We start from the raw sequence: 71,535 nt of genomic DNA on the forward strand, positions 1-71,535 counted from the left end.
GAGGAGTCCCACAGTCACACCTGGGACAGTTGGGAGGAGTCCCACAGTCACACCCGGGACATGGGAAGGAGTCTCACAGGGCCACACCCAGGTCGTGGGAGGAGTCCCACAGTCACACCTGGGACAGTCGGGAGGAGTCCCACAGTCACACCCGGGACGTGGGAGGAGTCCCACAGTCATACTCGGGACATGGGAGGAGTCCCACGGGGCCACACCCGGGACATGGGGAGGGGTCCCACGGGGCCACACCCGGGACGTGGGGAGGGGTCCCACGGGGCCACACCCGGGACGTGGGAGGAGTCCCACAGTCACACCCGGGACGTGGGAGGAGTCCCACAGCCACACCCGGGACGTGGGAGGAGTCCCACAGCCACACCCGGGACGTGGGAGGAGTCCCACAGCCACACCCGGGACGTGGGAGGAGTCCCACAGCCACACCCGGGACGTGGGAGGAGTCCCACAGCCACACCCGGGACGTGGGAGGAGTCCCACAGTCACACCTGGGACAGTCGGGAGGAGTCCCACAGTCACACCCGGGACAGGGGAGGAGTCCCACGGGGCCACACCCGGGGCATGGGAGGAGTTCCACAGTCACACCCGGGACATGGGAGGAGTCCCACGGGCCACACCCGGGGCGTGGGAGGAGTCCCACAGTCACACCTGGGACAGTCGGGAGGAGTCCCACAGTCACACCCGGAACATGGGAGGAGTCCCACAGTCACACCTGGGACAGTCAGGAGGAGTCCCACAGCCACATCCGGGACATGGGAGGAGTCCCACAGCCACACACGTGACGTGGGAGGAGTCCCACAGTCACACCCGGGACGTGGGAGGAGTCCCACAGCCACACCCGGGATGTGGGAGGAGTCCCACAGCCACACCCGGGACGTGGGAGGAGTCCCACAGCCACACCCGGGACGTGGGAGGAGTCCCACAGCCACACCCGGGACGTGGGAGGAGTCCCACAGCCACACCCGGGACGTGGGAGGAGTCCCACAGTCACACCCGGGACGTGGGAGGAGTCCCACAGTCACACCTGGGACAGTTGGGAGGAGTCCCACAGTCACACCCGGGACATGGGAAGGAGTCTCACAGGGCCACACCCAGGTCGTGGGAGGAGTCCCACAGTCACACCTGGGACAGTCGGGAGGAGTCCCACAGTCACACCCGGGACGTGGGAGGAGTCCCACAGTCATACTCGGGACATGGGAGGAGTCCCACGGGGCCACACCCGGGACATGGGGAGGGGTCCCACGGGGCCACACCCGGGACGTGGGGAGGGGTCCCACGGGGCCACACCCGGGACGTGGGAGGAGTCCCACAGTCACACCCGGGACGTGGGAGGAGTCCCACAGCCACACCCGGGACGTGGGAGGAGTCCCACAGCCACACCCGGGACGTGGGAGGAGTCCCACAGCCACACCCGGGACGTGGGAGGAGTCCCACAGCCACACCCGGGACGTGGGAGGAGTCCCACAGCCACACCCGGGACGTGGGAGGAGTCCCACAGTCACACCTGGGACAGTCGGGAGGAGTCCCACAGTCACACCCGGGACAGGGGAGGAGTCCCACGGGGCCACACCCGGGGCATGGGAGGAGTTCCACAGTCACACCCGGGACATGGGAGGAGTCCCACGGGCCACACCCGGGGCGTGGGAGGAGTCCCACAGTCACACCTGGGACAGTCGGGAGGAGTCCCACAGTCACACCCGGAACATGGGAGGAGTCCCACAGTCACACCTGGGACAGTCAGGAGGAGTCCCACAGCCACATCCGGGACATGGGAGGAGTCCCACAGCCACACACGTGACGTGGGAGGAGTCCCACAGTCACACCCGGGACGTGGGAGGAGTCCCACAGCCACACCCGGGATGTGGGAGGAGTCCCACAGCCACACCCGGGACGTGGGAGGAGTCCCACAGCCACACCCGGGACGTGGGAGGAGTCCCACAGCCACACCCGGGACGTGGGAGGAGTCCCACAGCCACACCCGGGACGTGGGAGGAGTCCCACAGTCACACCCGGGACGTGGGAGGAGTCCCACAGTCACACCTGGGACAGTTGGGAGGAGTCCCACAGTCACACCCGGGACATGGGAAGGAGTCTCACAGGGCCACACCCAGGTCGTGGGAGGAGTCCCACAGTCACACCTGGGACAGTCGGGAGGAGTCCCACAGCCACACCCGGGACGTGGGAGGAGTCCCACAGTCATACTCGGGACATGGGAGGAGTCCCACGGGGCCACACCCGGGACATGGGGAGGGGTCCCACGGGGCCACACCCGGGACGTGGGAGGAGTCCCACGGGGCCACACCCGGGACGTGGGAGGAGTCCCACGGGGCCACACCCGGGACGTGGGAGGAGTCCGCCCTAGACTGGGGGGTCATAGAGACCCGGAGGGGGGTCAGTGAGGGGCAGACTCAGCCCGACTCCCCAGGGGGGGAAGGGAGCAGTGGCGCCAGGGAAGCCCCAGGCCCATATTAGAGTCTTCCCAAGGTGGGGGCGGGGCCGTGCACGCAGCGCCCCTCCCTAGCGGGGGGGGGGGGGCACCCAGGAGGGGGCGGAGCCTGCGGCGAGCGGGCGGGGCCGGGCACGCACTGGATCCGGGGCGGGCCCGGCGCGGGCCGCGCAGGCGCAGTCTCTTTCCCTGGCGAGCGGGGCGGTGGCGGCGGTCCCTGCTGGTCTGAGGGTCGGTTCGGGCCGCTCGAGGCAGCGGCGGCGACAGCGTCGGGCCCGTCGGAGTTCGGGCGATGGCGGCGCCCAGGTCAGAGGCGGCGGCGGCGGCGGCGGCGGCGGCGGCGGGAGGAGGGCCGTCCCCCCGGGGCCGCGGCCGCGTCAGGCTCGGCCGGGACCGCTGGCGGTGGGGCCTGGCGGGCGCGAGCTGCGCGCTCCTGCTGCCGCCGCTGCTGCTCCTGCTGTGCGCGCCCCCGAGCGCGGCCCAGAAGAAGAAGGAGGTACGGGAACGCGCGGGGGGCGCCGCCGGGGGCGAGCCGCGCGTGCGCAAGGAGGGGGGAGGTGGCGGGGCTGGTGGCAGGTGCGGGCGCGGGAGGGGGGGCGGGGCGCGAGGCTCTCCCTGGCCCGCGTTGCCGGGCAACGCCCATCTGCCTCGGCCTCTGTGTTCCCATGGCAACGGGAGCGGGGCTCGCCCACGCGCCTGGGGGCGGGGCCCGCAGAAGTGCCTTCTTGGGGGGGGAGGGGCCCCGGGCGGGGGTGGGGGGCATCTCCTCTTGCTTTGGAAAGCCCCCCTCCCCGGGCCAGCCTGCATGTATGAGGCACCTGCTGTATGCAGGTCACTGCCAGCTCCGCCCGCCGGGCCACATTCTGCTGCCCAGCCCAGGCCAAGGGGCTCCTGGAAAATGCCTAGGCGGCGGGCCTCGGCGTGGGGGGGGGCTGGCAGGCCCCGCGGGGCACCCCCCTCACTCGGAGCACGTGGTGACGTCATGCCCCTGACGTCATGCTCGTTCCAGAACAAAAGCAGCAGGGAGGGCGGAGATGTGGGGGAGGTAATGGCGCAGGAGAATGTGGAGCCCACAGGACCTGAGTTTGAATCCAGCATCAGACGCTTGGGTCAGCCTGGGACTCTCACCCTGGGCCCGCCCCCTCCACAAACAAAGAAAGAAGAGTCTGTTGGGGTGTATTAGCGGACCTGCCCAAGGTGTCTGAGCAGCTGGGGGAGGGGGCAGGGCGAGGGGCCTTGTTGCAAGCCTGGCAGGACAGGGCAGGAACCAGGAGAGACTGGGCAGGGGTTAAAGGAGGGAAGGGCACATCGGAATCTGCGCCGCGGGCCTGCTGGCCTCATGGGTTGGAGAGACATGCAGCTGCAGCTGACTGTGGCTCTTGGTGTGCCACCAGCTGTCATTCCCTGCCAGCACCCAGGGCTGGGGGCACAGGTGTGACATCATTGAAACGTGGGGGTGGGGGCGGGGCGGGGGCTGAATCCTAAAGGTCATTGAAACAGAGCCCTGGAAGGAAGCCTGTCAGTACAGGTGAAGAGGAGAGACTGCAGGCCCGCCAGGCCTGCCCAGCCCCCTTAGAGAGGGGCCAGCCCCTGCACAGGTTATGTCCCTGGGTCTTCTCAGTTAAACCACTGTCACATTTCTCTTCTCTCAGTTCCTTTAAATCTAAATCTCTTGTGAGGAGACCCTCCCCTTGGTGTCCTGGGGAGGGGGGGGGCTGCTCAACTTTGGGCAACAATGTGAACACCCCAGCCTACCAGCTACACCCAAGGGGAAGGCGGATGGTAAAGGAGGCCAGAATTTGACCGTGAGCATGGAGGACAGGATATCAGCCACCAACTCCGAGGAAGTGTTCCAGCCCTGGCTTTGTTACCTTCACCTTTGACCAGAGATGCATATCCACCCTCGGAACATGGCCACAGATATCATGTAGCTCAGCTCTCAATTTCACAGAGAAGGAAAAGGAGGCCTCAGATTGTGGAGGGTTACTCCCTGGACAGAACTCAGATTTGAATCTAGAAGGTCAGGTTTCCCCCTCTGGCACCATTGGGATGGGAGGGGTGGGGATTTCTGCTTGAGTTTTTCTTGTATCAAAAACAACTTAGCTCTTGGGCCGGGCAGGAACTTGTTCTGACCCCAGCAGCTCCTGGATCTAATGCTTTAAAGAATTGGAATTGGTGTTGGTGGAAGGACTGTGCCTCAGAGTCCATCCCAGAGGAGAAACTCAGTGTCAGGATCCTAAGAAATGGAGCCATCTGGGGATGAACAAGTTCAAGGTGTGGCAACTCCCTTGGGGAGCTTAAGTAGATCCAGGATAGCTGGAAGCCCTGAGCATGCAAAAGCACCTGTGTGAATATTGAAGCCACCAAGGAGGAAGGCAATGGATAAGGAATGATCCAAGGAAAAGCAAATTATGTAGGTGCTCATTCTCCCTATTGTATTGGCTGTGCACATGGTGCCATGAGGAATCAAGGAAATAATGAGAATGTTTTGAGGAAGCCCTGGGCCCTCTGCTCACCCCATGGTTTGCTGTGCTTTTTCCAATTCATTTTTTATTGCTACATTTTATTTTATTTTATTTATTTTAGGTTTTTGCAAGGCAAATGGGGTTAAGTGGCTTGCCCAAGGCCACACAGCTAGGTAATTATTAAATATCTAGACCAGATTTGAACCCAGGTACTCCTGACTCCAAGGCCAGTGTTTTATCCACTACACCACCTAGCTGCCCCCATTTTATTTTTTATATCAAACTCTTCCCACCCAAAACTGAAACAAATCTCTTCTAAAGTGTGGGCCCTTTAGAGCACCTAAGGCCACTAGAACATTAAGAGATGGGGAGGACTTGGGCCTTCTTCTTTAGGGGCTGTGAGGAATGTAGGGCATTGTTAGTCTTCACAGGGTGAAGGGTGGGGAGGTCCCTGGGGAATCCATTACAAAGGGAGAAAGGCCCAGCCAATCACAAAACTAGCAGAGTTTTCCTAATCCCATTCCAGGGATGACAAACCCAAGATTAGAAGAAACTAAATCTTCAGCTAGAGATCTTGACCTAAAGCAACTGAGTTTGCATAATTAGGTAATTGTATATTATCCCATAGACCCCTTGTGACAGTTGGGGTTCATCAGCATATATCATGCATGTATGATGTGGGGGGATCATATTAGGGACATGTCATGGGATGGGCGGAACTTAAACTCTGAGAACCTATGAACATCCAAGAGGGAGGGGAAAGAGGCTCTGAAGACTATAAATTACCTGATGTTCAAATGCTACCTCGTGCCTCATACTAGGTGAGGTACCTGTATCCTGCAGGATTTGTGAATAAAATCTACAATTTTCTCTCACTCTAGCAGGTTTTTCTTTCATTTATGACGGTACAGTTCCAATACTGGCCTGCATATTTTGAAGTTACATAATTTCCTTCCACCTTCCCTTCTCACCGCCCTCCCCTTGGTGGCAAACGGTCAGGGGAATATTTGTGTTTAACATATTTACATATTTGTCATTTTCAGTTTGGGGGAAAAGAAAGAAAATCATGAGATAGGAAGGAAATACATAAGCAAAATTTTTAAAAAGTCAATGTAGTGTTCATTCAGATTCTGTAGGGTTTTGTTTTGTTTTTCTTCCGAATGTGGATAGCATTGTCCATAGCCAGTCTCTCAGGGTTGTCCTAACCCTCCGAGGGGCTAAGAGGAGGAGCTGCCTACATCAGGGTTGATCAACTCACAATGTTGTTCATTTGTACAATGCTCTCTTGGTTCTGCTCCCTCTGCTCAGCATCAGTTCCTGTAATTCATTCCATGTTTTTCTAAGGGTCCAGCTATTCATTGTTTCTTTTAGAACAACAGTACTCCATAACATTCATCTATCAAAATTTGTTCAGCCATTCCCCAATGGATGGGCATCCCCTCAATTTTCAATTCTTTGTCACTATAATAAGAGCTGCCATGGATATTTTGGAACATGGAATTTTCCCCTTGACTTTAGTCTTAGTGCCATGACCTCATCGAGTCATTAACTGAATTCTTTATTCTTTGAAGTTTTGCATTTTAGCTGAATTCTCCATATTCCTTGTTCCCTAAGAGATCCTAATGCTTCATTATGTGAATATAGCTTAGGTTCCAAGCTTCTCCAACTGTTGTGTATGTGTGTTATCATCACAAGTGGATCTTGCTGAACATGGGCATGTTCTTGGCATTCTCTAGGTCTGTGAGACATCACTGTCTCCTGACACCATTGGCACTTTAAATGTTTCTTCATAAATTGGATATTAGAGTCAGGGACCTCCTCTTGCACAGTTCACCTTGTTTTCCACGGTTAAGTGTCTTGCTGTGCATGCAGTGATCTGCTTTGCTCCAGACCCCCTACTCTTCTCATTCGCCTCACATTTCTCAATGAACAGGCTCAGTCTAAAAGAGCTTTGAAGAAGGTTAAATCTCAGTGACTTTCTTTCTGCCATAATCATTTATTTCCCCAGCCGAGTAACAGAACCATCTTATTGAGTGATTCCTCAGTTCCTGATGGACACTGCCTTGTGCCCCAGGAGTTCCCCACAGTTTTTGCTTTCTAGGACCATCTTTTGTGTCAATTGGTCTACCCATTTTGCTTTTTTATTCTGTATGGGTCTAGACAGCTGGGCAGCTGGGTGGTGCAGGGGACAGCCCTGTGCCTGGAATCAAGAAGACCCGAGTTCAAATCCAGTCTCAGACACTTGCTGCCTTAGTCTCCTCAACTGTAAAATGGGGTCAATAAGAGCTCCTCCTATTGTTGTGAAAATCAGAAGAGATCATTGTTACATACTTTGCAAACTCTAAAGTGCTATAGAAATGCTGGTGGTTCTGTTTCAAGAGCTCTTTCTTCTGCACAGTGGTATTCCATTACATCTGTTCACCACAGTCCTTTCAACTTGACATAGACAGTTGATGAGCACCTGGCCCACTTTGTTCTGAGTTGTTGCTGTTGCTAAGTGTTACTGTAAATAATCTGGCATATTCTGGATTTTTGTCCCCAAAATGATCTCCTTTGGAAGCCTTGACCCCAGAATACAATTGACAGACCTTACTTGACCCAACTTTTGAGTTACCCAAGAAGGTCCCAGCCTGTAGAGCTGAATTTGAACCCAGGTCCTCTGACTTTAAACCTAGTGGTCTTTCGTCCATGTCATACATTCTTTAGTAATTTAGTGATTAATGGGGCAGTCTTCACCACCACTTCTGTCACTCCTTCATTGGACCAGCACTCAGGAGGCATACCAGAGGACTCCCTGTGCTGCAGTTAGTGGGCAATCTTATCTAACATACTTCTATATTAGCTATGTTGTAAAAGAGGAATTAGAACTAAGGGGGGAAAACTGTGAGAAAGGAAGTGATTATTGCATGCTTTGCTCTACATTCAGACTCCCTATTTTTTCTCTGGATGGTGGATGGCCCCGTCTATAAAACATGGAATAGTAGTATTGTGCTATAAGAAATGTTGGGGGGGGTGGCTAGGTGGCACAATGCATAGAGTACCGACCCTGGAGTCAGCCAGGCCTGAGTTCAAATCCAGGCTCAGACACTTAATTATTACCTAGCTGTGTGACCTTAGGTAAGTCAATTGACTCCATTGCTTTACTAAAACAAAACAAAGAAATGGTGTAAGTGGGAGTAGTCAGAATAAAACCTGGCAATATGAGCTGATGCTGAGTGAAGTGAGAACCAGGAAATCATTGTGCAAAGTAATAGCCATGCTGTAATGATGATCACCTGTGAAAGACATTACCTACTCTGATCCCGTACAGTAATTCAAGACAATTCAATAGGAGGCACAATGGAAAAATAACTAATTTCCATTTCCAGAAAACTGATAAAAATATAAATATCAACTTATGATATAAATGATATATGGTATAAAGCGATGAGAGCAATTTGCTTTGAATGCAAATTGAAGTGTACTTTTCACTTTTTTGTGATATGGCAAATGTGGAAATGTGTTTTGCATAATTTTACATATGTAATATATATACACTTATATGTATATATTTACATAATACATTTACATATATACATATACATTTTGTATACCTTTTCAGTAGGTGAGGGAGAATTTAGAGAATTTTTGAACTCAGTGTTTTAAAGAATGAAAAACAAATTTTTCACAAAAGAAAAATACTAAAACACAGTCACATACATTTTTGTCCAGATATTTTCAGTTAAGGAGACCAGAAACCCTATTGAATCCTTAGAATTAAATTGTTTCATCTTTTTCTGATTTGGAGTATTCTTTCGCAGCTACAATAATGGAAAGTAGATGAGCAGCTTAATTGTCTTCCCAACTCTGCTTTTCTCCCTTTGCTCCTGTCTCCTCTGGTCCATCTTCTGTTCCTGTGCTTGAATAAAATTGTTCTTCAGCTTAGTCCAGCCCAGTCATTTTACGTCTGCATTAAAAAAACCTATTTCTGTCCCTAAGAAAATGTCTCCCGGTCCAGAAGGATTTACAAATGACTTTTACCAAACATTTAAGGAACAATTAATTCCTATTCCACAAAAACTATTTTAAAAAATAGGAGTTTTGCCAAACTCCTTTTATGACACCAACATGGTGCTATAACCTAAATCAGGAAGAACCAAAACAAAATTTTAGACTGCTCTCCCTAATGAATATCGATGCAAAAATCTTAAATAAAATTTTATCAATGAGCCCCCACAGCAAGTTATTGCTGGGATAATAACAGCATGATCAGGTAGGATTTACATTAGGCAGGTAGGGATGTTCAATATTAGGAAAACACTCAACATAATTGAACATATCATTAGCAAAAAACAACAGAAATCATATGATTATCTCAATGCTGAAAATGCCTTTAATAAAATACAGCATCATTCCTATTAAAACACTTGAAAGTTTAGGAATAAATAAAGTTTTCCTTAAAATAATAAATGTATCTATCCATGTAAGCAACAAATACTATATATAATGGAAATAAACCCTGAGCATTTCCAATAAAATAAGGGGTGAAATAAGGATGCCTATTATCACCATTACTATTCAATATAGTGTTAGAATTGCTAGCTGTAGCAATAAGAGAAGAAAAAATAAACTGAAGGAATCAGAATTGGCAGTGAGGAAGCAAAGCTTTCACTCTTTGCAGATGATATGATGTATACTTAGAGAAACCGAGAAAATCATCTAAAAAATTCCTTGAAACAATGAACAAATTCAGCAAAGTTAACAGGATATAAAATAAATCCACATAAATCATCAGCATTTCTATATATGAACAAGAAAACCCAAAAGCAAGGGATAGGGAAATTTCATTTAAAGTAACTACAGACAAAATTAAATATTTGGGAATCTACCACCCAAGACAAACCCAGAAACTATGAACACAATTATAAAGCACTTCTCACCTAAATAAAGTCAGATCTAAATAATTGGAACAAAGTCAATTGCTCATGGTTAGGTTAAACTAATATAATGAAAATGATAATTCTACCCAAATTAAATTATTTATTCAGTGCCATCCATATCAGTCAAACTACCAAATAATTACTTTAACAATCTAGAAAAAAATAGTAACAAAATTCATCATCATCATCAAAAATAGCAAGGGAACTAATGAAAAAAATGTAAAGGAAGGTGACTTATGTCTGCCAGATCTAAAATTATACTATAAAGTGGCAGTCAACAAAATTGCCTGGTATTGGTTAAGAAATAGAGTAATGGATCAGTGAATTAAGGTATGTTCAAAAGAAACCACAGTAAATTACTACAGCAATCTACTATTTGACAAACCCAAAGACATCAACTTCTGGGATAAGAACTCACTATTTGACAAAAATTGTTGGGGAAACTGGAAAATAGTATGGCAACAACTAGGCATAGATCCACATCTCACACCCTATACCAAAATAAGATCAAAATGGGTACAGGATTTAGACATAAAGGACACTACCATAGACAAATTAATAGACCAAGAAATACTCTATCAGATCTATGGAAAGAGAATAAATTTATGACCAAACAAGAATTAGAGTACATTATAAAATGCAAAATGAGTTATTTTGACTATGTTAAATTTAAAAAGTTTTTACACTAATAAAATCCATGCTGCCAAAATTAGGAGGAAAGCAGAAAGCTGGGAAACAATCTTCAAAACCAGGAGTTCTGATAAAAGTCTCATTTCTAAAATATATGGAGAATTGCATCAAATTTTATAAGGTTGCAAGTCATTCCCCAATTGATCAAAGGATAGGTATAGACATTTTCAAATGAAGAAATTAATGCTATACACACACACACACACACACACACACACACACTTATAGATAGATATAATCATATGAAAAAATGCTCCAAATCATTCTTGATTAGAGAGATGTAAATTAAAACAACAAGGTATCACCTCATAACTATCAGATTGGCCAAGATGAGAAAAAGGGAAAGCAGTCAATTTTGGAGAGGCTGTGGGAGGATTGGGACATTGATGCATTGCTAGTGGAGCTGTGAACGGATCCAACCTTTCTAGAAAGCAATATGCCCAAAGAGCACTAAAACTGATCATACCCTTTGACCCAGCAATTCCAATTCTAGTCCTGTATCCAGAGGAAACTATAATAAAATGGGCACCTTGTAGAAGGATTCATCTTGGAAAGAGAAGAGTCATTTCTTTGTTATGTTGGAGAATAGAGAGAAAGAAGAGAAAGTGGAGGATGATTTCAGAGGATTTTGAAATGAAGGGTATGAGAAAAGGACATCACATTGAATGGCCTCAATTTTTTTTCCTGGAATAAGAATTGAGATCCTCAGCTCAGAGAAAAGAGGAGGGGAGAGAGGGGAAGAGAAAGGGAAAGAAAGCTTGAGGAAGGAAGAGGAGGTTTGGGATAGTCTCTGAGGGGAATGAACTGGTGAATTGGGAGGGAGGAATGAAAGGGCTATCTCATAACAGTAATGACCCAGCTGAGGTTGGAGGACATGAATTTGTAATGTACCCAGTTAGAATTCTTGTAAGACTTGTCCCACTTCATTCTGCAGTAGGAGAAGGAGAGGAGAGGGTGGATAGTTAGGATAAGTCATTCAGAACAGAGGCTTGGCAAGAGATCAGGTTGGAGAAGGGGGGCAGGGACATTTTTGTAATTGGAGAGAGAGGTAAGTGAAGTCAGAGTAATGACCTGAGAAAGAACTGGGGAAAGGAAGGACTTGCTGTCCCTGAGCTGAAGGATGGACTTTAAGGTAGGGAAACATGTGGAAAAGTGGAACAGTAAGAGATTCTGGTTAGATAAGAGAATGTCAGGATCTTTATTTAGGAAGTGGATTTCACGCATATGACTATGTGTTGCTGAAGCAGAATGAAGGAATTTGTCATGGGACTTTAGGAGGTTAAAGAATTGTTGGGTTAGGGAATTTGAGGGAGAGTCTGTGTGAATAGTAAAGCATCCCAGGATAAGAAAAGGAGTGGAGAGAAGATGGTAAGTCTCCTTGAGAAAGGAGGGAGTGGTGTACTATAATTCCTATAATTTGGATTGGATGAAATTTTTTTAATGATTGGAAATCAAAGGAAAAAAATGAAGACATAAAAGGAGGGTCTTAAATTGGAGTACAAGGAGCATTCTGACTTTGATTATTTATATCAATCAAGGTTTCATCTGGGGAGATGTTGGTTTGCCACAAATATTTCTCATGGTCATGGAGGAATTCCAGGGAACTCCCTAAGGTGAAAAGAGATTTCCTATAGATGGTGCAGTCATCCAAATGCCCCTCTTTATAGTTGGCATGCTAATTGTCTCAAAACTCAGAACATTGTAAAACATCCTAGATGAGGCTGATATCCACACAAAACAGTTTGACTTATTCATATGGGAAGACCCGAGTGCATGTAAATGGCTCTTGTCTATGCAGGGATATTAAGTTAGATGGGGAAAGTATACATCTTATTGTATTCTGGTGTTCATGTATATATCCATATATCTGTCCAACTATTTGTTCATCTGTTTGTCTATCCATTTATCTATCCACCTGTCCATGCATCTATCCGTCTATCTGTCCATCCATTTAGCTATTCATCTGTATGTACATCCATCCATCATCTATCCATCTATCTGTCTTTCTGTCTCTTAACACAGATAGACACTACAAATAAATGACCAGCTGTGTCTTAAAGAGGAGAAGAGTGGACTCAGTTACATGTGGGAAACTCAGGATTCCTTTAAAGATTCCAGACATCTCCCTGGAATGAGTTCTGTCTTTTTAGTCCCTGAATTCCTCAGGTGGTGATACACTTCTGGGTCACTTCAGCCATTGGAGAAAGAGCAGTTGTGAGGGACCTGGTGGGTATGAATGGGTGGAAAAGCTTTCTCTGTTGCACTGTGAGGTGGACAGTTGTCTGCTGCTTTGACACCAGGGCAGAACTGCCTTTTTCAAGCATAGGACAGCAAGATACCCAGAAGATAGCCAGTGATTGTGTGTTTGACAGAGAGCCTTTTTGTTTTCCAACTTTGTAGCACTTTTCATACTTGGTTCATTTATCCTAATGATATTTCAGATGACCATTATTTTATTTAATTTTTCAGGTTTTTGCCTCAAAAATGAAACTATTTTTTCCCAGAGGCTGTACCTGAGAGAATGGTTGTCGAATTGGAAAGACTTTTGAAGTAAGTTGTAGGCAGGAAACAGTGGAGCTCAAGAAGGAGCAGTTGCAGAGGCTGTGAACACCTCCTTTGAGTCCTTCCTCTTGCCCATTGTAGCTGCGTGGCCTTGGAAAAGTTTCTTTCAGGGACTGAGAAAAAGCAGTGAGAATGAGAGAGGAGGAAGACTAAGAGATCAGTGTCAGGAAAAATTTACATGGTACCTAGGGGGAGGAGTGGTCAGTGATTCATGATCAGTGGTCTGGAATAATGAGGTCTGAGAATAGTCCATCCTATTGACAGTAAAAAAAGAGGTCAAGGCAACCTTGGTGATGGAGTGTTGTTGGAGTGACAGGATCAGAAGCCAGGGGCTTCCCTTCCCTTGAGAGGGACCTGGGAAATTTGTTTACTGCTGATCTTCTTGGGAGTGGGATCGAGCATCATCACTTAGTGAAGTTTGTGAGGCTCAGATGGGTTTCAGTAACATTTTCTCATGTAGACATTTTACAAAGACTTTATTTCTAACTGAATTATTTGCAAGTTCCACCTATACTTCTCCCCCAATTTTCCTGTGCTGTTAGGAATGGCCAAAGTCTTAGTTCCTAAATAATTGGAAATTGGCTAATGAAATTGCTGAGACATCTTTGGTGTGGGAGTTATGGAAAGGTGACACCAATCCTGCATCTCATGGTCTCTGCTTTTGCTTATGCCTTTGCTTTTATTTATTTTAAAAAAAAAAAAAACTTCTGCAGATGCAGCATAGAACTAAGTTGGGAAAGCCATTGTTTCCAGGAGGTGAGCTTTATCTGAAGCAGCAGGATGTATCCAGGCACAGACCCCTAAGAAAACAGCCTCTTCCTAATGATTCTTAGTGAAGCATATCCATCTGTGTCTCTGTGATGAAAGAAGTTTAATAGGAATGAAGAGGGAGGATGACCTGTATTGCAGGAAGTTGTGGGCTTAGAACTTCCAACTGTCCAGGCTCTCCCTTTGCTGACAGCCACCCCCAGCCCTCTGAATTTTGAGAAATGGACCAGTTCATCTCTTTCGGTCACCTCTACTGAGGCTGGTTCCTAGACTTTTTTGGAGCCCTTTTAGCTGTATCTACCATATCAAAAGTCCTGAATATCCTCAGAGAGGCAAGTGTTTTACATAATGATAATAAATGATAAAGGTAACTCTGAAGTAATCAGTATCACTTGTATGCCGATTCATTAGTCTTGTGTTGAGCTATAGAATACTTCATCACTAGATGAAATTGGTTGTAATTGGAGAAAAATTACATTCCAGACAATGTTCTAGGATTGTTGTTGATAAGAATAGATTGTTCTAAGAATACCCACAGATTGGTGGGGGGTGGGGGGTGGAACCAAGATGGCAGAAAGAAGCCAGAAACTTCTGTAAGCTTTTTTGGGCTTCCCGCAGAAACAGTTTTAATCAAGCCATATATTCTGGAGTGATGGAACAAACCCACAAAAGAACAGAGTAGCAAGGTCTAGTCTTGTGTGGACTGGGAGCGTGACCCAGGAGCAGGGAGCTGAAACCAGCACAGGTGGGATACACAAGAGACCAGCCCAAGGCATTCAGCCAAAGCAGAATCTGCAACAGAGGCCCCTGGTCCAAGCTCAGCAGGCCAAATGAGAAGATTCCAACACAGGTACCCCAGACCTCCTGTTCAGCTGATGTGACTAGACAGCCCATCCCAATGAGCAAGCTGCTAGTGTTCTCAAGGCAGAAAGTCTGTTTCTGGATGGCTGAGCCCAGCAAGTCAAGCCACTGATATTCTCATTGTGGAAGGTCTCTGAGTGGGCATCTCCCCCAACATAAGAAACTTGGAGCAATGCCACTGTGGCCCTGGAGCAGAGCTCAGAATGAGTAAGAAAAGTCAGAAAAGCCAGGACTATAGAAAGTTACTATGGAAATAAGAGCACGAGGCCATCTCAGGAGAGGATGGCAAAACAAAGTACTATGAAACCCCAAAGGAGAGTATGAATTGGTCTCCAGGCCAAAAAGACTTCTTGGAAAGGTTCAAATGGATTTTTAAAATCAAATAGGAAAATTGGGAAAAGAAATGCAAAAGGAAACTTGAAAAATGATTGAAGAAAATAAATCCTTTAAAAATGCAATTGGGCAAATGGAAAATAATAACAGCTTCTATAAGGAAAAAAGAATTGATCGGATAGAAAAGGAGATGCAAAGCTAACTGAAGAAAATAATTCCTTGAAAAATAGACTTGGGAAAGAGGAAACTAATGACTTTGAGCCATCAAGAATCAATCAAGCAAAATTTTTAAAAAAATGGAAAACATAAAAGAAAATGTAAAATACTTCATTGGCAAAACAGCTGACCTGTAAAATAGATCCAAGGAGAAAGAGAATTTAAGAATTAATTGGGCTACCTGTGAGCCATGATAAAAAAAGAGAGCCTGGATAACATCTTTCAAGAAATCAAGAAAAACTGAACTGATATCCTTGAACCAGAGGGTAAAATAGTCATTGAAAGAATCCACTTACCACTGCCTGAAAGGGATTCTCAAATTAAAGTGCTAAGGAATATTGTATTCAATTCCAGAATTTTCAAGTCAAGGAGAGAATGCAGAGGCAATCAGAAAAGAAACAATTCAAATGCCAAGGAGCCACGGTCAGGATTACACAGGACTTGGCAGCATCAACATTGGAAGATGGAAGAGTTTGGAATATGAGCTTCTGGGAGAGAGCTTGGATTACACCCAAGAATGACCACAGGACTGTGTAAAGTGCCCAGGTAGCCCACTATATTGTTTCCAATTTTTTTAAACTAAATTTGAAAGGCTGTTTATCAAATCTATTTTTATTGCATTATGGTGAGAGAAAGAGGCATGTAATATTTTGATATTTACCTTTGCTTGTGATCAGTTTTTGTGAAGGGTATCATCCATGTCTGAGAATAGGGAGACTGTTTCTCATTTAGTATGCTTTAGAGGTTTGTCATAGCTATCTTCTCTAAAATTCTATTCATTCCCTTTATGTCTTTGTTTATATTTTATGGGTAGATAAAACTAGAAACACTTCAAGCATTTTTATGTTGTCCTTGTGCAGGGGGCCATGCTAATCTCTTTATTGTTCCAGTTTGATAGGCATACCTTTGAGAGAAGCTCTCAGCCATTTATTTTATTCATACATAATTATTTACTCATCTCCACCAAGGGCTGGATGCTGTATGAGATCAAGGACATATTTGTGCCTTTCTTTGTATCCTCAGCCCCTGGCCCAGAGCAGGTGCTTGGTGATTGCTTGTTGACTGAATGACTCTTACTGAAAAGGAAGGTAAGAGTTCTATGGAGGCAGTTTGAGAAATTTCTGTTATGTTTTATTTTACTTAAAAATGACTCTTTCCACTTCCCCTCCACCCTATATCTTGACATTTAAAGAGGTAGTTGCAAAATATGTATAATTTTAGCTCTAATGTATATTGTGGTAATACATGGAAGCAAGTTTAGGCATTAAGCATTATTCAGATTATTTTTTAATTTTTTGAAAGATAGTACTTTACTATCACCAAACTACTTTTTATAATATATTTATATAAATAATTGTTTTCTATATTATTTAGACCCTCCAGTAATGAGAAATCTTCCTGCCCTGAGTTCTAGCTTTGTTAGTTTGGAACACCACTGTCCATTTAATTAGATACAGTTTGCAGAGTGAGTGGGCAACATCATTGGACCAGTGCTGATTACACTGGCATCATGGTGGCACTCTTGGAAGTTGACCTGCTTTCTGATTTTGGTATTCAGATCATTCAGTGAAGGCATGTGGTGAAACCTTCCTTCTTGCCCTGTCTGGACTTCTTGCATCATTATTTGTCAAAAAGCAAGTATGATCTTGACTTCAGTGTGAATAGCGTTCCCCCCAAGTTGACAGAGAAAATTTAAATATTTAAATTATGTTATTAATAAATAAGGTTTCGGGGCAGCTAGGTGGTGCAGTGGATAGAGCATGACCCTGGAGTCAGGAGAACCTGATCCTTAATCAACTTCTACTTTCTGGTTGAAGTCAGTTCTACAACTTGCGTTATGCCAGTTCAGGCTTAGAATAACCAGTGTCTTAATATTTAAACCCTGTGGTTTCAGACTGGGGCTAGTCAGTTGACTTTGCCTCGTGCAAGTTTGTAGTATGTCTGGGGTCTCAGACTGTCCAGAGAAATTCCAGCAGACTGATTTTGGGGTGGACAGTCAGATGAAGGTTTCAGCCTTGGGAGCCCTGAAGGACTATTCTTTTGGTCACAGAGGTGACCAATCTCTCAACTGAGTTAACCCCAGCAGCCCAACCCCAGATCCTGCATGTATTCAAGGAGAGATTGTGTTCTCACTGGCAACCAACCCAACCTGGGCCTCAGTGTGCCAGACACTGTGCTCCTCAGTACTAGGGACACAAGGAAATGTCAGAACCCCCAGGGGTTCAGAGTACAACCCAATACTTTGAGGGGATCTTTGATTTGATGGGAGCAAGAGGAGAAGGGAAGAAGTGCTGAAGCCTTGGGAGCTGACCAACTGGGCAAAGGTATGGAGACTGGAGATGTCAAGCAGTTTGTGAAAGGTGAATGTTAGCCAGGCTAGTTGGAAGGAGAGCTGCTGGCTCTCAGAAAAGGGGGTCAGAGGTAGAAAGCCAGGGACTTTCAACATGATAGAAACAAGTCGATTCTTCATTGGAGGGTTTGAGAAATGCAGTCAGTCCCTGATCACTGGAGGTTGGCTGGGCTGGGTCAAAGACCCCACACAAGGGGATGATTGTATTAGCACATTTCCTAGAATCGGATCCTGCCTTTCATTTCAGAACCTTCTGGCTGAAAAGGTGGAGCAGCTGATGGATTGGAGTGTGAGGCGCTCGGTTATCCGGATGAATGGGGACAAGTTCCGGAGGTTTGTGAAGGCACCGCCTCGGAACTACTCGGTCGTGGTGATGTTCACAGCGCTACAGCCGCAGAGGCAGTGCTCCGTGTGCAGGTAAGTTGCTGTCATTCTTAGAAGATGCCTTCTTGGTCAAAAATCTAGCCCTGAGCCACTTCCAGGAAAGAAGGTAGGAAGTTCTCAGGTCATTTCCAATGGGAGGCAGAGATAGCTGGTATTATCCCATTAAATGAGCTGTTAGAGGAGTGTCTGACAGCAGGGCCTGGTGAACATCGAACAGAAGTGAAACCTCTCTAAGATTTAGAAAGCTCAGCTCTGCTTACCATGACTGCATTGACTTTTACCTGCCCAAAGTATCTGTCTGAGTGCCAGTGTTGTTCACATCTCAAAGTGGAACAGTGTTTAATTTTTAGAAATTTGCAGAGGGTGTCAGGGAAAGGGGAACATTATACACCTGCATACATGATAATAATCCTTGCCCATCAGGGCCCTCTGCTCGCTTTGACTAAATTTGGGCTGCGTGGCCCTGCCCAGAGGGACCCCAAAAGTCTCTTTAGCCTGTCAGAAGGAAACCTCTGTCCCCTAATGAAGCTATCCCAGAGGGGCTGGAGAGGTGCATTTTAGAGCAGAAAACTGGTGGGAAAGCCAGACTTCCCCAGAACCCTAGCTCAAGTGAAGTAGATGAGAAGGTTCCATGCTGTTTTATCAAAGTGGAGCATTTTGCTGCAGTGTTGAAGAGTCCCAAGTATAGACTCTGCTTTGCAGGTACTCAGCTTTAATTGTTATGGGAGATGTCAGTTTGTGGAGTCTATGGAATTAGAAATGTCCTAGGTGGGCCCTCCATAGCTTGGGAGCCCAATCTTGGCATTTTTCTATCTGGCAGATGGGAAGGGCCTGGAACTAGTGAGACTAGTGACAGGAGAAGCAATGAGGGATTTGGAGTGCAACTGAGAAGGGGAGGAGACCCAGAGGCAGGAAGACCTGAGTTCACATCCCACCTTTGACACTAACTGCTGTGGATTGTGGACAAGTCCCTCAATCTCTAAATGCATGAAGCCTTGCTCTCAGACACTGCTTCTCAAACTGTTGGTCTTAGGACCCCTTTACTGTCTCTTCAGAGTATTGAGGATCCTCCTCCTCATGAATGTGGGTTACGTCTCTTGGTATTCTTTCGTATATCTATATCTGTATACACACACACATACATATAATGAATTCACAATCTAATGGGAGAGATAATATACAAACAAATGATATACAGGATAAATAGGAATAATTAAAGAAAGAATTAAGATGTATTTGGAAAGGTTTCTGGGAAGGGGGAATTTTGGTTGGGACAAGGGAAGCCTATGTAATAAAAATTGACTTAGGCATTCATTATTTAACAAATATTTTGGGACTAGAAGAAATGATTAAGGGGATAGTTTTAGAAAAATAATGGAAGTATTGATGCAAAGTGAAGTGAGCAGGAGAACAGTTTATACAGTGAGAGCAGCATTTTAAGGACTCAGGCTCAGTTCACACAGTGAAGACTCAAGAGGAAACCTACTGGTCCTCTCCTAATACAGAGGTGATGGACTCAGGGAAGATTGGAGCTTTTATTCATTTTTTTTTTAACATGGTCAATGCAGTATTTTGTTTTGCTTGTCTCTATGTGTTGGTAATTTTTTTTTCTTCACTTTCTCATTTGGGGAGGAGGAAAGGGAGATGATGGTCCAGAGAGAGTTTAGACTTGAAAAATAAAAGAAAATTGGATTAAATAAAAATAAATACAATCAGGAAAATAATTTCCACCCTCCCCTACCCTCTCTGAAGCTTGCATTGTAATGAGAAAAGTCATTTACCTGAGAAGGTAAGAAGGGAAGTAAAGGTGTCCAATCAGTGTCTTGGTAAAGAAAGTCTCCAGTACATCTTGGAGAAGAATAAGGCCTGTTTGGCCTGGGTGTCCATATGAAAGACTGGCCTTGGGAGGGGACCAGGGTGGGTATCCAATCACAGAGAGGGACTATAGCAGTCAAGCATCCTTCCCCTGGGTGAATTCCAGGGCTGAACAGAGTTTCCAGCATGAAATGTTTTCTGGGACGTAGTAAAGAAAGCCTTGAGCACAGCTTGGAGGGAAATGAGATAAATGCAGTTCCATATTTACATAGTAAATGGAAGTTAATTTTTTTTTGGGGGGGGGGACTGGTTAGGGCATGAGCTTCTGGACCAGGGAGACAGTGCTGTTTGAGAGTGTCCATGAAGCAGGATCCAGGGGCCAACAGGCTGCCCTTCTGAAGACCTAGTATGTGCAGGTAGGCAGGGCAGATCCAGAGTGCTGAGCTCACTCACTGTCTCCTGAGGTCCAGGCCAGTGTTAAAACTCCTGTTCTCAACCCTGACCCCTTGTTTCCAACAGGCAGGCTAACGAAGAGTACCAAGTGCTGGCCAACTCCTGGCGCTACTCCTCTGTCTTCTCCAACAAGCTCTTCTTCAGCGTTGTGGACTATGATGAGGGGGCTGATGTTTTCCAACAGGTACCCGCAGATATTCCTCTTTCTAAGGTGTCTAGTCCAGTGTGTCCCAAGATGGGAGCAGTTCTTTGTGATAGAGATGACTCAGATGAGCATTTTGTGGGAGCCAACAGGGCCAGGGAGGCTTCTGTCTGACTGTGGCACCAGAGGGGCTGGAAGGCTCCAGAACATGCGGGCTTTGTCCACCTTTCAGATCACTGAGAGTCAGTTTAGAGTAAACCTTGCCTAGCATCCACTTTCTGTGGCAGCCTGGGGGGCAAGCAGTCTAGTATTCATGACCTGCCCACCCCAGCCAGCACCTCTTCTCCCGCTTTGGATTCCCAGAATCTGGGGAAGTCAACCTTGTTTTTAGCGCCTACCAGGTGGTATGAGTTAGAAAGAGAGAGAAGTGGGGTCACCCCGAATTACCCTGCCCCAATCACCCCCTCCTCTGCAATCCAGGCTTGGGTTCATTGTCCAGGCACTGGCATGTCTCCCAGGCAGCCTTTCAGTTTGGTCAGTTTGGTGCATGATCTCCAGCCATTTGGCCACACGCTTGAATTCAGTTGGTTTACCTTTTGTGTCCTAGGGAATCTTTGTGTCTTATATTCCAAGGAATGGCACTTCCTAGTAGCTGTTCTGTGGAGGCTTCCCCCAGTCCTGGGACCTGGGCCATAACCACTCAGTTAGCCATAGGCTTGGGGGACACACCCAGGCCCGCACTGGGCTGTAGCACTGCTGCTTATCAGCAGAGGCTCTCCTGATAATGGTGGGGGGTTAACAAATGGTCCAGCCACTGAAGTGGAAGCTGTAGAGAAAAGGATGAGCCTCCTGAGTGCTCCTCAGCACTGGTACCTGCAGAGCTAGAAGACTTGACCTCAGTGCTTTCCTCTTTTGCAGCTCAACATGAACTCAGCACCGACCTTCATGCATTTCCCCCCAAAGGGCAAACCCAAGCGTGCTGACACTTTTGACCTGCAGAGAATTGGGTTTGCTGCAGAGCAACTTGCCAAGTGGATCGCCGACCGGACGGATGTTCATGTGAGCTCCTGAGCCCTGGGAGTTAGGGGATGGCTCCTGGCAAGGGAGGGCACTGGCTGGAAACCCTTCCTATGGATTGCTGATGGGTACTCTGGGTCCCTTTCCTCTTTAGATCCGTGTTTTCCGGCCCCCCAACTACTCAGGCACCATTGCCTTGGCCCTGCTCATCTCTCTTGTCGGAGGCCTACTCTACCTGAGGAGAAACAACTTGGAGTTCATCTATAATAAGACAGGCTGGGCCATGGCTTCTCTGGTAAGTGAACATGTATGTGACCATGTTGGCTGCTCAGAGCTGGGCTGGACTAGGGTGGGGGGGCGGGGCAGGGGGGGAGAGCCCAGAATCCTCACCAAGGAAGAGTCTAATCACAGAGAGTTTGAGCAGCAGTTTCCACCCCTGACCCTTTTGGCCCTCTATGCTGTATAATGCCCTTCTGTGGTAGCTACACAAACAGCAGAAAAAATTCAGCATCATACTTATGTGGAGTTTTCCCCTTCAGGGAAGAGAGAGAAGGAACTATGCATTTATGTTGCCCCTGCTACATACAAGCACCATGCTAAGGACTTTTTATAAGAAGAACCTCATTTGACACCCCACCCCCAATAGTGATACTCATTTTACAGTTGAGGAAACTGAGGCCAAGTGAGGATGTATCTGACTGAGGTGGTATTTGAACTTGACTCTTCCTGACCACAGGTCCAGCACTATACTCTGCTGCTGAGCTACCTCTGACTCTGGGTCTAAGCAGCTTTGACCTTGATCATGGTCTATTTTCCTTTGCATCTTCTTTAACCTTTCTTATGGGTAAGGTGGTGAGTGGGATGATTAAAGGAAGTGGCTACCTGCCCATTCTTAGTGGAGCAGAGACTGGGGCTGCTCTCCTTCCTTATTCTCCAGTTATGGTAGTCCTTTGAAATCAGCTTTTCCTGTGTCTGGGTTGCTTGTCTGATTCTTGTCCTTCAAGTTCACAAGTCCAAGGAGAGAGTGACCCCCTAACATTTTCCATCCCCACCCCTCAACGCAGGATCTCTTATCATTTCCATTGGAACTCTCATTTCTTCCTTGTTAGTTAGATTCACCTCTGAGATTGAATTACATCTTATGGTAGCATACTCCACCTTTGCAAGGATTAATTTATCTTGAAACAAGTTCAAGCATTATTAATTTTGCTGCTTGGGTCCGAGATAGAAAGAGCCCCCCAAAATTGGACTGACAATCTCTTTCTGTCCCCATTGCATCATCTATTTATATTACTACTTTGACTCTTTTCACACTTTAATGTTTGCACAGATCTAAGTTGGGAAATGTTATATATAGTTGTTGTAACATGTGTATGTGTATGTATGTATATATGTATATATATATGTATATATATATATACATATATATATATGTATAGGCATAGAGAATTTAAACTGTAATTTTACTTTGTTCCAACATACTTCATGATTTTATCCCCCTCAGCTAGGAGAGTAATGCCATGGCAGACATTACAGCTCCTCATAGAACTCTCAATGACAGTATGGTAGCCAGGAACCCAGTTCATTCCTGCCTCTCCACAAGGCAAATTAGATGACCCTTGGAGCTAGCATGGGCTGCCTGTCTTCAGCAATGGTGATCATCATTATTTAATGAAAATTATCTTCATTTTTCTGCTAATGCTCAAACTCCAGACAGATTGCTGCCACTGTAATCCTCATTCATTTCAGTAGGAAAAGAGAACATAATTATTAATCCTAGTGTAGTAACATCAGGACAGAGGAGGAAAGTGGATTCTGTTTCATCCCGTAGTAAAAACTTTTTCCCATCCTTTTATGAATTTAAATAAAGCCATCTTATGGCCTCATTTCTTGCTTTCTGGTTGTTTGCTTCTAGTGAACATTCTCTTTCAGGTAAGCCTTGGGTCCTTGGGTCAAACCAGGTATTCAGCAGCTCAGGCTGGATTTTGCTCCCCAGGATCAGTTTGTTTCACCAAATGGTTCCTGGTTGGGTTTTTTGGTGGGTTTTTTTTTTTTTTTTTAGATTTTGACATATATTTTGTCAAATTCATAGCACAAAACTTGAAATAGTACAATTTTAATTTTGAAATTAGTGATCCTCTTTGGATGTGCTATTACTGTAAATACTCTTGAAAGTTCTTTTGTCTTTGAAACATTTAGATTTGGTAACTGTATTAAGAGAAAGGGATAGCAAGATGGTAGAGAAAAGTTAGGAAGTTCCCAGAGCATTCCCAACCTCCCTCTGAAACAACTTTCAAAGAAACCTCTAAATAGATTCTAAAGTGACAGAACTCACAAAAATACGCTGTAATAACATTTCAGCTTAAAGTGTCTTGGGGGAACTTTAGGAAAGGTCTGTCCTACATGGGTAAGAGGGGAGTACAGCCCAATACTGATGGGGGAGCTGGGAAGCCAACAGGAGACTCTTAGCCACAGCACAGCTCAGGAAATTAAACACCTGGGTCCCTGCTTAGCAAGCCAGCAGTGAGGACCCCAGCTTCAGTGCAGAAGGCAAACCTCAAGCCCAAGAAGCTGTTGTAACAGCTGGGTTGTAACAGGTAGGACTGGGTCAGGCCACCCTCATGTAGGGGGCAAGCCACAAGCACCTGAGACCCCAGTAGGGAAAGCCGGTGACCAGCACCCCCCCCATCCTTGGGCACAGAAAACTCAGGACTGTACCCCCTTTGTGCCAGAAGCAAAGCTCATCTTTCAGAATGAGCAAAAACCCCTCCAAAAGAGTGCTAACCATATAGAAAGCTACTATGGTGACAAGGAAGAGCTAAATGCTATCTCAGAAGAAAGCAGTGACTACATGAGGCCTCAGAGGATTATGAATTGGCCTCAAATTCAAAATATCCTCTTGGAAAAATTCAAAAAGAATTTTCAAGACCAAAGAAGAGAGGAGGAAGAAAAATTGAGAAAAGAAATGAAAATCATGTAGATGAATTGTGAAAAATTGGAAAAGGAAACACAAATATTGACTGAAGAAAGCAATGCTTTTAAAAGTTGGCCATATGGAAAAAGAAAGCTACTCCTTTAAAGGTAAAATTGATCAACTGGAAAAGGAAAATAGCTTCTTAAAAAGTAAATTTGATCATCTGAAAAAGGAAACACAAAAGCTAACTGAAGAAAACAAATCCTTAGAAATTAGAATAGGGTAAGTAGAAACTAATGAGTCATCAAGAATTCATCCAATAAAACCAAAAGCCTGGAAAAATTGAAGGAAATTTAAAATGTCTTTTAGGAAAAATGACCAACCTAGAAAATAAATCCAGAAGAGATAATTTACAAATTATTGGTCTACCTGAGAGCCATGGTCAGAAAAAGAGTCTAGATAACATCTTTCAGGAAATTATCATTAATTCCCTAGAATAAGTCATGAAAGTCACTTGAAGAAAGATAAAAATTCCAAGGAATATTATTGCCAAATTTCAAAATTCTCAGCTTAAGGAGAAAGTAATGCATACAGCCAGAAAGAAACAATTCAAAGAATCAGAGTCAAAGATTACAGAGGACTACACAGGACTAAGGAGCTTCAGTGTTATAAGATCAAAGGACCTGGAATATGATATTCCAGAGCAAAGGAAGCTTAGATACCTACCAAGAATAAACTAACTTACAAAATTCAGCATATTTTTTTTCAGGAGAAAAGATGAATAATCAACAAAATAGATTACTTTCAAATTTACCTGATAAAAAGACTAAAATAACTGAAAGCTTCATATTCAAATACAAGTCTTAAGAGATGCATGAAAAATTAATGGAAATAAAAGAAATGTTAGTCAATAAGACTAAACATTCTTAATCACTACAGAGAAGGTAATTCTTGTAACTCTATTATGTGATGATACTTATAACTCGATTATTGTATTCCTTTTAGGATAATTGAGAGGATTATAAACTTAGAGTATTTGAGTAAAAGACAGGTATAAAACAAGACAGAGAAAGAGAAGACAGACAAGGTAAATAACAAAACATGAAGAAGCACAAAGAACCTATTATAGTAGAGGGAAAGAAGGGAAGATATGAGTGAGAGTGGCTATGTTAAGTTACCAGCCTCACTTTCTCCTCCAGACCCATCTGGGTGCAATGACCAGATATGAATCAATGAGCTAGTTCTGGATGCAAGGTAATCAGAGTTAAGTAACTTGCCCAAGGTCATACAGCTAGTAAGAGTCTGAGAACTGCCATCCTCCTGATTCTAATCTATTCACTGTACCACCTAGCTGCCCTGCTGATAGAAGGAAAGGCAGAATGAAGGTGTCAGCAGGAAGCAAAACACTGGTGAGGAGAGATAAGGTGAAAGGAAAAAAGAAAAGTACAAAGGGGAAGGTAAGATAATATTCACAGAATTGATAACTCACATAAAATGTACACAAAGAAGGTAGAAACTCAAAAAGGCATTCTACTTATATATCCTATTCATACAAAATGAATAAGGGCACTCTGATTAAAAGATGTTGAGATAAATGATGACCAAAAATAATTTGCTTGTTAGTATCTAGTATACTTCAAAATGCAATGCAAAAGTTTTTAAAAAATTAAAGTTCATGGGGCAACTAGATGGCGTAGTGGATAGAGCACTGGCCCTGGAGTCAGGAGTACCTGAGTTCAAATCCAGCCTCAGACACTTAATAATTACCTAGCTGTGTGGCCTTGGGCAAGCCACTTAACCCCATTGCCTTGCAAAAAAAAAAAACCTAAAAAAAAATTAAAGTTCAACATAGATATGATGTCTAAAACTAAGGAGCTTTTAAAAAAAACAATATTCAGTAACAAATAGAAATCTTGGAGTACTCCTGGCATTTCTGAATTAGACTTTCAGTTAAATTAAAAATAAACAAATCCATGTACTAAAGGAAACACAAAATGCCAACCAAATAAGAGAATTATATTAGCAAGATAGAAAAATGTTAAAAGTAGTTTTAATAAGCAAAAAAAACCTGCATTTTGGAAAAGAACAATACAGTTGATGAAATCACTAGCAAATTTAGTTGTCAAAAAAACTACTCAGAAATGAGAATGAAATGAGATTACAGAACCAAAGGAAAGAAAAATTTTGAAGGCTACACATCTAATCAGTAGTCAGTAAGGATTTATGAAGAGCACTGTGCTAAACTCTGGGCAGAGATTACAAAAAAGAAAAACTAGTCAAGGAGCTTACAATCTAATGGGAGAAGACAGCCAATAGAATGAGGCTGAATTGGGGAAGTGGGTATTTAGCTCATAGACACCTGCCAAAAAAATAAGAATCTTAAAGAAATGATAGGTATTTATAGAACCATTAAATATCTACATTGAGAAGCTAAGAATCACATCACTTCTGTAAATAGTATTCAGAAAGAGTAATTGAATAGACTATTAATTAAGATAAAAGGCACCAGGATAAGATATAGTCACAAATAAATCCATTCAAATATTCATGAATATATTACATAAAGTGTTTTCAGAAACATGGAAATATGATTCTATTTATATTACTGAGTCCTAATATCCAAACCTGGTAATGATATACCAGAAAAGGAAATTCAGGTTAGGGTAATTTCATCAATAGAGATAACCCAGCATTTTAAATAGTTAAGTAGAATTGGAGTCAGGAATACTTGGCTTCAAATCTCAAATCTTGTTTAAACCCCAAGAAGTTCTAGTTTCTTCATCTGTAAAAGAGATACATTATGTTCAATTAGGGTTTATACAGGGATGTGAAGGTCACTTAATATTAGGAAAAAAATAAGCAAAATAAGACCTATCATTAATAAGGGTGCTAACATTTCAACAGATGCATAAAAAAAGTTTGAAACCACAAAAGGTAGTATTAGAATAGGGAAAATTTTTTTTAAAAGACCCTAACTTTTTAAAGTAAGTTCCCTTCCAAATGTCAGTATGACTGAATCAATGCTCATTCAGTGATTAAGGCTAGTTAAGAAATGAGACAAAGAATGGCCTCTTTAAAAAAATAAAGCATTCAGTCTGGGAGATCAAAACCCTCAGAGTTTCTGGTCAAAACTGAAACTGATGCAAAGTGGGCAGAACCAGGAAAACATTAGTAACAGCACTAGTGTATGGATGATCAACTGTGAATGACTTAGCTATTCTCAGCAATACAATGATCTGAGACAATTCTGAGGAACCTATGAAGATAAATCCTATTGGCCTCCAGAGGAGGAACTGATGGAATCGGATTGTAGGTCAAAGTATTTTTTTAACTTTATTTTTCTGTTTTTTTTTGTTTTCTCTTTGTTTTTTGCTATAGTTTGCTGATAGAGAAATATATCTTATATGATTGCACATATATATCTTAGTTCAAATCACTTGCTTTCTCAAGGAGGAAGAAAATTGAAACTCAGAATTTAAAAAAATGTTAAAATTATTTTTACATGTAACTGAAAAAATATATTTGAAAAATTGAAAAACTATCCAAGCAACAAAACGTCCTGAAAATTAGATGGACCAATTAGAAACAAATGAAGCAATAAGAAATAATGAAACAATTTCAAAAGGTTGAAAAAATAGAAGAAAATTGAAAGCATCTCAATAGAGCCAACTAATCTAGAAATCAGAGGAGAAAACTTTTGAGAATCATTGGACTATCTAAATTACATGACCAGAAAAAAAGCTTAGACGTAATTTTCAAGAAGTTTTTTTTTTTTAAAAACTGCCCAGATCACTTAAACTAGAGGTCAATGTAGAAACAAAAAGAAAAAAATCAAAATGAAAATTCCCTGGAATATTGCAGCCAGAATCCAAAGTTTCTAGGTCAAAGAAAAATTGCTGTGAGCAGCCAGGAAGAAAGAATTCCAGGAGAAACTACTTCAGTCTGGATCACATAGGATTTATTAACTACTACCTCAAAGGACTGCAGAGCTTAGAATGTGATCTTCCACAAAGCAAAGGCTTATAGCCAAGACTTAACTTACCCAGCAAAACTGAATGAATGATGCTATGGAAGGGAATGGAATTGTAATGAAATATAGGACTTCCAGGTATTTCTGATGAAAAGTGTAGAGCTGCAGAGGAACTTTGAAGTTTAAACACAGGAATGAAAACAACTATTAAAAGATAAACATGAATAAATAATGACAGAGGATTAAATAAGGATAGATTGCTTATATTCATATGTAGAGATGTGACTCATGTCCATTCTGAATGCTATTGTCACCAAATAGACAAGGCCTGAGAGTGATTCTGTTGTGTCTTGATGGTCTTCAGAAAAGAATGGAAAGAGAAGAATGGGGGGGGGGGGGGGGTAGGACAAATTATCTCACATAATTTAGATCTCTGGACCAACAAGGAGAGGTATTGGGGGAAAAGCTGAAATCTGAACTTCACTGTCATCTGAACTGGTCAAAAGAAGGAAGAATACCTCCTGTTTCCACAAAGTTTGGTGCAGAAATAACATTTCATACAATAGGGAAAGAAGGGGGGGGGGGAGCCAGAGGAAGGATGAATCCTAAGTAAAACAACCTCTAAGGATGTATTACAATATTTGTAACTTTTTTTTGAGCTGGTAAAGAATGGGAATCCTAGGCGGTACTTCTCTAATTTTCAGGAGGCTCAGAATGCTGTCACAGCCTGTTACATGAGATTTAACAGGCAAGCTATTCCTTTTGCTTGTCACCTCTCTGCTTCACAAGTGTTGTGGCCATGGATTCGCAGTAGGGGAGCACATGGTGATGTCACTCTGCCCTCTTGTTCAGGGCTGAGTTGGGTCAGTTGTACGCCCCAGCATGGATGTAGCCATTTCCTTCTAGCTGGAGCCACTACTGGTATTTCCATGTTGATTCAGTGGGTGGTCCCCCTCTACTCACAGGTGGCTCCATGACCCGTCAGGGAGGAATTTATGTTGAGTATGACAGTACATGGTGTTTTTGTCCTGACTCATACCCAACAATTTCAGTCTTGAAATGGGGCCAGATACCCAGAGATGGTAAAGAGGAGGGCTGGGGCAGGAAGAAGAGCCTTTTTCTCCTACAGGCAGAGGATCTGGGTACAAATCCCAGCCCAGATCCTTACCCTGCATCTTGTGGTTGTATATTTGTGATCTCTAGTGGCAGTTTTAGCTCCATATATTATACTGTGAACTCTGGGGAAATGTCTCCTCATCCTACAGGTTTTATAGTCAGCATTTAAAGTGACTCTTGATTTGAAAATTAGGATATTGAGAATTGGAACTTGAGGGGATGCCCAGCAATTGGGGAATGGGTAAACAAGTTGTGGTACATGAATACTAAGGGATATTATTGTTCTATAAGAAATCATAAATGGCTGGACTCTAGAGAAGCATGGAGTGACTTATGGGATCTGATATTGAGCAAAGGGGGCAGAACCAAGAGTACAATCTGCACATCAACAACATTGTGAGATGAACATCCTTGACAGAAGCAGCTCCTCTCAGCAGTCCATTGAGCTAGTACAACTGTATTACACTGGCTATGGATTATATTATCCCCATCTAGAGGAAGAAAAACAAAACAAAACTCACAAAATAAAAGACCAACCCTTCAGAATCTGATGAATACTTTAAAAAAAATTCTCTTATGTATCTTTCCCTTAATCCTGATTCCTCATACTGAAAATTACTAATCTGTAAACGTGTTTATCAAAATATGCATGTACAATGCTAACCTAACTGTTAGCTGCTGAGGGGAGGGAGGGTGGAAGGAGGAAATTCTGTAACTTAAAAATATATGTGTGCATATCGAAAATAAATAAATTTTTAAAAAAAGAAAATTAGGATATTGGTGGATTTGTAGATAATATTAAAAAATTGAGAAATTCTATATGCCAGAGGAAGGAAATGGAATACTGTTAGTATGATAAGACTTTAGGAAATGATGGACATTTTAACTGTTAAATAAAAGCAAAACATAAGTCCTTAGACCTGGAGAAAACTCTTTCAAAACCTCTGTATGTTTTCCATGACTTTCCCCATCCTTTGTTTCTCTAGACCTTGTTATCCCTGCAACCCATGCCTTAGCTTTATGGTCTATTCTAATTCTTGAAAAATACCTGAATCTGATTCTTTAGAAAGGTTGGCACGTCTCAATTTGTCTCAGCCAGCCCTTCATTATCAACCTTGAAAAGCCGTTGGCAAATGGAATTTCAAGACTGTGTTTTTGCCCTCTTTTGTTGTGTTATTTATCATGATGATGAGGGACCCTTTGATGTATCTTTTTAATCTCTCTTCTTACAAGGGAATAAGAGCCATTATATTTCTTCATTTGTCTAAAACTAATTTTTGGTTTTATCACTTAAAAGGAGGGCTTGTAGTTCCCTCTTGATAAAAATAGGTTGGCCCCAGGTGGTCCCTGGGTTTTATTTTGTATTTTACAAGAGCTCTCATGGAAGGAGGCTTCCTGGAGATTCTCTTTGCACGGTGTACCATTGTCCTGCCAACGGTGAACTTGGTTCCTCATTGCAGGGAGCTCTGATAGGAACATTAAGCCTCCTCTAGGCACTGGGAAAGACTTTCTTCTTTTGTCTGACAGCTGTTTGCAGATCTTGTGTCTCTTGGAGTTATACTTTCCACTTGGCTAATTCTGATTTTTAAGGACTTTTTGTTTTTAGAAAATTTTGATGTTAACTAATATAGAAATATGTTTAACATGATTGCTCATGTATGACCTTTATCAAATTATTTAACATTATAGGGAGGGAGGAGAGATAAAATTTTACAAAAAATAGATTTAAAATGTACTGAAAAAATGTTTATGCCTCGTTTTTGCTGATTGTTTTCCTAATTTTCTGACACAGCTCTCATTTCTTTCTTCATGTTTTCCTTTGCTGCTCTTATTTGGTTTTTAAAATATATTCCCCCCCCCCCCTGTTTTTTAATCTTTCCTAGGAAGGAATTCTTATTGGACTTTTGCCATATCTGCATTTTTTCTTTGTGACTTTGTAAATGTTTTCAGGCTTTTGTCTTCTGAGTTTGTGTCTTGGACTTCCTTTTCCTCAGAGTAACTCTTTATGGTTGGATTTTCTTTATTTTTGCTCATTTTTCCAACCCACTTAAGTGATTTTGGACTTTATTAGTGTTGGCTCAGTTTGCGGGAGGGGAGTTGCTCTGGGAGACTGCCCTCTGGGCTTGCACTCTCCAAGTTACTGACCTGGTTCTGGTCTGTTCTTGGGTGCTGTTGAGACAGCTAGATTCAGTCATTATTAATTAGACCATTAGAAGATTTTGCAGAGTCAGAGTGACTGAACTGCCAACTCCCATTGGTTTTGGTCTCCTGCCCTGGTTATTCCTTTGCAGACATGTGCAAGACTAAAGTTGGAACTGAGTCTTTTCTCTGCTCTTGATCCCTGAGCTTCCCCTGCTCCAGGCAGAGCTAGGACCTCTTATTTGTGACTGTGGCCTCTACCCCACCATGGAACTATAATGAGGGACATAGCTTCCAGACGTAGACCACATGTCTCTGTCATAGATCTGTAACTGGAAACTGGCTAAGGGGTAAAAACTGCCAGATGACACCCATTCCCACTCCCTGGTGTGGCTTAAGGGTCCCCTAGTATTTCCTATCCTGATGTTTCCCATCCTGGTGTAGTCTCAGGTCCCTTCCTCTCTCTGGGAATCTCTGTGCTGCTCTCCTAGCTCCTCCCCAGTACCATAGACCTCTCTGTCTATCTTTCTAAGCTGCTCTAGGATGGAAAAATGACTTTCTGTGACTCTTACTTAGCTTTCTCTCTCTCAGAACTTGGTCTGGTTAATTTTCTGGGTTGTTGTGGAGGGGGTGTTCTAAGAGAGTTGGGTAGAAATGTTGACTTGTTGTCCATAGGGGTTCTTCCTTTTAACTGTGTTCTGCCCTCCTTTGCCTTCTGGTGAAGCCAGACTTCTCTCCCTTCTCAGAATCATGTTTTTCATCATTGCAGGATCCAGACTGGGAAAGAATTCCCTGGGGATAGTGAGGCCCTCCAGAAATTCCTGGGAATAGATGGTCATGTACAAGTTGTATCCAGCCCCAGGACTTTGCAGAGCCTCTTGGAAGAGGTCTATAATTAAGAGTTTGGCCAATCTCCCCAGGAAAGGCCAAGTAGACGAGGATTGTCTGTGACTCCCATTTGGAAGGGAGAGCTAGAGTGGGGATGGTGTGAATGGATGTCAGGTTGGGCCCAGGGAGAGGTCAGGATCATGTTGTATGAACCTTCCCCTTGATGATCATATTGTATGAACCTCCCTCTTCCTCCAACATAAACTTTGGGGGGGGGGGGGCATAGAGATGAAGGGCACAAAAGAGTGTCAGGCTCAGAGTCAGAAAGATCTGAATTCAAATCTAGCCTCAGATACTTCTTGTTTACTCTATGAAAGTCATGGACCTACTCCCTGCCTCAATTTCCTTATGTGTAAAATAAGTATAACGAAAGCCCCTCCCTCCCAGGGTTGTGAGGATCAGAGGAGTCACATAGTTAGACCAGAGTAAGGGACATTAGAGATTTTGTAAGAATGTTTGCTGCTCCCATGATTATAATCAAGATTTACTGAGCATGGATGGGGTATGATGGGCCTTTGGGAAGGAACATCTCAAGCCATAAAATGACTTGGCCAATTCTGTCAAATGATCTGGATCATTTAATTGGCAGATATAGTCAAACTGACCCCAGATCCTGAAGCTACCCTGTGACTTTTGGAGGGACCACATAGAAAGTGGAACTAGAGAAGATACCAGAGGGGCTGGGGCATCAGCCTAGTCTTGGAAAGATAGAGCCCAAGTGCCTAGTCTTGGAAAGATAGAGCCCAAGTTAGAAAAGCAGAATGAAATGTTAGAAAATCATGTTCAAAGGCAAAAATCCTGGGAAAGTGAGATGAAAACTCATTTTTCTAAAGTCTTAGAAATAGACCCTAAGAAAGAAGAAACATCTATTCATGTGTTTAGATAAAAGCTTCCATAATTATCTGCCCAGATCAGAGTTTACAAAGGAGTATTTCTAGGACCTCCTGTTTTCCTCATATTTCTGATGTATCTTTGTTGAGACAAACAGCACTCGAGGAGTCCAGAAGTCTTCTAAAAAGTAGGTTTGTGGATTGGGGAAAATTTGTTTCCTTAAGTAATGAAAATCAATTTGATATTTGACAAATAATTTTTGTTCCCAAAAGCCTTGATTTAGACCTTCCTTGTCCTTTCAGTCAGTCTCCTGTCTTCAGAGCGGCCTGGCCTCCCAAGTACTTGTTTTATGGGATGAGCATGGAAGGGGCTTTCCTGCCCCTTTCTCTGTCATTGCTTTTCCCATCCTTTGTTCCTTGGTCTGTGTTCCTTTTGCAGCTTTCATGTAATCAGGGGTTTTTGGAAGTGGGTTGATTTGAGGCTGTACTGGCTAATAGATGCCCATGTGGCTTCAGATGCTTTGAAGCCTTCTCTGGCTGTTCTGGAGAGAATGAACTCCTCTCCTGTAGGGGCAAGAAGGAGCACTTGGAGTGTTTTGTGGGGAGAGAGTTTTGTGGGCCAGGGATCCTTCCCCTCATCCAACTCTGCTTATTGAACTTGTCCATGAGAATGTAGACATTTGATTCTTTTTCCTTCAGGTAGACCACTTTTCCTACTTCTTTCACATGCTTTCCATCTCCTTCCTTTTTTTAAAATGTGTTCTCCTAGTTTCTTTCTGCCCAGACAGTCCTGCCCTGCGTTGCCCTGCCCCCACTACATCTTTCTCCTTGAAGCATACCTGGACAGTGTGGGCTTTCCTTCATTAGCCTTTGGAGTCATTGCCCCTTAATCATGCATTGGCTTGTAGCCTCTCTAGGGGCTTTTGCCTGTCCCCCACCCCCCACCCTCACCCCAGTCTCAGAGGATCTTCCAAAGAAATTCCCTTCTTGTTCTTTAAGGATCATCAAGCCTTTCCATCAGTTGCCTGCATGCCCCCCTTTAGATTCATCCTGATCTTTGTGAGCATACTGTGGATGCTCAGGGCCATCATGTACCTTCCGATTACTTGGAGTCAGTTTTTGCTTGAATTATAGTGAGTGCATGAGCTGCTTTGAAGGGATCCCTTGCAGCCTTACTGAGTGAAGATGAGCAGACACCTATCGTGAGCAGCCAGCCAAATGTGATTCAGCACAGTCTACCCAGCTGTGCAGACCCTCGGTCACCACCCTAATTCTCCTGGTCAGAGCATCCCACTGTCCCATGGCTTCTCCTCAGGTTGGGCTTTGGCAGTGGTGATGCTTGTAGGGATAAGGCTAGAAATGAACCTCAGTGGTGTTATTTAATGTCTGTATTTTAAGTTCTCCAAGGGTTCATATGTGCTATTATTTATTTTATCCACTGCATGTCAAATAAAGTTTATGCAGTTACTCATTTAATGTTGCTCACTTGGTTAGCTAGACCTAACTTCAGCAGAGACTTCAAGAATGGAAAACCTGTCCTAAATCTAGTTCTACTCTGACAGATCCTTTTAGATCTAAAATTCATTTATTTTTAGATAAAAGCATTTATTCTGTATTCTGAGACCCTAGAATTGCAAAGACATAAATACAATAATCCCTGCCCCCCCTTGTCCTGGCGTTCTACCAGGGATAGGGTGCTGTTCACATGGTCAGGCTACTGAGTCAGTGCAGTACACATGATCTCAGCTGTCTGAAAGGTAAAAGATGGAAATAGTGATTGTCTTTAATAGGCAGTATCTTAAATGTTGCACAGACTTTTTTTTCCCACTGAAAAGAACTCGCTGAATTTTGCAGGGTAGTTGATTCTTGATTATAATCCAAGTTCTTTTGCCCTCTAGAACTTCATATTCCAGGTACTTCAATCCTTTGATGTTGAAGCTGAGAAGTCCTGCATAATTCTTACTATGGGTCCCTGGTATTTAAATTGCTTCCTTTTGACTGCTTGCATATTTGGTCCTTTACCTGAGAATTTGGCTATAATATTCCTTGGGAGTTATTATTTGGGGATCTCTTTCTGGGGATGACCAATGAATTCTTTCAAGGACCATTTTATCTTCATGTTCCTAGGATATTAGGGCAGTTTTCCATGATAATTTCCTGCATAATGTTGTAGAAGCTCTTTTTTCTGATTGTAGACCAACTAGACAAATAATTTGTAAATTAGCTCTTTGGATTCATCTTCTAGGATGGTTGTTTTTCTTAAGAGGTATTTTGCATTTTTTTCTATTTTTTTTTCCAGCCTTTTGGTTTTATTTAGTGGACTCTTGATGTCTCACAGAGTCATTCATTTCCATCTGTCTAATTTTAGTTTTTAAGGTTTTTTTTTTCAGTTGGCATTTTGGTTTCCCTTTCCAGTTGGTTAATTTTATTTTCTAGCTGGTCAGTTTTGTTTTTAAAATTGTTGTTTTCCTCACTTAATTTTTCATAATTCTTCTGCAGGACTCATTTCCTTTCTCTATTTTTATTTTTCCTCCCTTCGTTGGTTTTTTAAAATCCCTTTTGAGCTCCCTTGAGAAGTTGTTTGAGATTTGAGACCAATTTATTAACCTCTTTGAGGCTTCATGTGTGGGTGTTGTGCCACTGCTTTCCTCTTTTGAGGTGGCATCTTTATCAAAGTATCAGAATAGTAGCTGTCCGTGGTTCCAAAAATCAAGTCTCTGATTTTTTTCAACAAAGCTTTTATTTTTTCTATTTATTCTAATTATTCTAATTAATTTTCTAATTTTAAGGGGGGGAAATGAGAAAGAAAGAAAGAAAGGGAGGAAGAAAGAAAGAAAGAAAGAGAAAGAAAAAAAGCACAAAAAAAACTTTAAAAAGTGAACATAGTGTGCTTTGGTCTGCATCAGACTCCATAGTTTTTTTTCTCTGATGTGTTTCAGAGATTTTTAAAAAGCTGTTAGATGACCTGGTTGCATTTTCAGGTGTCATTCTGTGAGCTTCACTCATTTCATTCTATCCTATTTTTCAGTGTGTGGTCTTTGCTATGACATCAGGACAAATGTGGAATCACATTCGTGGACCTCCATATGCACATAAGAACCCTCAGAATGGACAAGTGGTAAGTTCCTGTACAAAGTGGATCAGGGTTAGGAGAAGGGAGTTCTTGTTCATTGTTCTTTGTCTCGTTCATTGACAAATACTGGCCTGTCCATTTTCCCTCCCCTCTTCTCCTCCCGCCATATCCTGATTTGATGTTTTCAAGGGGCAGGGGCTGTCCTTGGACACTGGCTTCCAATTTGGACACTGGCTTCCCAAGGTCTCTTCAGAAAAGAGTCTGTTCCCCAAGCAGAAAATGGACCTGGTGGGCTCGAGGGAGGAGGGTTCTGTTCAGGGCCCTCTGACCCCGTCTTCTGACTGGCTGTGCCAGTAGTCACGTGAGCTGGCCAGTGCACCACCTCAGGATGGAGGGACATGAGGCCAGTCTGAGGCAGTGACTTGCCCAGAGTTCTCCTGACTCCAGGCTTGGTTCTCTGAGCTCTCCAGTCATCCAGGTCTACACTGTCCTCTGTCTTCTCTGGAGTCCCTTGTTTCATATCTTCCTGAAACCCCTGCCTTGGAATTTGCCACCATTGAGTCTCTGTCCCCTATACACAGACTGCTGAGTGAAGATGGGGAGACTACCACCCTGGTGCTGACCAGGGCCTCCAGAGCTGATATCCCAGCCCCTCGATATCTCCAACTGTAGGGGGGGGGGCGGACTTCTCTGACTCCTCCCCTTCTCCCTTTCCCTGTCTCCCCATCCTCCACCTGTCTGTTCTCTCCCTAGCCACCATTCTTAGCTTGGAGCCCCTGCCACCTCTCCTCTCTTTTTCTTCTGAAGTTCCCCAGTCAGCTTCAGTCCCTTCAGTCAGCCATGCTGCTCCCTCCAGATTTCCCAGTCGTCTCCAACACTGCTGGTCCCCCTCTCCTCTCCTGACTCTCTCCTCTCCTCCTCAGTCTCTCTGATCATGCCCTCTGACCCAGGGCTTCCCACAGACCTCTGTCCTGGATTTGGCTTGGGTCTCTCTCTGCTACTTCACTCCATGGTGGTTGCTCTGGTCTCACGTATGAGGAGGTTGGGCCTGAGAGCCCAGAGATTCCTAGGCCCTCTTTATTCCTTCCCCTCTTCCTTGGCTCTTGGGCGAAGGGCCTGCCTCACTTGGGAATTCCTAGAGCTCAGTGCAGCCCCCAGTGCAGTCAGGGCTTAATTCTGTGTATTCCTTCCCCCCCACCCCCTTTTTTTAGTGTAGAGCATTTTCTATGAGCATGTCTGCCATGTCCTTTGTTCCAGCCACCGTGGGGTGGGTGGTTCCCAGGCCACACATCTAGCAGCCTGATCTTTGAGCTCACATGGCCAGTGAGTCCAGAGCCCCTGCCCAGATGCCTTTCCTTAGCTGGGCATTCACTTCCCAAAGCAGTTTCTCCTCCTGCATTTCTAAACTTCAATGAGCAGATGGGTGGAAAACTTGATCCTCTTTCCCAGGGATCTGAGTTTCTCACCCAGGACCTCATCGCTGCAGCTGATATCCCAGAGGCTTCTTGTTGCTCCCTTTTTGAGGGAGGGGGCTGCACGTGCCTCTGAGAGGCTGTGTCCTTCCTGACACTGGATTGACTCCTGACCTACAGAGGGGCTCCTGCCCAGCTGGGCTTTGGATGGAGGCCTGCTCTGACCTGGGTATGACATGTACCCCGAGCCAACTGAGCAGGCAGAGTGGCCCTGGATCAAGTCTGTTCTCCTGAACCTTCCAGTCTGGCCTCTAGAGGAGCCCAGACCATGGGCATCCTCTTCTCACGTGGCCTGCACCCATCTTTACCCTGCTCACTGGTGTTATAAATGGTTCCTGAGTCCTTAGTCCAGAGTGATTAAAATGATTCTTATTAAGATATCCTAATAAATGGCACACCTCTCCCAAGGTGGGAGGGGGCTCTGAAACCTCAAAATGCTAGATATCATATGCACTTTCAAAGGCTGGGGTCACAATTCTAATTGAGACAATCAACTCCTCCCCCATTACGTTTTCCCCACAGCTACTTCCTTCTCCATTGAACCTCTGCAAAGTTATTTTGCCTTGTCCTTTTTTCTTAACTCCCTCCTTCCAGTAAACAGGTTGGCATCTCTTGAGTTTCCACAAAGACCAGACATCCTGGCATTTGTAATGTATGATCCTCACAGACATCTGTGAAGTTCTGACAATCCCCTTTCTCTCTCTTGTGAAAGCAAAACACTTGATTCCCACAACTGGACATCTTCTTGTTCCGATCTGGGCAAAGCTTCAGTCTCCCTACATTTGTAAGGAATAACATGTTACTGGAGTTCAAGGCTTCAAGAAGTCTCCCAGTTAACCCGGACTATCCTTAGGGGCTTCTTTATGTTGTGGGGATTTGTGCAGACCCCGAGCCAAGCCGTCTTCCTTCAGCAGTCTCACTTCTTGCCTTTCAACAGACTGCTGTGATTTTGTTACAACTAAGATTCTTGAACTTTGGTTCCCCCCCGACAGGAGTGGGGTGCACCCGAGAGGGACGCCCTCATTCTCTGAAGTCTTGGGAGTGAGAGGTGGTTGTTTCTGATGTGAACTTGGCCAGGCTGGCAGATGCAGGCTTTCCACTGCTAGGAAGACTCAACTTCCTGAACATTTGCATCCCTTGCTCATTCTCCCTCTTCATGTGCTCCTCATTTTCTGACTGAAAATAATTGGACAACTGGGTGATGATCAGGTGGTCCTGGCTGGGGGATGGTCCAGACCCAGCTTGCTCTGGGTGTTTGGAGAGGAGGGAACTTCTGTTCATGAGTCCTGGCAACCTTTGCTTCTGTCCCTTTGTGAGTCTGACCAGAAGGATGGGTGGTGTCATGGGCCTCTTGAGTCAAAAGAGATGACCAGCCCTTTGGGACTGTTGGACAAAAAAGGGAGAGATTAGAAATATGTACAAGTGACACCTAAGAAAGCATTTTCATGAGTTAGAGCCACAGAGGACCACCTGATATTTCAACAAAGAGCAAGTGTTTCCACTGTTTTTTTTTTAAATCAAGTAGACTAGATGGGGCTGAAGTAGGTATGGGGGGAGGGGAGGTTGCTTGGACATCTGTGTACTGAAAAGGGCCGGCCATCCCGGAACTGGAGCTGTGGGATCTATGTGTCCCTGGTGTTTCTAAGATAATGCAGCTCCTTCTCACGCCTACAGTACCTTGGCAGTACTGAAGGCTCCTCAGAGCTTCTTTGCTTAATTGGTCTTTTTTTTATCCTCTGACTCCTTAAAGATCAAAAAAATACAGGCTATTTGGATTCAAATTTTATCTTCTTGACCTAATTTGAATAAAAGAAAATCTTTTTTTTTTCAAATATATAAGGAATAGAGGATGAGATTGATTTTATTTTTTTTTTGTAAATGTGAATGCCCTGGTAGAATTTTTATTCCCTTTGATTCTTCAAAATAGCAATTACCTTTTGAAAGTCTATTAATGGTTGTTTTCACATCAAATCAGTGTTGAAATTTAGAAATTTAGAAAGCTAGCTCCCCCTTGTTAGCTTTGTCAGTTCTGTATATTGTAACTGCCTTTTTAAAGGAAAATAACTGCAGCATTTGTATTTTAGGCATTGACAGTAATGAGGACACTTAGCCCTTTCTAATGTGATGAACATAGGGACAAAAGAAATGTTTTATGAATATAAATAAAGGCTTTTGTAGCTTTCCATAGTGATTGGAGCATAAAGAAGCCTGCTCTGTTTGTTCCTAGGGCACTTGGGGATTTGTCCTTCCTCTCTTCCTCCCCTCTCAGCCCCAGTTGCTTCCCAGGGAGATCCTTGGACGACTCCCATTCAGGATCTTTCGGCTTCCACTTGACTATTTGGCCATTCGGACTTCCTGGGCATTGCTCTGTGTTCCCCCCAGAGGGGGCCAACCTCTTGTTCCATCACTGGGCTTCTGGTGGGCTTCTTCCTCATGACAACCTGGTAGACATCCCCCAGGGCCACCTTCCCCACTCTGTCCTGGACCATCCTTGTTCCTTTTTGTCTGCACTTACCTGTTGCTGCTCCTCTTCTTCATTGGAGCAGAAGCTTGTTAATTTTTGCCAAATATGTGTTTGTTGAATGAATAGAGAAGACAGTTCTTGCCCTTCTGGCGGTGCAAGGACAGTGTTCACATGCCCAGACTGTGCCCAGGCCTGGCACTGTGTGTGTGTGTGTGTGTGTGTGTGTGTGTGTGTGTGTGTAGGGAGGTATGTGACCTCCAAGCTCCCTCCTCATTCTCTTAGGGTTTGAATCCTTGGCCAGGATGTGGCAGGTACCTCTAAGGCATCCTCTGGAGACCTGGCCAGCCAGGGAGGAGGGTCTGCCTTCTGCCAGTGTATGCGAGTTGTGGGAGCTCACAGAGGTGCCTCTTTGTGTCTCCTCCCTCGGGGCCAGAGTAGGTGAGGATGAGACCTTCCAGATGCTTAGTTGGGTAGTATAATGTCACCAGTATGCCATTGGGTATCTTGGGAGGGCACTTTGAGGACCAAGACCTCTCACCCCAACTTTGCGTCTGACTCCAAGTGAAGCTGGGGCTGCACAGGCCAGGCTTAGGGAGTGTGGGCTGAAATGGGCCGACAAGCAAGCAGAAGTGGAAATCATCTCCGTCTGCACAGCTTGGCCTTGTCTTTGGGGCAGTTTCACTGATTTTGATCAACAATTCCTTCTGCTTTGGGCTAATGTTGGGGACTTGACGCTTCCAGTCGACCCAACTCTTGTTGCCGAGGAGAGTGTGGATCCTCTAGTGGGGTCACAGGAGCACAGATGTCAAGCTGAGGGGACTGCCCAGTATAAACTGGGGTCTGTTTTTCAAGCCCCATCAGCTTTTCCTACCTCTGGTTGGGAGTTCCCTTTTCTGGGCCTGCTGTGTGCAAGGCCCTGCCCCAGCTCTAAATATAGTAAAATATCAGTGGAAACCAGTTCTCCCCCTCAGGAGTTTATGTTCCTACGGGAGTTAGAGCCCCAAGAAATCTGGAGAACAGAGAGCGAGGAGGGGTCAGGGGAGACATCCTCAGGAATCCCTCTGGCTGCTGGCCACAGCCTAGCCAAGCTCCAAGTCCACCCTGCCTCCCTTTCAGACCCAACTCTACATCAGAAAGGTTCCCCACACTCAGGAATTCATGGCTTCCTCCTCCAGAATCCAGGCCCTTGGGAGGAAAAACCAGGTCTGCCAAAATGGGAGGCGGGGAGCCAAGGCTAAGAGAGTGAGGGGCCCCGGCTCCAGTTACCACAATATATGGGACCTGTTTCAACCACTCCCTCAGCATCTCCCTTGGCATCTCCTCTCCCTCCCATTTGGAACAGGAGGTGGGGCTGGTCCATCTCTCCAAGGGGGTTGAGTTGGGGGGAGTTTCTTTCTCCAGCAGATTTTGTTGCTGGTCCTTGGTATAAACAAAATTCTTGAAGTAATTCAAAGTCTGGAAAAGGAGTGACCTTCCAGCAAAGAGAAGTGAAAGATTTCTGCCAGGTCCAGTGGCACAGAGAACCAGGTAATCTGAGGAATGGGGAGTGTGGAAAGAGTGTCTTCTGATTCCTGCCACCCAGGATCCCACCCACTGTAACCTTGGGGACATGGCAAAGTCTCTCTCCTCCCTGCGCCTCAGTTTCCTTTTAGATGTCTTCTGAGTCGTGCCACCCTGCCAGCCTTGACGTGCCTGATGAAAGATCCAAGCCAGAGGAGCCCTGGATACAGCATCCCTGTGTCTGGGTCCATTTCCAAGCCTGGGCTGGCCTCACCCAGGATTGGCTGAGGCCTTGGGGCTGTTGTGACCTTGGGGTGTCAAGAGATAGCCAAAGAGGAAGACTCTCCCATAGTGCCCACTGGCCTGCTCCTAGAAGGAAATGGGCAGGGTTCTCCCTGGGATGTTTGCTCCTGGCAACCTCGAACGCTAGAAGGTCTTGGCAATTACCAAGTTTTACATGTTTTTCTGTCAGTTCTGGGTCAGAGCCTCCTCCTGGTGGGGCTCTGTGGGGCCTGGCTGCAAGGCCACCACTCTTTCCCTGTTCTGATTGGTTGTCCTCTCTTCCTTCTTTGCAGAGTTACATCCACGGGAGCAGCCAGGCTCAGTTTGTAGCTGAATCGCACATCATTCTCCTGCTGAGTATCCTTTGACTACAAATTGGGGAGGAAAGGCAGATCCAAGTAGGAAGCCCATCTGGGAGGGGTTCCAGGGCCCACAGCCAGCAGTCCTTCAGGGCTGCCCAGCCTGGTTAGTGAAGGATGGCAGTCATCCTATCACCCCCATCCTGACTGAGGCTGGCCACTTGCCCCCCACTCCTTCCACATGTGGTATCTTTGTGGGCCAACTGTCCTCAGCTCTGCTGGTGACTAGGTCATGTCATGCTGCCTTCCTTCAACCCAGGGGACCCCCATGACCCCGCACATCTCTGCCAACCCTAACTTTAAAACTTTTGTTCCTCTTTGGCTGAGCCGCTGGAGGAACACAGGGAAGAATGGGGAAGAGGTTTAGGCAGGAACAGCACTCACAGGTGTTTTTCAAGAGCTGTGCGGGTGCCCTCATTTTCCTGTTTTACAGGTAGGAAACTGAGGCAAACAGTTACATGCCTTGCCCAGGTTCTCAGTTTGTGAACTCAAACTAGGGTCCTCCTGACTCCCAGCCCAGCACTGTGGTTGTTGCCCAGCGGAGCCATCTTCCTTTAGCTGTGAAAGTCCCACATGATCAAGTAAGATCACAAGTCTCCCATTTTCTGCCTCCACAGAAGACCCCCTGAAACCATCATGTCATGTCCAGATGCAGACCTATGTGCGAGTCTGGAGAGGCCCTGGAGGCTCCAAGAGGGTCACGGATTCTGGCAGACCCCAGGCTGCCCCCTGAATGTGCGAGTTGCAATCATGTCCAATTTCAGTTACTTTCAGGTTCCCCAGAATGGAGCAAGCCCTTTGCTCTTGCCCTCAGAGACCTCTGACCTCACGTGACCTCTGACCCCAGTGAGAATGACATAGTTGAGAACAGACTTGGTTAAATCTAGATTCTGGGGGAGTTAGGCCTTGGGGAGCAGGGACAGGAGAGGAGGAGGAATTCCAAGAAGAAGCTCCACCTGGAGAGCTTAGTTGTTGTGAAGACACCAGACTGATTTTGGGAAGAGGAGGGGAGAGGCCAAAGAGAAATCCCAAGACTGGGCTGTGCTAAAGGGGGGATCCAGAGTGGAAGCATGAGAGATGGGAAGGGAAGGAAGAGGAAGACTGGTGCAGAGCTGCCTGAAGAGGAGGAAGATGGAGCTGAAGAACACAAAGCCCTGAGTCTATGGTATTGTCCAACCCCACCATGTCTCTCCCTAATTCTTCCCACCTGAGACCACTGATGATGCAGCATGCCTTGGGAGACCCTGGGCAGATCACTTCCCTTGCCTACCTTGGCTTTTTCAGTGGTAAAATGGGGCTGATTCAAGCTGCTGCCTCTCAGCAAGCCCTGAGCACAGGACCTGGCCCATCCTGTCCACTAAATATATCCTTGCCACTGGGACAATGAAATTCTTCATCCACAATAGGAAAGCTTCCTTCCCTCCTCCTTCCATAATTCACAAAACTCCCTTCCATATTCTTTCCTCTTCTGGCTTCCTCCCAGTTAACGGGGCAGCCCTGGCTGTGATGCCAGTTAAACCTCTGACTCTTCCTCCTTTCTTGACTCCCTCTGGGAAGCTGCCCCAGGGGGCCTTCTGTCTGCTGCCCCTGAGATGGGTTGTGTCCTTTCACCATGTCTGGACTACCCTTCCCCCATAGATGGAGCAGACTTTTCTTTGTCTTTGTGCCTGGATTGAGGCAGCCCCCTCCTCCCTAACCCAGAACCATAGATGCCATGGACATAGATGCCTGGACCTGGGCAGGCACTCTTCCTTCTTGGGAAGAAGTCGAGGTGGTGACTCCCTGAGGATGCAACCCAGCCAGGTCCTTGGGGAATTCCTGGTTCAGGATGGTCCTCTCCTGTTCCCCCCTGGCCTTCAGCTCTAGGAATCTGAGCCATCCCCTGCCCCCCAGGAAGCTAAGGACAAATCTTCTTGACTCAGCTCTGCCCATCTCCGGTGCCCTCTGCAGGGGCTACTGCTCAGTCCTAAGCCATCTGCCCTTCTCCTTGCAGCCCCTCCTTTCACCCTCTTCTCCCCTGGGCCTACCTGTAAGAGTGCCCACTCTCCACCCTTGTTTACATGTCTTTCCCACATGCAACCGCCAAGAGCTCAGCTGCCTCTTCCTAGGCAATACCCTTCCAGCATCCTAGGCCCCTCTGGGGACTCCTCCACCCCTTCCATTTTCCTGATGCTTCTTCAGGCTTCTGCCTGCTGACTTCCTCATTAAAGGCCCAGCTTCCACAGGAGGCCTTCTGTGAGCCCCGTCACTGATACTCCCCCATCTGTCTGCCCTTCCCTTGACCCTGTCTGGCTCTTGTTTCCTGACATCTGCCTCCTGTTGGGCTGGCAGCTCCCAGAGGGCAGGGCCTTCTGCCCTGTGGCCTCTCCAGAACCTCTGAATCAAATCTTCCCTCCCAAGCTCCCAGTGGGCCTGCTTTTGTTCTCTTCAGCCAGTTCACAGGTCTCTGGACCCTTGCTAGTCTCCACCAGACAGTGTAGATGGACACCCCAGAGACATCTTTGACAAAGTCATATTTCTCCTTGGGGAAGCTCACTTCACTTCTACCTGGGCTGTGCTCTGGGCTTTACCTTCAGCTCTGCATCCCAGCATCTAGTTGTCAAGTTTCTCCATCTCTGTACCATGATGTCTCCCCATCTCTGCCTCAGGGGTCCAACCTACCTCCCCTGTCTGCAAGGTTTCCTGACTCTGCACCAGTGGCTACCCCTGCTTGGGAGATGCCAGCAGCTCCTTATTACCTCTAGGGTCCACCAGATTCCCCGACCTGGGGAGTCCTTCACATAATTGCCCCAACCTCTCTTTTCTTCCTTATTATAAATGATTCCCTTGTGGACCCTGTGGATTACATCTCTGCTCAACAAGGTCCTCCATCTCCCATCTCCCAGTCTTTGCCCGAGGCAGTGCCAGGCCTGGATGTCCTCCCTCATCTTTTCCCCCTTCCAGTCTTTGGTTTCCTTCTCATCTTATATCTCCATCACTTTGTCTGTGATTCCCCTGGTGCTGGCATCTGCACACACTCCACTGTTGGATCATGAGCCCAGGTTGGGAGAATGCAGACTCCAGTAAACTCATGGTCACAGATCAAGTTTGAATCCCAAGGCTGCTCATTGGCGTCTGTAAAGCTGGTGACCCCCCAGGCCTTCCCCACGCTGCAGTCCACAATCCCAGTCCTGGAGGCTGAGCTTCCGCAGGAGGGGGTATCAGGCTAGTTGGCCTCTGGGGTCAGCCAGTGATCCCATGTACTTGTTCCCTAGGCCATCCCTTATCTTGATGGTTAAGGGGAGCCTCAAGCCAGGAGCCTTGGGAAGCCTTCAGGAGCTACTCCTTCCTGGGAATCTTGAGGTCAGGATAACATATGAAGTAGTCGAGGGTTCTGGCCACAATCGCCTTTCAAAACTGCTGCTGTCTGTATTTTAGCTTGTGTTGTCTCATCCGATCCATGGCTCAAACAGGATTTTGAGATGGGGCCCATGGCCCAGACAACAGACTGGAAAAATCCATACGATAGGTGGGGATTGGCTTGTAGTGTGTACACGTGTGTTATGTATGTGTGTGTGTGTATGTGTGTGAAGATGCCAGCCTCTCCATTCTGGGTCTGTGGGTCTCCTGGGGCTCCTCTGCTTTTCTGTTTCCTTGACAACGACCCCAGATGCCGCCATCACCATGGGGATGGTGCTCCTCAATGAAGCTGCCACCTCCAAAGGGGATGTGGGCAAGAGAAGAAGTAAGTGATTCTCCAGGATTGGTCAGTGCTTGGGTGGCTGGGCGGGGACGCCCAGAAATACCCGTCCAGCCTTGGCTTTCCCATTTGCAGGAAGGGGTGGTAAGAATGTAAGCACGGCCAGAGAGAGAGATGCTGTCCACAAAGGCCCCTGACCCCCCCCAAGCCCCCTACTTCCTGGGGGACTACATCTTAGCCAGAGTTCCACAGGAAGTCAAATCCCTGCCCACCAAGTGGGGTAACAGAATCCACCTCGGAGTGCCTCCTGCATGCCAGACAGCTGGGCACATGCAATTCTTGCCCCCAGAGTTCATGACTTAGGGGAGGCTCCATGTGCCACAGAAACTGGGAAGAGGCCTGGCTCAGGGCAACCAGAGGCTAGTGTCCCCAACTCCAGAGCATGTGAGGGGCTGAGCGAGGTTTGAGACACTTAAGGAAGTGAGGGGGCTCCTGGAGACCTGAACTGATTCCTAGTATTAGTTTGTGAGAGAAGTCCCCACTTGGCAACCACTCATCCCCCAGTCACTGATCCGAGGCAAGTTCTTGACAGCTTGGTTAAATATGCTGAGCTCTAGAAAGAGAACCATTGGCTGGGCTGCCATGGAAAGAAGGCCCCTTCTTGGTGGCTGACCTGCAACATAGCATACAGTCGGTGGTGCTCACTGATGCTCTGGTTTACATCAGAAGTCACATGTGTGCATGTCACCTCTGCTCACTCTTCCTATTTGAGGAAGAGTCTTTTGGCTCAAAGTCAGTCAGGCCAAGAATCTAACATCGTGTCACTCTGGGTGTCGTGTAGGGGCTTGGCCACTCGAGGCCTGAGCCATGTTGGCAAAAAAGGCACTGAAGAGGGGAGCTGGGGGTGCCTCTGCTGGTGGTGGGGGTGGGCAGCCCACAGTCACCCGCCCATTATAAAAGGGGGCTGTTGTGGGATCAGCTAGTCTCCACATCCCCTCCCCTTGCCCACTCACACTCACCCTCACCCTCTCTCCCCAGTCATCTGCCTGGTGGGCCTGGGCCTGGTGGTGTTCTTCTTCAGTTTCCTGCTGTCCATCTTCCGCTCCAAGTACCATGGATACCCCTACAGGTGAGTCTGGTGCACCCCCGCCCCCCCCACCCATCAGGGCCACGGCTTTGCTTTGAAGCTCAGGTGCCTACAGCGAGACATTTAGATCTGCTTGTTCCAATGCCTGGCCAGCCTCACTTTGGTGTGGCCAGCAAATGCATGTGCAGGGCGGTAATGGGCAGAGCAAATTCCCCCCCCCCCCCAAACACCACACCTCACCTGCAGGGGCCCATTGGAGAAACTCCAGGGGTATGGACGCCCATGTTACACCCCTCTAGCAGACTTGGAGCTGTGTGGGAATCTGCCGATAGCCACAGATTAGTATGTGGACACTTGGGGGTTCTTCAGTTGGGACTCTAGCCACCAGAGGCTCGCCACTCCTTTGGCATGAGCTGTGCTGAGATAGTTGATCTCTTGGTGACAAGTTGACTTTGGCGACAGACCTCTAGATTGAAGTTCCATGGACATCAAGAGAGACAGGAGAGAGAAAGAAAGAGTTGAGGATGGGAATGGGCAGGGGTTCTTGGTGCAGGGACAGTTAGAGACCAGAGTCTCTGATGAATGAGTCTGAGCTGATTGAGGTAGAAGAAGACTGGAGGGACAGGAGGGGTATGTTATGAAGGGCTTTGAATGCCTCCTGAGGCACCAGGGAGGCCACAGGAGTTTTTCGATGGGAGTTGATGGGGTCAGAATCATGTTTTAGGAAAATCAGTTTAGTGACTGCTTGGAGGGTGGACCAGAGCTGAGAGAGATATATCCAAGGCAGCAGGCCCCCAAGGAGCTATTGCAATAGTCCAGGGGTGAAAAGATGAGGGCCTCACCTGTTCAGGGGCAGACGAGAGGTGTGGCAGGTGACAATCTGAATATGGAGCATGAGAGAGGGAGAGGTCCAGGAACTCCTGGGTTGGGAGGCTGGCAGGCATGGAGAGTCAGCATGAGAAGAGGCTGGACCAAGCTCCAGGGAGTCCAAGCTGAGCCAGGGCCTCGCAGTCACCCAGTGGCAAGAAGGGCAGAAAAGATGCCACCCCCCCCCCCCGCCTCATGTTTGAGATGGGAGCCTCTGGGTATAGATGCTGCACACGCTCCCATGTTCTTGAGGCTGCTGTGTCCATCAGCCTCGCTTAATTGCTTTGATGTGATGAGGGGGGACTCGGGATGGGGGGTGAATGTTCATCTGGTGAGACTGAGATCAAAAGACCTTTCAAGGGACTCGGGGATTTCTAGTGCAAAGATGATGGGCTTTCCAGCCTGGGGCAGATTCCAGGGCGTCTGTTGAATTTCAGGCCTGCTAAGGTCCCCTGTTGATTTGTCTGGGGTCTAGCCTTGAGGCCGCCAAGGAGCAAAGTAGGAAAGGCAAGGCCGGATTCAGAACTAAGGGTAATAGAAAATAGATCCACATATATCTGTCCATCATCCCTCCAGAGTTGTGTTTATGTGCACATGCGTACACGTGCACACATGCACTCACACAGACACCCACACACTCTTGGGGTTTGTGGCTCTCTCTCCTAAGGCCAGCCCAATGCAAGCAATGACTAGACCCTAAAGATGCCAGTACTGCCCCCGAATGTGTACCCACCCAAGCAGACAAAGAGACCTCTTGTGAAGGGGGAAAGCGGAGAGAGAGAGACAGAGACAGCCCAGCCTTCCGGAGATGGATTCCCTCCTCCCCATTTCCTACCCCAGCAGGTCTCACACTTACCTCTTTGACTCCATCCTCCTCTGTTTGGATCTCCACCTTCCTGAGCTTCTTGCTCAAACTAGTGGGGTTTGAATTCCTGTCTCTAAGTGAATTTTGACTCATTTTGAACATCTGGCCAATGATCTTCCCCCATCTAGTTCATTGAAGCAAGCATTTTAGAATATTATGAGATGGCTGTGTTCATAGGAGTGGGGATGCAGCAGCAAGACTGCCCCGGGCCTAGGCCTACCAGAGCCAGCTGCTCCTGGATAGGTGATGGCTAAATACTCACCTTTGACCCCATCAACTATCTGGAAGAGCTCTGAAGACCTTTCAGGAGGCAGCCTCCCCTTGAGGGGGTTAGGGGAAAACATCCCAAGTGGCCGCCGGGCCTTCACAGGAAGATAGGGAGAAAGAGTGGAGCATCTTGCTCAGGGAGCAGCCAGAACCCCATGTGGGTGGCCTGGAGAGCCTGGGAGTCGGCATTGCATAAAGGAAGCCTGGGAAAATGGCTTCAAAATGGCTACCAGAGGCTAGAGTTTAAAGTCTGTCAGTAAGGAGTTGCCCTGACTTCTCAAGGGGCAGGGCTGTGATGTGATCAGGTTGGGTTGTGAAAAGCTGGAGGCAGGGAGGGTGTGGGGGGAGACCCGGCCTGTACCAGGGTAAGGTCTTTGCAAGAGGGACAGCCAGCTTGGACAGATGATGGCCACAGGAAGGCCAAGGCCAACCCAGGGTTACCAGCCTTGCTGGGAGAGCAGAGGTAGCAGTGCATGACACAGAATCTGGCCAAGAGACCTCAGAGCCCTGGGGGAACTTGGGACTGGGCCTCGCTCTGTAGGCCCAATGATCTCCAGATGTCCAGGGTGAATATTCTGTCACTGTGAACAAATCACTCTGAGAGTGGAGGTGGAAGGTTGGGACTCCCTGGCTACCTACCTGCCTCTGTGACCTTGGTGCTCCTCCAAGGCTTTGGCTCCCTTGCACGCTGGAGGAAGGTGCTAAAGGGGTTTGGATTGAAACCTGCAGCCCCTCCCTCTCCTGGGCCCTGAGGGGGATGGGGCCAGGGGCTAAGGGGATTCGGCTTGTGGTTTTCTGGGCTCAGCATAGCCCAGATAGGAGCTGTGGGCTCAGGGTCTGGCATCAAGGGCCTGGGGGAGGGTGTTAGAAGTCCCACTTCTGGCTGGAGACATGGGATCTGAGCATTGGGATCATTCTTCAAAGCCCTTCAGAGTTGTTCCATCCTCTTCTCCTATGCCCACTTTGTGAGACAGGCAGGCTCACCCCTTTGTCCGTGAGACTGGAGAGCATCCTTTGCTAGGTCTCTGAGATCCTGCAGCATGACTGCAGATCTTGGTGGTGGGCCACATCGCTTGACAGGGCCTCAGTTTACCCCTCCAGCTCTCTCCCCTCTCCCAGGAGCCTCCTGGACAGCTCCCAGGTGTCTCCAAGATGCAGCATCACTTAACACCTGGCATCATTCCTCTGTTAAGCTTCTCATTTCTGGTGTGGGATGCCCAAGGATTCTTTGACCATGTGTAATGCCACCTTCCCCTGTCCAGGCCAGTCAGATTTACCTCCTCTGGACCCTTCTCATACTCATGCAACCTCTCACCAAGACTGTGACCAGCCTCCTGTGGGTCTCCCGCCTCCCATCCATCCTCCTCACAACTGCCAGCACCTTCCCGAGTCTGACCATCCTTCCACCCCCTCTCCCAGCCCTAGGGCTGTGGACAGTGTGGTCCTCACCCACCATACCCTGCTGTGGGATGCTCTCCATGCTCATCATGTTGATCCTCAGCTCGCCGGACATCATCTCCTGCCTTGGCACTTTGGGGCTCATTGTCCCCACATCCAGAGCATGTTCCTGCACCTTCTGTACCTCTCAGCATTCCTGTCTTCCTTCAGAGCTCAGCTAGGCTCAAGTGCCCACCCCCACCGCACGACCCCATCTCCCAGCAAAGTGCTCTCCTACCCTCTCCTATGGATAGCCCCTTGAAGGCAGCACCTTTCATTATTGTCTTTTGTTTCTCCAGCGCCTAGCACAGTGTTTGGCCCCTAGGTGAGTAGTGCCTCCTCACATTTAATTAATTTAATTCAGACTGCCAAAAGGATTTCCTCTGTGGTCCCTCCGGCTTTGTGACTTAATTCCCTGACATGATTCCATCAGTAGGACGTTGGAGGAATTGATGAGTTGCTTTTGCTGGTTACTTTTTAGGTCAGAGAAAACCCCTTGTGCCTTCCCAAAGCCCAGAGACCCTTCCCAGGGTGACAGGTGAAAGAACTAAGGAGCTCCCTGCCCTCCTCAGTGACCCCTTATGTCATGACAGCAAGAAGCCCATCCTGAGGCTAGCACAGTCCTCCAGAAGCACCCAAACTGAACAATGAAGATGGCACCTGCTTTCTATTATCCCCAAGGGAAATAAGGCCTGAGCTGGTGTGGAGGCTGCAGAGCTGAGGAGGCTGAGAAGGTCCAGGGAGGGTACCTTCACCATGGTATGGCCCAGGCAGGGTCAGAAATCCTTCCCCAATCATTTGTCCAAAAAGATCTCCTGTCTTTGGCACAAGTGAAAAGAAATTCTGCATCAGACCATCAGGCAAATCATACTGACAAGTCTTGGTTTGTTTAGATCAGCCTAGCCTAGTTTCATGCCCCTTTTTGCCAGTCCTGGTGCTTTGAAGCATCCTTTGGGGAGGGGGAGCCCTCTGTATGGCCCCCAGTGCCAGGGCATAATTAGGAGTGATACAGAGAGAACTGGGAAGTAACATAGCAAGAGATGAATCTGTTCAGAAATTAAGACCCCAGTCTATGGAGAGAGCTGAAGTATCAAACTGGAAATGCCATCCATTGAGGCCACTCCTCTGTCCTGTTAGATGCACAGGCACCTTGTTCAAGACTCTGTTTGAAAGAGCATTCTGTGGGGCGGCTAAGTGGCTCAGTGGATAGAATACCGGCCCTGGAGTCAGGAGAACCTGAGTTCAAATCCGGTCTCAGACACTTAATAATTACCTGGCTGTGTGGCTTTGGGCAAGCCACTTAATCCCACTGCCTTGCAAAAACCTTAGGGAAAAAAAACATTCTGCCATTGGGGTTATCAAGAGGGCCAGAGAGGCTTGTTTGGGTACTTATGGCAGTGGGAAAGGCTCACTGAGTTGGTGGGGCTGGGAAAGCCTCCATTTGGGGAGTCAGACATTTTACTCACATTTCTTATTAATTTCCTGAACCCTGCGAATCTGTTGGAACTCAAGTTTAGAATATGACTAGGGATGAGCCAGGGGGATGGGGTAGGGCCAGGGAGGCAAGGTGGTCTAGAGGAGAGAACAGTCATGTTGAGCCATTTAACTGTAGGGTCAAGTTTGGAAGAAAGGAAAAGGGTATCAGACCAAGGCTGCTGACTTGGGACAGTGGGTGAGGGCTGGAGGCCCTGGAGATTGAGGGAGGATGTGAACTGACTGAGTAGGTAAGAGGAATAGACTTAGAGGCAGTGGTTAGGACAGAGGGGAGGACTTCGCAGAGGGTTAGAGGAGACCAAGGAGCTGGGAGACCCTGGGCATTGTAGCCCTTGTCAGCACATATGTGGAAGTTCCCTCCCTAGGATGAAGCAGGCTAGCTGTTGAAGTACACTGAGAGTGGACTCCTTGGGAAAGCAACAGAGTTGACCCAAAGCCTTGAGAGGGGCTGAGATCTCAAAAGTGTGAAGCTCTGACAGGAGAGAAGACTGCCCAGGGATGGGGACAGAGACATGAATGGGGGTGGAGGAAAGCAGTGGCTGATGGGAGGTGGAGCTAGAGAGTAGGCTTAGGCCTGCCAGCCTCCTGGCCTGGGCCTGAGCAGATGCTACCAGGGAATCTTCTTCATCATCCCAAGACAACATGTGACTCCCCTGTTTCAAGAAGCTCCCATTGGCTCCCTGTTGTCCTTTGGAGGTTCTGATCCTCACGTCTGCCTTCAGTCTTGGTTCCCAGTGCTGTCCTTCAGAGCTCTTGACTCTTATCTGTTCTCTTAACATTGGTTCCAACTGGATGGAAATTAGAAAGTCCAGTCTCCTTGCTGCTACTCTGAATCCAGTTCAGGGCCATCCTCAACAGGAGGGCCAGCATCATTATCCCCAGTCCTTGACGCCATCTCTCTCCTGAAATTACCTGCCTTCAAGAGAGGGGCCCCTCTCCTAATGCTTGGCACAGGGCTGACTACTTGTTTTTTCTCAAGACTAAATCTCAGGTTTTTTTTTTTTAAAAGGTCCAACTTTTGGAAGTAATTACTCTCCAAAATGTGGAGGGTGCAAAGAGGGGAGAGCTGCCCCCAGTGGGTGTGACTTCTCCCTCTTGGAGCAGAAGGCAGAACCAGGAGCTGAGAGGTCAAGGCAAAGGGGCCAGTATAGGCTCGAAGTCAGAGACTAGAGATGATGGTGGTGGAACTAGAGGGAAAAACCCAGATCCTCACCATGAAAACAAGAGGAGGGAGGGAGGAAAGCACAGTCAGCCTGGAGGCTGGAAAAGCAAGATGGACTCCCCCCCACAGCCCAGTTCCAGAAGCTCCATGATGGGATTGCACAAAGCTAGTCTTGCTTTCAAAATAAATCCTAATTTTTACTGGACTTGTGTGACATTGAGGCATTTCATGCACCTTTATGAGTTATGTTAGAAGATATTAAAAAGCTGAACTCTGAGAGCTTTTAGTTAAACTAATATTTGAGCCCATCAAAACGATTAGACAGGTGAAGGTGAAGGCAAAGAATCTACTGCATACTCAGATCAATGGAAAAGAGCAATTGGCTATCTTCAGTATGTAGCAAATCCATATCAGAACACACCTTGGATCTCTAGTGATTGGAGGATGCCAATGAAGCCAGCCAAGAGATGAAATCATTCCCTAAAGGGAAATGTGGCCTTCCCTTTGTTCTGTCCACCTCCCCACCCACCCTACTTCCCTTCCCTTTGGGATCCACCAATCTCCATGATAAGTTTCTTTTTGCTTTCAGATGCTATTTTACTTGTGAGATTCTCCAGGCAACATTTTAAATGCCTTATCTCTCCAGGCTGGCAGAGAGCCTTTGTTCAAAGGGAACCAGGGTCACCCTACATCCTAATAAATCCCGTGTGTAACATTAATGAAGACCTTAAGTACAAAGCATCAGGTTTTTTTTTTATATGGGAATGGCATCATTTAAGCCAGAGGTCCTTCACCCTTTTTTGTATCTGTTCCCTTGGGCAGCCAATGGACCCCTTCTCAGATAAGGATGTTTGTCCTTCATTCTTGAAGAAGACCATGATATCAGGAAGGTGATGCCATGACAAGCACATGAATTGGATTTGAGTGAGGGGCTGTGCTAGGTCATCAGCCTCACTTTCTCCTTCAGAGCATCTGGGTCCAGTAGCCAGATAGGGATCAGGATGACTGGAGATGACCCTGGATGTGAGGCAGTCAGGGTTACGTGATTTGCCCAGGGTCTCACAGCTAGTGTGTACCAAGTGTCTGAAGTTGGATTTCAATTCCTGTCCTGACTCCAAGGCACCATTCTAGCTGCTACTCTCAGAACCATGGTTTTAAAGACATAAAAGAATTAAAAAATTTTGAGACTAAACATGCTGAAACAGAAGTTCCAGATGTTTTTTAAACAAGATGCTGATCGTCCTGGATAAGAACTCCTCATCAAATCCAAATCCATCTTATAGATGGGGAAATTGAGAAGAAATGATGTAAAATGATGTTTTAGTCTTTAATTTTTAGTGAATTGGTCTTCGAAAGTTTAATTTTTGACCCTGTGAGAAAAAGTGCTCAGAAAGATATCTAGGAAAGTCAGTATCCATTGTCTCTAATTTGTTAAGATTTCTCCTTTTCCTCTGTTAGATTTATCTGGATTTTATAGTTTGACAGAAAGCTATCCATACATGTGTGCACTCTCTCTCTCTCTCTCTCTCTCTCTCTCTCTCTCTCTCTCTCACACACACACACACACACACACACACACACACACACACACAATGGGAAAAATGAGTAAACCTTCCCATAAATTTGTTTTTGGTACTTCATAAATTCAGAAAATACGGTTTATGTAGGCCTTCATGCTTTGGGAGGGAATTGAAAATTCACAAACATTCCCTTATCCTTTGACTCCTGCCAGTGTATATATTGGCTCAGTGCTCCTTTCTCTGCATTGGCCATGACTGTAGCAGGTTTTCGCTCAGTGTTGAATTGAATGTGTGATGTCCTGTGTCTTTATCAATGTGAAGAGGTTGCATCTGTGAGTGTCCTAAACTGAATGTCTAGTCCCTCATTTGCCTGTGACCCTCTTGGGCCTTTAGCTTTGGATAGTATAGGCCACAGAGGTCCTAGAGAATGAGATTTTGTAGCTCTTGAAATGCAGTTAGGACTAAAAAGCCCTACTCCAGGGTCTTCCCCATGGTGGTCTTCTCCCACCACTTCGTACCATTGAGTGCTAGGCCTTGGCCCTGGTCCCTGATCAGCTTCCTCCTCAGTCCACCTTCTTCCCTGTCATTTTTACGTGCCCAGACCCACTGCAGTGAGCCACCCAGGTTTAACTTTGAAATGTCATTTATTCTCCACAATTGCTTTTCATTATGTCCTAAATACTTTTATAATGAGGTATGTTTAGGCATTTTTTTAAAATGTTTCATATGGACTAAGTTTGAAATGCTTTATTTATTCTGGGGCTTGGGGAGAAGACTGTCATTTGCGGCATTTAATATTTTTTCTCTCTTTTGCAGCTTTTTAATTAAATGAAATCCTGCAGGATTTGCCCAAGATGAATGTTTACCATGAAGATAAACTGAATCTGATCCCGATACCAACATTTTGTTCTTTAGAATTTTTGGTGGCTCCGCCAGTAACTGTGCAAAGTTAGACTCATCTTGTGTGTGATTAATTGTGCATCTTGCTAGTGATAATACTCCTCCATTTCATTTTTGGAAAGATGTGAAGGAAGTATATACCACCTCTACAAAGGACACATCAGACAGTTGTTTGAGGCTCTTATTTATTTTCTATACGTGGTAAAGGAGTGGAATGCAATGAACAGTGTTATGGAATTATTCAGGAATTAATCAAAGATTTATTCAGGAATTAGTCAAAGAAACCCAAGTGTATTTGGTGTAAATGTTCTTGCCATTGTCACAGACACAAATTATATGCATGAAATCTATGTCATACATGTATGAATTAGCTCTCTGATTGTGATAAAGTAAATGAGCTCTCTTAAGCAGTGTTTTCTTGGGGGGAGAATGAAGTTTGGTGGAGTCTGGGAAGTCGTTGCGGCTCAAATAGAATACCTTGTGGGAGCCACCATTGTGGCTCACACCCCAGGACTTCCTTAGCAAGAGTGGGCAGAGCCTGAGACAGGCCTCTGCAGCTTCAGGATCTCCTTTGGGTGGAGCCCAGAGCCTACCCTGGGTGAAGTCTCCAGAGATATCTACATAGTCATCCTGTCCATTGGGCAGAGAGGGAGAACAAAGAGGGACAATTGTGGAAATCAAGGGATAGAGGAAGAGTTTTAGAAAGAAAGCAAGGCAAGAGATGACCATCTGAAAAGAAACTGGAAGGTTGGGTGGACTCTGGAGTCTTGGGTTCCTCTGAGAGTCATGGTCTAGGACTGGGGAGGTGATAGCACAGCTTTCCTGCATAGGTCTGAGCTCCATCACCAGACTGAAGAGCGTGAACATTGAACCTCAATCAGGAGACATTGTTGGGGGGACTGTAAGGAAGCAGAGGAGTGGGTAGACACGTGGAGCTTCCAGTACTTGAAGGACTGCCCTTTGGAAGTGGAATCAGCCTTGCCCTTTTAGTTCCCAAAAGGCAGAATTTCCAGTGGGAGTGGGAGTAGGGGTCGGGGACTTGTCAAGAGGCAGATTTAGACAGGACCTGAAGAAATGCCTCCTAATGTTAGAGCTGTTGGAGAGTGGAGCAGAGACAGTGGGGACTCCTGCTGAGAACATTAAGCATACCTGGGTCATGGCTTGTGCAGATGGTTTTTCAGGGGTGGGATTGAGGGGTTACCTTCCCAGAAGTTGTTGTTCACGCTGGTGCTCTGGAGTCAGAGAACAAGCACATCAATGAATGGGTCCTTCATGGAATGAGCTTGGGCAGGGACCTTAGTGGACCACCCCCATGCCTTTAGCAAGCTGCTTTTGTAGCTGCTTTGTCCAGGAGGGGCGGGGCTCTCCCACGTCCCAGCCAAGGCCAAGTGAGTCCCTGCTGAATTCATTTTGCTGAAGGAATTGTACAGAGCTCTCTTTCATCCAGATTCCTGCCTTCTATGTGACTCCCCTTGGTCTTAGACTTGTAGAACCTCAAGGGGCATTAACTCCAATGAGTACATGAATAGGAAGCCATTGTTCTCTGCTCTGGAGGAAGTGAGCATCTGGTCTGGGCAGTGATAGACACCTGCACACCCCATCAAACAGCTGATTCTGGAGCATCTTGGCCATTGAGAGGTTTTCTTTGTATTGAGTGTAATCTCTTCCACCCACACCTTACCTGCACATCTCCAAGCATAACTCCCAATTCTCCCTATGCTGGCCCCTAGGGCCATTTTATGAAATTGGCCCCAGTCCTCCCCTGTCTCCTGGTTGCCCTCATGGGCTGACAAAATCCCAGGATGCGCTTCTGTCCACATCTGCTTTGGTGAGAAGACTGGAGGACATCTTTCTCTTGTGCTTTGTTTTTGACTGGCATGGCATGACACCTGCATGGGCTTGCTGGCCTTCCTCTCATGCAGTGGGGGAGCTCAAGGTGAGATGGCCCTTTGCCTGGGAGAAGGAAAGTTCTGGGATAGACAACTACTGCATCATTTCACTGTGGGTATTCCAATCTCCTCAAGGATCCTGTTGCAGTTTTGGTCCTTGGCAATGAGAGGTTCCTGGGATTCTGACCATTAGTCCAACCAGAAGCTACAAATCCAACAGTAAGAATTAAAATGACAGCAAAACAAGGAAATCGAGCAACAGAATATTCCCCTCCACCTTCTATATATGAATGGGCACCATCTCATTTCTCCTCAGACTCCGTAGGAGTCCTACAGGGAAGGGAAGGGCATCCCAGGCAACATGGTCTGGAGGAAGGAAGGCTATGCAGCATGCAGTTTGCATAGGTCCCTGATCTCAGTTCACCCCCTCTTCACCCCATACCTTGCCACCTTTGTAGGGGTCATCCATCCACCAATATTCCCCCCAATAGCAAAGTCCTTCCCTGTCCAGTCATGATGCTTTGATCATTCATTGACAACCCCATATGACACCCTTCAACAGGCATACTTGTTGCTATCTGGGTGGAACCAGCACAAAGAAGGTTTGCCAGGTCATTGGGGAGTCAGGGAGGCCAGCTGAAGAGTTTGTGACCTTCCCCCTTTATTCTTGCCACCAGCCCACAGAGGTCTACACCCTCCTTCCTTTGAGTAAAATAATCCTCAGCTAAAATCCAGTATATGATCTCATTGGATCTCACTACCACCCTCGAAGGAAAGTGTTAGTATCCCCATTTTGTAAATGAGACTGAGGCAGAGAGGTGAAGAGACCATGAGCTGTTGGCTGTTGATATTAGGCTTGAACTCATGTTTCTGACCCTAAAACCTAGCAACCTCATGTATCATCCTTCCACTCCAAAGCCAAAATGATTAGGGTTCGCTCCCAAATTCAAAGAGAAGAAATATTGACACAAATCTGTGGCAAGGGGGGGGAAGAGCATCGTCCTTGTTTGGAGCAAGTTCTACATTTCACAAGGGAACTACATTCACCTACCTCTAGACCACAGGCATTCCTCCTACTCTGTCCTCCATACAAACCATGGAATAAAGATTCTGCAACAAATACTGAACCCAGGGCTTTTACAATAGTGAGTGGGTTTATTTGTTCACTTTTTCTTGATACACAACAGTCAGAAAGAGCATCCAGTACTTCACATGTAAACAACTCTTATTTTTTTTAAACAACACATTACTCATTCCTTAATGCTCAATGCAATTTCAGAAGACCGGAATCTTGCTAGTCCTTTGGTTCCATGCTTGTGGTGTTAGGGAGTAATTCCCTTATTTATGTTAAGCAATTTTCTCTAACCGAACTCCCCAAGTTTAATCACTATTGCAAGAATATACTTTTTTAAAATTTATTTAAGGCAGTGGGATTAAGTGACTTGCCCAAGGCCACACAGCTAGGCAATTATGAAGTGTCTGAGTCCTGGATTTGAACTCAGGTCCTCCTGACTCCAGAGCTGGTGCTCAATTTACTGTGTCACTTAGCTGCCCCATACTTCTCTAAAAGCTGTAACCTATCTTAAATAGATTTGTATATATCCCTCTAAGAACTCCTGGGCAGTACTCCAGTCTGCCTTCCAGCTCTAAGATCAAAATAATGATCCACAAACATTTATCAAGTATCCCCCATGTGCCAGTGCCAGACACCCCACTAAGCACTATGCTTTCAGGGCCCAGAGAAAGTGCTGATGTCCCTCAGCATTACACACCCTCACATGTCCACTGGTTCTTTGCCCGCTGAGAAATTTCTCCCTGGGATTTGGAGTTTGACAATCTTGAGACACACACACACACACACACACACACACACACACACCTTCTACTATATATATAGATGCCATTCCTATTAATAACTTAAAGAGGCACCATGGATGGATGGAGGATACCAACTCCATAAAATAGTTACCATGTGAATCTCAGAGCCATTTTATTGCTGCTAGATTAAAAATTAAGATCATCATAGTAACACAGTATGGGGGCGGCTAGGTGGCATAGTGGATAAAGCACCAGCCCTGGAGTCAGGAGTACCTGGGTTCAAATCCGGTTTCAGACACTTAATAATTACCTAGCTGTGTGGCCTTGGGCAAGCCACTTAACCCCGTTGGCCTTGCAAAAACCTAAAAAAAAAAAACCAGTATGGCTGATTAACTGATTAATTCTCTAGAGAGAAAAAGATTGTATCCTAAACCATCCCCCCAGGAAAATAATAGGAAAGGTCTGAGAAAGATTCAACTCTACTTCTGTCTAATAGGGAGAAAAAAGAAAGGACCACATGCCAAAAGTATCAGCCTTCCCTACCCTTCACCCACTAGTATTAAAAATACTTGTATCACCCACAATACAAGATTCTTATGTGGAAAACATTGTCAATCTTAAGGTAATGTGGAAGCACAGATCATAATAATAAATTGTTATCCTCAAGAACTTTGAGTAACAAAGACTTTTTAAAAAATTTTATAATTTATTCCAAAACTCTTTTTAAAGATAATTAGGCATCCCATACTTTTGGGTTACTCATATCTTCCACAACTTCCATAAGTCACTGAAATATGGTCATCTTCCATTCCATGCCCCAAACCCAAAATCCCATGACAAATGAACTCAGATGGATCAAATCCTGCTAGATGGTTGAGCCCTTTCTTGTCTTGATCCATTTTTGCCATGATGATGTGCCAACACCCACTGTGGAAGTCCAATGTTACAAACCACTGGATGCCTAGCAAATAGCTTAGACATCTTGAACTCAGGGCATGTTATTCTGGACCTCTGTAGTTCCTTTGTTTAGTGTCCAAGCATCTATTCACATTTGCATCTTTAATGCCCCCACTTTAGGTCAAGTATGCATACTGATGAGATAATAATAGCTAACATTTATGTACCTCATACTCTGTGGCAGTCACTGGGTTAACCACTCTACAAGTATTTTTTCATTATATCCTCACCACAATCCTGGGAGGCATGTGCTATGGTTATCCTTATTTTACAGTTAAAGGAAACTGAGGTAGGGAACATCTAAGTGACTTGCCAAGGGTGACATAGTTTATAAGTCTATGAAGTTAGATTTGAACTCAGGACTAGTGACCTCTCCCTTAAGCCCCCTAATGCCAGTGACTAACAGGTCTTTAAAGGATTGTTAATCTAAGGCCTATGAACTTTGAAAAGTGCATATATTGAGAATGATTTCTATATAATTGGTTGACTTTGTCATCTTCTATAATTTACTTTAATATCTAAAAACATTATTCTGAAAGATGCCTGTAGGGAAGCCTGGCACACAAAAAAAGTGGGATTCAAAGAACTTTGTTTTCATTGATTTCCAAGGTCTTCCATATGGAAGAGGGCAATCATCTGAGATCACTCTTAGGTGGACTTGTCTGTATACCCTGATGAGGTGAAAGGAATCCACACTTCTGTGACATTCTCTGACACCATTGGTTTCTCTCTTCCTGGTCAGTCTCTTCCTATGGGTCGACGGTCAGGGGTTCTAAATATAGGAGCCAACGTGCAGCCTTCACTCCCTTGCAAAAACCTTGAAGCAACTTGAATGGTCCTGACCATGAGTGACAGACCAAGGAGCCCAGGAAGTTTCACACTGATATAACTAAAAATGGGCAGACCTTGTTCAGTTCCTAGAATAACTGATTATTCAGTTGATTCAAGGACTGAAAAGCCCCTGATTAGAATGAAGGTTTATTATCTGCAGATACCTCAGAGGACATTTAATTGGATTATAAATATAAACTTTACTAATAATCTAGCCTTTCACATTGCTATATCCAAATCCATACCTGTATGTCTCCAACTTCACTCATGTGAAAGGTCCTATTTATCCAGAAAGGATTGAGGAGGACTGGTTTTGGTTTGTTGCCTTTAAGGGTGTTTCCTGGTTTTAGTCTGGTAGCATTCAGTTCTTGATACTTGAATGACTGATTCTTATCTTGAGGAAACTCATCACTTAGAGTAACCTCTTTATCTTATTTGTAACCAAAGACTTTCATCATTTTGGTGAAGGTTTTGGTTCAAAACACATATGTGAGAATGCGCGCGCACACACACACACACACACACGCACACACACACACACAAAATGTGTCAGTAGACCTTACTAAAGTCACAACATGATGCATTGATAATCTCAATTAACAGGACAAAGCTAATGAATGCATAAACTATAGAACTCATGACCAATCTAGTTGGTGCCAGGAGCCCAAGTCATCTAATTGAAATGCTCCTGAAGCCTATTCTCCTTTAGGTTATTTAATCTTGATGCTCTATATCTCTATCTTTTACCTTCCTTCTACCACTTGGTTCTGAGGATTGATTTCCTTGGGACTTCAGCCTTGGATGAAAAATGGCAAATTTGTTTAGAATGAAGAAAACTTGATTATTTGGGAGTCAGAGGACTTTGAGCAAGCCATTTTCCTTCTAGACCTAGAGGGACTTTTTAGGTGATTCCATCTTCCCTCCTACCAGCTAGAACTATGTCTCTCAGAATCCTCTACAAGAGAAACTTCTGTTTGGCTAACTTGCTGTCCCCCATGAAAAAGACTGCCAGATGGCACTTATTTTCCCTCTGTGGTCAGGAGCGTGCCTATTGTCTGGGAAAGCCCCAAACTGTCACTGCCTAAAAAAGGAATTGTTTTGTCAAAGCACTTATCAAAATGTTAGAACAGTCTTTAACCATTCCCTTCATGTTCTCTATGGAAATGGCTAAGAATGGTGTTAAGTTTTTGGCTTTTCCCAATGGAAGGGACTTTGTCAATTCCATCTTTTATTGTTTTTCTTCTAAATCTTCCACCCACTAAGTAATGAGTGCTACCTTCCAGATAATGTGTAGGAGAACATTATTTGGTTCCTCCCAAATTTGCAAGTGCTGCTCCGTGTAATAATTTTTTATATAACTCTTATTTTTAGATCAAGAGGGCAGCCAATCATGCCAATAATTAGTCATTTTATGCTACATTTAGTTAATAATGGGCATGAACAGTATATACAAAAATAGCTACTCTTTGGTGCTGCTCTGCTGTTAACCATATTGGAATGTTGTTTGTTATGTCAAGGATATGTGTCTCACTACTTGAGTGAGAGCTTGATGCTCAGCACCTAGGCAAGAAAAGAGGACTGATAATGTATAAAAGATATGAACATTGTTAGCCCAATTTTATACAAAGGAGCAGATGCATGAGTTTTCATGTAAACCTGCCATTGTTTATGTGTCTGCTGATATGATAGGATTTGTAATATAAATGCAATAGTATAATATAATATAGCATAACCAAACACTGATGTAAAGGCAGAAACTCAACTGAGCTTTCCCAAATTCCTCTCCAAATGTTAAAATAACACCTCAAAATGAATTCTGGACCAACAGAACCAACCAAAGGATGGGTTAAAACATTTTTTCCAGCCCAAGACAATTTCCTTCCTTTAATTGGAAGGAAAGGGTTTGCCTCACTAGGTGAAAAAGGAATACAGTCCAACATAAGCTACACCCTAGTAAGTCAGTAATAGTCTATGGAGAGACTGAATCAGCAGCAGTGGTTTCTGGAACTCAATCCATAGTTGATAAAGGGATTGGAAAACTAGTCAGAAGGAGATTACAGGGGATCTTCTTTTGATCCTGGGAGCAGTACTCAGCTGCATTGCCCATGCATGGATCTGGGTCAAAATCCAAGGGTAAGGAGAAACACCAACAGGAGCAGGAACTATGGTCAAAGTTCCAGGGCAGAAAATATTGCTTGTCATCACTCACAGATTAGACCTCAAACCAGAAGAGCAGTGACTACACCCCTTATTAGATCACACATGCATCCTGAAAGAACTGAAAATGTACAGATCCCAGGACTAGCTCTAAAAACAGCATCATGAAGAACTTGAAGTTTACACCCCCATACCTTGGAAGCAGAGTTCAAATTTAACACAAATGTAAAAAGTCAAGAAATAGACTGGGAAAGAAAAAGGTATAAACAATAACAAAAGAATCTGACCATAGAAAATTACTATGGGAAGGGACAGGAAAGATCAAAACATGAACTTAGAAGAAAACAGCAAAATTAAAATAACCACATGCAACACCTTAAATAAAAATGTGATTTTGTCTCAGGTCCCAAATGAATTCCTGGAAGAATTCAAAAAGGATCTAAAAAAATCAAATAAGAGGAGAGAAAAAATAGGAAAAGAATCAAGAGACAAGAAACTCATAAAAAAAATTAACAGGTTGGGAAAAAGAGGCACAAAAAATACTGAATGTCTTTAAAAATTAGTCCAAATGGGGGGAAAGGAGCAAAAATCCAATGAAGAGAACTCATTAAAAATAGAATTGGTCAAATGGAAAAGGAGATTTTACAAAACAAAAGCTCACTGGAGAAAATAAATGTTTAAAAATTAAAATTCCTGAAGAAAAATTTAATGACTGTGAAATATCAAGAAACAATAAAGCAAAAAAAGAATGGAAAAATAGAAGAAAATGTAAAATATCTCATTGAAAAAATAACTGACCTAGAATATAGATCCAGGATAGATTCAGAAGAGACAATTTAATAATTATTAAACTATCTGAAAGCAATGATCAAAAGAATCTAGACAACATATTTCAAGATATTATCAAGGAAAACTGCCCTGATATCCTCAAACCAAAGGGTAAAATAGAAACAGAAAGGATTCATCAATCATTCCTTGACAGGGATGGCAAAATGAAAACTTCCAGGAATATTTTAGCTTGATTCTAGAGTTCTCAGGTCAAAGGGAAAAAATTCCATAGAGTCAGAAAAAAAAATTAAACATGATGGATTTACAAAAAAGGAAACATAAAATTTGGAAGCTTCTACATTAAAGAATAGAAGGACTTGGATTATGATATTCCAGAGGACAGAGAAGCCAAACAAGAATCACCTACCCAACAAAAGTGAGTATAATCTTTCAAGGAAAAAATATTTAATGAAATAGAGGACTTTCAATATTCCTGATGAATAGACCATAGCTAAGGGATCCAGTTAAACTATTTCCATTCCTACTTGGGAAGTTGATGCTTGTAACTTTTAATTTATCATTATATGGTCAGTTAGAAGAAGAAGAAAGCATAGGCAGAGGGTAGAGGTATGACTTCACTATATGGTGGGATGATATCCAAAAAAAAAATTAAGATGTGTAAATGAGGGATGCAATGAAATAAAGGGGGAAATCATCTCACATAAAAGAGACATAAAAGAGCTTTTCCAGTGAAGGGAAAGATGAATAGGGTGGAAGCCAATCTTGAACCTTGCTCTCATTGGAATTGACTGAAAGAGGGAATAACATACCTCTTCAGTTGGCTATAAAAATCTATCTTACCCTTCAGGGAAGGAGGAAGGGAAAGGAATAAGAGGAAGGATTGGAGGAGGTGGTACTCAGAAGCAAAGCAATTTTGGGCAAGGACAGAGTGAAAGGAGTGAGAAAAGCATAAGCAGAGAGAAAAATAGAATGGAGGGAAATACAAAGTAATTATAACTGTAGATATGAATGGGACAAACTCACCTAGAAGAGAGGATCTGATAGCAGAATGGCTTACATGTTTTAAACAAGAATTGATACATAAGCAAATCTGGGAAGCATAGCATAGTTTACCATCAGATTTATGGAGAAGAGAAATATTTATAATGAAAGAAGAGATAAAAAGCATTATGGAATATAAAACAAAATTTGGATTACATTAAATTTAAAAGGTTTTTCAATAAACAGTTGAAATAATTATTATTAGAGGGAGAATAGAAAACTGCAGAAAAGTTTGGGTTCCAGTTTCTTTGATAAGGGCCTTACTTCTCAAAAACATAGCGAAGTTATTTATTTACATAAGAGTGCAAGTCTTTTCCGATTTGATAAATGGGCAAAGGATATGAATGGCATTTTTCACATGGAGTAATCAAAATTATCTATAGTCATGAAAAAGTGCTCTAAATCACTATTGATTAGAGAGATGCAAATTAAAGCCACTCTGAGGTACCACTTCATACCTATCAGATTAGTTACTATAGCAGAAAAGGAAAATAACAAATGTTAAAGGGGATTTGGGAAAATTGAAACATTAATACACTATTGATGGAGTTGTGGATTGATCCAACCATCCTGGAAAGCAATTTGGAACTATACCTAAAGGGCTCTAAAACTGTGCCTACCTTTTGATCCAGCAATACCAATATTGCATCTGTAATCCAAAAGGATTTTTGCAAAAAGGAAAAAGACCTTTATTTACAAAAATATTTCTAGCAGCTCTTTTTTGTGCTGACAAAGAACTGGAAATTGAGGGAATGCAAGGAGCCAAGGAGCATGGGGCTGTGGAACAGTGAAAGGGGCCATTATGTACATCCATGCCTTGAAACAATGATACTTTTCTGGTATCCCCAAAGGAACAACTGTTTCTGAAACTCTGGTTTTTGATGGCCTTGACTGGAAATTGGCAAGAGAGTTGGCAAGTGGTTGAAGACAAATTGTTGAGCATCCCCTATCATAGTTATATCATGGCGGGTAGCAGATCATGGGGCAAGGATATCACAACCCTAGGCTCTTTGGCAGCTCTCTCCTTCCAGCCCCCTGCTTAAAGATGGAATAAAGGAGAGATGGGATTAAGCATTTATATGGTACCAACTATACTAATAACTCATTTTGATATCAAGAATCCAGTCAAGGGGCGGCTAGGTGGTTCAGTGGATAAAGTACCAGCCCTGGAGTCAGGAGTACCTGGGTTCAAATCCGGTTTCAGACACTTAATAATTACCTAGCTGTGTGGCCTTGGGCAAGCCACTTAACGCTGTTCACCTTGCAAAAATCCTAAAAAAAAAAAAAGAATCCAGTCAAGTAGGGGCCATTATTATACCATTCTACAGTTGAGGAAACTGAGGCTTTCACACAGCTAATAATTGCCTAAATCTAGATTTGAATTCAGATTTCCCTGATTCCAGATCACTGGTCTTTCACTAGTTTGAAGGCAGGGAATTCAGTATGGCAAACTACAGTCCTTTATAGAGAATTCCTGTTCACCTCATAAAGAACACCTGAAGTACTGTCTAGGACTGATGTGATTCAGAGGTGACTGGGTTTGGGGCAGAGATGTCTGGGGTGCACAGGGCATGGGGAGGGCTAATTACTAGAAAGTCTGGGATCCTACTTAGAATATCCTTCATACACTGAAAAGATAATCTATGATTTTATAGCATTTCAGTATCTGTAAGTGTTGGAGAACCAATGTGGTAATACTGAATGTCCAAAACGTCCTCTCTATAGGAGGAAAAAAGACCTCTAATGTTGGGCCATGTTCGGAGTTGCTGCTACAGAGGGATGTGATGAGGGGTGCAATGGCACCAGAACACATGGATGGAAGGACCGTCCCAGGCTCATTCAAGTCCTCATGGGGATGTGCTTTTGATAAAGTTGTGATTGTATGAACTAGAGGAAAGCCCCCTTGGGCAATCAGAGTGAGCATAATTAATCAGGTAGATGTCTGAGTGAGTAGGGAGCCCATGCTGCTGCAGCCCAAGACAGCAGGACATCTTCTAAGGAACAGGTCAGGGAAGTCCCTCCATTGCAGTCAAGAAAGGCAGGTGGGTTGGGAGGTGACCTTAAAAGGGGGGGAAAAAAGGTTGGAACCAGAGACCAAAGTGAGCTCAGGCTAGGACAGCTATGGCTGTCCGAGGTTGAAGCCAAGGTTACTGCTGAGTGTGGTCTTTAGACACATAGTCAGACCTCAAGTCCTACTGTATAGGAGCTGCTAAGGCTAGTGTTACACTACCCATGATTTTGGAGATCCCAGGGTCACCTCCAGACCCCTCTGAAGAATTCAATGGGGATACTATCTAAGACTAAACCCATAGCTGGTGAGGAAGATTCACACCCTCCCCATTCAACCCATGATGATGACCTCCAAAATAAAATAAAACATTTCTAATTGGCGATGTGAAAATTTATATTGAAGGATGAGAACTGAAGAATTTTACTTGACTACAAATATAAATTCCCCTTATGCCAGTTTCAAATAAAATTAATGGGAAACTCTAAGCAGCATAAAGGGATAAATAACAATGAATGTTTCCAGGATGTTTACATTGCCTTCATTTTAATGCACACATAAATCAACTTATCAACATGATTAAAATAAGAGCCCATCACTCTTCATTGTAAAGATTAGGAAGGCTTGTTTGTGAATGGGTCTCATTACATGCCAGTTGCCACCTTTCCCAACATATTTCCTCCACCCAATAAAACCCATTTCTTGAGAAATCTAACAAAAGAACACACTTTCTCTGTTGTCAAAATGACTTGATTGAACTATTATTTTATAATCTTGAGTGCTTAATTTAAATTTTTTAATACAAGTTAATAAGAAACTAAATCATTAATGACTAGATAAAAAGATTATATAAAAATTGTGCTGTTTAGACCTTTAGTAGGGTTCCTCATATATGCTATTGTGTTAATATTTAATAAGGTACTAAGAAAAATGATAGGCAAAGAAAGGGAACAGGAGGAAGGCTCAAAGATAGCCTTCCCATGCTAGACTCTGCTGAAAACTATCGTGCCTTTCTTTTTGATTTCTATTTCTACTTCCTTTAAAAGGCTACCCCAAATAAAGATGTGTTGATTGTGTTCCAACAGCTCTTTTATAAATTGGTTGTCTGGATCTCACAACTCATTTTCCCTTTCATAAAAAAATGACTATGGTTAGTTTGTGTGTTATATAATATTTATATCTCTATTATATTACATATAATATTTATATGATTATATGCTTATATAAAATATACATTATAAAATGATTATCACTTTCCTAGATCAGCCCACAATTTTTTTTTTGGTGTTACTTTGAGAGCCTATGGCGATAAATGAAATCTCAGTGAAGAGGTGGAATCGGTTGAATTTTGCAGATAAGTGGAAGAACATGGGAGATAGTGGATTACCCATTCCCAGGAATTCAGTGGGGGGTTCTCTTCATTGGTGGTGCTCTTTTGGACTTTTTTGGGAACAGGGCAGAAGGAATACCAACAAACTCTTTGATCCCTCTTTATCCCCTCCTAGATTTACCTATGTTAGGAATATCCTATTGGAAACAACCTCTGTAAATGGGAAAACTTAGAAAACTGAGGGAATCAAACCCAGGCAATCAGAATTTCAACTTCCTTTGCTAAAAACTCTAAAAAGGACAAGGAAATTGGGAGAGACTACTTTTCTCCTTTCAACCCTTTCTGAGGACATTTTGGGGACTTAAGAGAGAGATGAGGAGTGGAAACTCTTTGCTATCAGCCTCTTTGGTACAGGAAGACATTTTCCAGCCTACTGATGAGCTTTTAAGCCATGACCAGAATCCCTTCTCAGCTGATAAGAATTAGGATTGTATAATATTTTGGAGTAGGTGTTTTAACCTAGGATTAGAGTACAGATAAGGCAACTGACCACTAAAGGGAGTAGACTTCTGGGTCTTAGATGGGACAGAGGCCTGGCAATGACAGCTGAGGTTATAGTGAAGAGATTCAGAGAACAGGGAGTTGAGGATTGGAAGAATTTGAAGCCCAGGAAAGGGAATTTAGCAGTGAGAAGAGAGGACTGGAGATTAGGATAAAAGATGCTTGGACCCCTGAGATCAGGGATGGTATGGGAGAAGAGGAATGAGAGCTGAAGGAGTCCCTCTAGGGTAGAACCCAGAAGCCTGGGTTCTGGAATAGCAACCAAGGCAGGACATCAGTAGTTTTGCCTGCCCTACCCTCTCTATTCCCTCCAGCAGGTAGAGGAGAAGCAAGGTGAGAGGATGTGAGGGGGAAGGGGAAGGGCCAACCATGAATTTTATCCACAAGTAATGAAGCAGACACATTCAGGTCCAGACAAATTGAGGGACAAGAGAAAGAGAGTGAAGGTCAGTGTTGCATGAGCCCATGTTGGGGTTGGGAGGGGTTAGGGAGGTGGGAAAGAGTTTGGGGATGAGGCATTGGTAGTACAATGCTGACCCTTTCAGTGGCTCCAAATACAATAAGTGTGACCACAGCCTTCATCATCTCCTTTGTGGCTCTCTGTGGAGCTCTCACCAAAGGTCCAAGGCTTTTCATAGACACAGAAACATTTTGGTGAATGATATCCTAAATTCTCCAAAGTATTGTCCAAAGTATCACTTGACCATTCTACCTATTTGTCTGGCTTCCATTTTCAAAGTTTAATAGCTCGGTTCCAGTTTTCTGGTTCAGTTGTCACAGTAACTGATGTCTAGGGGATAATCTTACTCAATCTAGCTATGGCCACAGTCATGGTAGGACTGAAGATGGGAGAGGGACAATTTCCTTGTCCTTTCTAGAGCTTTTGGCAAAAGAAAATTGAAATTCTGATTGCTTGGGTTTGATTCCCTCAGTTTTCTAGTTTTCCCATTACAGAGGTTATTTCCAATAGGATATTCTCAACATAGGTAAATCTAGGAAGGGATAAAGAGGGAGTGGTCTTATTTTCCTTTTCTTGGTTCTCTGGGTGTGTATATGTCTCTGGTTTGGGGGGCATAGGAGTCAGTGGACCATATGAAACAGAGATTCTCTTGTCTATTTCTACTCTTTTGCAATAATTAATTACTGATTCACCTATGATTGCGGATCTCACCTTTCCCACCTGTGGCTCCTGTCACTCTCCGGGGTTAGCCAACAATCATCTTTGACACAGCTCCTGGTCAGTCACACGTACCCTTTGCAGCCTTCCAGAAGAGACTAGAGATTCTCCTCATCCTTAATCCATGCGCTACATCATTAGGATTGAATTAATATTTAGTTTTGTCATATCAGTCACATCCTGGGAAATTCTTCTGTCTTCCTCACAACTTCCCATAAGAGAGAAATCAAGAAACATATCCAAGAGTTCTGTTGTGAATATTTTGGCAATTTTGCTATCTCTTCCCTCTTTGGGGTCTAGGTTCATGAGAAGGAATGCTGGATCAAAAGGTATAAGCAATGTATTGCAATGCTACCATTTTACAGATGATTGTTTACAAAGAAGTGTTTGAAGCCACTTCATAATGTTAATGTGGAGCTGATACTTTGGACTCTGCTAAGATATAATCTGGAGACCATGACCTTCTTCCATAATTGTGTGGAGCAGCCCAAGCCCCCAGAGCATCCAGGAAGTGGGCTTGAGCAAGATTGGATCCAGTTTGGATGATGACTATGGGTCCCTAGGGGAGAGCCAAAGGAAGTTCTTATCACTTTGTCAAGTTTGTCTCTCCACTGCTTTGGGGAGTCATAACAATGCAAATCAATGACATTATTTTGTTCAGCTCCAAGCTGCTATGCCAGGAAAGCTTTTGGCAATGCAAATCTCTGTCTTTATCCATCAGTCCATATCTCTGTTTCTCTGTGTCTATTTTGTCTCTTGCTTTTTTTTTAAAATGAATCTCTCTCTGTCTCTGTCTCTGTTTTCATCTCTGTTTCTCTCTCTCCCCTTCTCCATCTATGTCTCTCTATAAATGGCTGACTGTCCATCCCTGTCTCTGTGACTATTTCATTGTCTCTTTCTGTCTCTTCTGTACTTCACCACCTAATGCCCCCTTTTAGCTACATTTGAATAATGAAACATGTAAATGAATAATACAATGGTTAACCACTTCTTTTTTTTTTACAGAAATTGGCTTTTAAAACAATAATGGAACAGAGAAATCTGGCAGGAAACAAAGCCTGGGAAAACAGACTCATGTCTTGCTTGAAAGAACAAGAGAAGAGTGTCTATGGCCTGAAGAGAATAAGAAGTGATTAAATATTTCCTGTCTGCTGGGCATGGGCTTCCCATTTTATAAATATTATTTCATTTGATCTTCATAGCAACTTTTAGGATTAGCTACAATTATTATCCCCACTCATATTTGAATTAACTGAGGG

General features: G+C 44.8%; 1 protein-coding gene and 1 non-coding gene across 4 annotated transcripts; one reads left to right on the forward strand and one right to left on the reverse strand.

The window, feature by feature from the left end:
• Nucleotides 1–2,844: 2,844 nt before the first annotated feature.
• On the forward strand, nt 2,845–56,125 carry TUSC3 (tumor suppressor candidate 3). 3 transcript variants are annotated; one of them, XM_074228171.1, is made up of 11 exons: nt 2,845–2,954; nt 17,870–18,039; nt 20,341–20,458; nt 21,335–21,475; nt 21,588–21,728; nt 36,319–36,408; nt 42,375–42,438; nt 46,090–46,164; nt 47,158–47,248; nt 50,942–50,967; nt 55,635–56,125. In XM_074228171.1, the coding sequence occupies exons 2-10, from the start codon at nt 17,900–17,902 to the stop codon at nt 50,946–50,948; spliced, it is 867 nt and encodes a 288-aa protein (XP_074084272.1). In that variant the 5' UTR covers nt 2,845–2,954; nt 17,870–17,899; the 3' UTR covers nt 50,949–50,967; nt 55,635–56,125. The 3 variants fall into 3 exon arrangements, with proteins under 3 accessions (XP_074084272.1, XP_074084271.1, XP_074084273.1); XM_074228170.1 differs by lacking the exon at nt 50,942–50,967 and having other exon boundaries at nt 2,846–2,954; XM_074228172.1 differs by lacking the exons at nt 2,845–2,954; nt 50,942–50,967 and adding an exon at nt 16,339–16,360.
• LOC141519742 (U6 spliceosomal RNA) lies at nt 16,088–16,190 on the reverse strand. The gene has a single exon (XR_012477389.1). It is a non-coding gene; the product is annotated as a U6 spliceosomal RNA (small nuclear RNA).
• Nucleotides 56,126–71,535: the final 15,410 nt, after the last annotated feature.

Source organism: Macrotis lagotis, chromosome 3, assembly GCF_037893015.1.
Source record: "Macrotis lagotis isolate mMagLag1 chromosome 3, bilby.v1.9.chrom.fasta, whole genome shotgun sequence".
Classification (NCBI taxonomy): domain Eukaryota; kingdom Metazoa; phylum Chordata; class Mammalia; order Peramelemorphia; family Peramelidae; genus Macrotis; species Macrotis lagotis.

Excerpts from the sequence above, each read along its gene's own strand:
- TUSC3 (XM_074228170.1), top strand. The coding sequence starts at position 17,900 with ATGGATTGGAGTGTGAGGCGCTCGGTTATCCGGATGAATGGGGACAAG. Across the intron at positions 21,476-21,587 it reads CCGACCGGACGGATGTTCAT|ATCCGTGTTTTCCGGCCCCC; the intron begins GTGAGCTCCTGA and ends TTTCCTCTTTAG. Across the intron at positions 21,729-36,318 it reads GCTGGGCCATGGCTTCTCTG|TGTGTGGTCTTTGCTATGAC; the intron begins GTAAGTGAACAT and ends CCTATTTTTCAG.